The sequence below is a fragment of the Heterocephalus glaber genome, unplaced genomic scaffold (genome assembly GCF_053883595.1).
Source record: "Heterocephalus glaber isolate CG9 unplaced genomic scaffold, H.glaber_assembly_v1.0 deba00001472, whole genome shotgun sequence".
NCBI classification, from domain to species: domain Eukaryota; kingdom Metazoa; phylum Chordata; class Mammalia; order Rodentia; family Bathyergidae; genus Heterocephalus; species Heterocephalus glaber.
Window position 1 is genome coordinate 45,727,120 of NW_028258315.1, and position 72,089 is coordinate 45,799,208.

The 72,089-nt window shown below is 39.3% G+C and overlaps 1 long non-coding RNA gene across 1 annotated transcript; it reads left to right on the forward strand.

The window, feature by feature from the left end:
* The first annotated feature begins 10,705 nt into the window (after positions 1-10,705).
* Positions 10,706-40,097, forward strand: LOC147826350 (uncharacterized). Its single transcript, XR_015439245.1, has 3 exons — positions 10,706-10,792; positions 34,640-34,702; positions 39,000-40,097. It is a non-coding gene; the product is annotated as an uncharacterized LOC147826350 (long non-coding RNA).
* The last annotated feature ends 31,992 nt before the right edge of the window (positions 40,098-72,089 follow it).

Consider the following 72,089-nt stretch of genomic DNA (forward strand, 5'->3'; position numbering starts at 1 on the left):
CCTGGCTTGCCTGAGGCTTTCTTTGGCTGCTAGAGACCTCAGTGCCCTAAGATGGCTATTCCAGGGAGCTCAGCCCTGCTAAAAGCAGCCCTCAAGGAATAACTGGTGGGATCTGGCATATTTATGTCCCAGTGTGTCCTTATTTGGCTTCTACAGGCCTATTTCCCTTTGCTCAGTGGGAACTGGGGAGAAAATAGGCCTTGATGAGCTTAGTTGCAGAATTTGGGCTTGGTTAAGACACTAAGTCTTAACCTAGCTTCTAAGTGGGGGGCCCCTCAGAGGAGCATGGACAGTGGCTCTCTGCAGTTGTGGGTTCCACATAGGTGTGTTTATACTGGAAAAAAGTTGTGCTTATATTCAACATGTACAGACTTTACTCTTATGATTATATAACAATACAATCCAACAATTATTTACATAGTTTTTATTGTATTTGGTATTTTAAATCATCTAGAGATGATTTAAAGTATACAGGAGGATGCGTGGTGGGTGATAGACAAATATACCATTTTGTGTAGAAACTTGAATGTCCTCAAATTTTGGTATCCACGTCCTGGAACAAACTTCCTGGAGGTACTGATAAATGATGATATTGATCATCATATTTTCTTCTCAAGCACACAGAGAATATTTCTTTGACCTTTAGTCTTACTAAATAGAATCACAGAAGACATGCTCATTTAAAACTTGTACTGGCTTTCATTTTCTATCAAATATCTGACTAATTTATACTTCTAGCACATGGTCACTTTTTACTCTCTGTGATACTGATGTCTTCTTCTTCTTCTTCTTCTTCTTCTTCTTCTTCTTCTTCTTCTTCTTTTTCTTCTTCTTCATCATCATCTTCTCTTCCTCCTCCTCCTCCTCCTCTTCCTTCACCTTCACACTGAGGTACATCACCAGCCTTTTACATATTTTTTATTTTGAGACAGGAGCTCTCTAAGCCACTAAGTTTCCCAGGCTGGGCTTGAACTTACAATCGTTCTGCTTCAGCCTGCCAGAGTGCTGGATTATGGTACTCTTCAATGTGCCAATACCAATATTTTCCTTGAAATTATCAAGAACCAAATGGATGCCAAATAGTGTGGTTGGAACAAGTTTAATTCATTTGACTAATCATTTCTGAAGGACTCTTACCTTTAAACTTTTAAACTAATACACATGTGTGGTACAGCTAATTCTGTACATCCTGATTTTCCCTTTTTTCACTTGTTACTTTTGAAAAACCTGTGGGATCTTTTTTTAAATAGTGCTCAAGATGTGAAGAAATCTAGGCCAGGGTGATATTTCCTTATCTGCCTCTCTCTTACAGTGTCACTTCCCTTCTTCCAGACACAGGAGGCTGTTTGAGGGTGGGTCTCCGTGGGTGACTCAGATCAAAACTCTTTTGGTTCAGGAAGCCCAAACACCAAGATATTTTCACACTGGGATTACTTGTCCAGATGGCTTCAGAGCAATTTTCTTGGCATGCTTGTAAGAACACAGGCATTTTCAGGGAAACCAGAGAACATAGCAGGGAGAGCGGGGGAGGGTGAGCTGTAGCTGAGATGTCAGAAAAAAGTTTTGGATCACACCAAATGGCACTGGCCAGTGAGGCTGGAATCAGTTCTAGTTACGTTTGACAGTGGCAGGCTGCTCTCTGCTCCAAGAGCATGGCCTTTTCCTCTTTATAGTGGGGAATCACCTGGCTATCCAAACAGAACAGAGAATGAAAGTACCAGAGGGAAGTTCACAGAGGTAGTGGGACAGCAACCCGCAGCCTCATCAGCAGGATGTTGCCAGTGACTGCATAGAACATGGAATGAGGTGGGGAAGGTGGCTTGTTAGTGGAGATTTCATTTTAAAAAGCTCTGGTAGACCTAAAAACACCGCATGGGCAGCTGTCTCTCTGATAGCTTCAGCAGTCAGTGTTTAAAAACACAGAAAAGGGCCGGGGATTTAGCTCATAAAAACAAAAATAACCTGGGTGTGGTGGTACACACCTGTAATCCCTGTTACTTGGGAGCCTGAGGCAGGAGGATTCCAACTCTGAGGTCAGCCTGGACAATTTAGCAATTTAGTGAGACCCTGCCTAAAACAAAAGATCTGGGTGTAGCTAAGTGTTAGAGTGTCCTTGGGTTAGATTCCCAGTACTGAAATCAGCAGCAACACCCACCACACCAAACCAGCCAAACACCACATAGAAATAAATGTGGCAGGCTGAATTCTCAAACGGCTCCCAAGATCCCTGGCTTTCACTGCATGGACATACACTTTCTCCCAGTTACTCATCCAGACATGATTCTAGATACTACTGTGAGAGAAGTTTGCAAATGTCATGGAGGTCTCAAATCAAGTGATTTGTAAAATAGGGTGATGATCCAGGTCACATGAGCCCTTTAACAGTTGAGGGTGAGTCGTAGAGATGGAAACCAGGACTTGCATAGACCTGAACACTCATGACTGTGAATTGCCCATAGAGCCATGTGGCCAGGCATTGTGAGCACTTGTGGGAGCTGAGTGCAGGGCTTAGGGGACAGCTGTAGAAACGTGTGGGCTTCAGTCCTCTAGCTACAGGGAAGTCAATTCTGCCAATGACCCCTCTACTGAGAACAGGACACAGAGGTCAGGATGGGATCCGCCCTCCTGGTTGGCATTTTAATTTCAATCCAGGGAGGCCCTGAACAGAGTCTAGCTGGGCACCACAGGCAGACTTGTCACCTTCAGGAACTGTGAGAAGCTGGGCATAATGGCATGTGCTTGTAATACTAGTACTCTGGGAGGCTGAGGCAGGAGGATTGCAAGTTTGAGTCCCGCCTGAGCACTTAGTGAGATTCTGTCTCAATATTTAAAATTAAAACAAAGGACTGGGGAGGAATTAATTTGCATGGTTTCAGGCTGCTACATGTGTGGTCATTTTTTAGCCAGCAATAGAACAATAATACCTATGACAATGGTGACATTGATAGCCGGAGATGGAGATTTCGGGAATGGTGCTTTTCTTCCCGCTTCTCTGATGAAAAATTGTGTTTATATTGAACATGTGCAATTTTAAACAAGTTGCCTAACCCCCCATCTGTCTGTTTCCTCATGTGAAAAATGAAATTAAAACAACGGATGCTATGAGGTTTAAATGAAATAACGTATATCAAATTCTAAAAATGATACATAGCAATTTAATGAGTGCTAAAAAAGTAAGCATTATCAGCAGCAGCTGTGATTTGTTGTGCACTGTGCAAGGGGCTGCGCAGCTCTCTTCACAGAAACCTGGAGAGATTGGAATTATTGTCCCAGTATTGAGCTCTTGGATCCCAAACCCAATCCTCTAAGAAGTTTAATATTTTAAGCCTTATGTGCATTGAAAATGTTGTAACTCTTCCAATTCTTGTCATGAGGAGACTAAGGGCAACTGTAGCATTCTTGGATGTCTCAGTTTCTCAAAGTGGAGTTAAAATGTTTTCTGGTGCCCCAACCATGGTCTCTCCTTCATGGAATTCTGCCTCCCATGTCCTTTCTTTGGGGACCTCCAACTCACCCTTTAGACCGCACCTCAAGTAGCATTTTTACTTTCAGACTCCACAAACCAGACCAAATGTACCCTAAGACACTCTCCTAATGTCCCTGTCTCTCTGTCATTATGTACTGGCCCAGTGGCTCTTAGCTGGAGGCCATTTGGGGAATCTGTGGGGGGGCATTTGTCATTTTCTGGGAATACTTTAGTTGTCACTACAGGAAGAAAGTGCTACTGGCATAGTAGAGTCCAGGGATACTGCTGAACAAGCTACAGGAGGTCCTCTGTAGTGAAAAATGATGCAGCCCCCAAGTGTGCAGTGCTGAGCAGGAGAAATTCTGTGCTTCCCAGTTGGCCCACAGAGCTGGAGTTGAATCTAGGTTTGCTGAAGATCGCATCCCCAGGGCCCAGGGTGATGATCTCAAGAAAGTCTTAATGAATGAAAGGGGGATGAATAGGGAAGCTCAGGTCAGTCTTGCAGCTGCTCTTCCCCACTTTCTCAGTTTCAGAGCACTGACATCAGTGCTAGAGAATGACTGACATTTATACACATCGTGGGAAGAAGGAAAAATACAGGGGCAAAATAGTCCTGGATAAAGAAGTTGAGTTCTTTATTTTTCACCACAAGTGGTCCTGGTCTCTCCAGCCTTTTTCTGTTTTAGCTGTTTTTTCTTTTTTCTTCCAAAAATAATTTATGTTCAATGCAGAAATCTAGAAAATGCAAATGATCCAAAAGAGAAAAAATCCATAATCCTATTCTCTCAATACAAAAGCTGTTTATAATATTTCGAGCATATCCTTTCATAACACTTTATACAAATGCAAAGATTCATTTGTACAAATGCAATATTCATTTATTTGTTTGCCAAATATTGTTTTTCCCATGAGTATGCTTGTACAGATCGGAGAAGAAAATCATTTCATGTCCTGTATGTGGCTTCCAATAGAATCAGCTTCCTTGGCTTCACATTATAAATATGAAGTGGCTGTTCCATAATTTATTCAACCACTATTGCATTATCAAATATTTAGATTGTCTCCCCCCTTTCCTTTCTCCCCTTTTTCTTTTTCCTTTTTTTTCTTCCTCTTTCCCTCCTTTTTTTCTTCACTATCATAACCACCACTATCGTGAACATCCTTGTAGCTTAACCTTCGCACACATCCCTATTGTTTCTGCAATCAATTCAACATCAATTTGATCCTGACTGCTTTGGAAATCACCTGCTGTTGTTTAATTTAACGAGATCACACAGCCAGCAGTAGACCCACAACAGGCAAGAGAAAATATGCAAGTGTTTGCTTGCTCCTGAGAGTGCTGCTGGGAGAGTCAAGTTTGTAAGGGTTCGAGGAGGACTGGCAGTTCTCACAGGAGAAACAGCGTTCACGGCGTGTAAATTGCTGGGGCAGACCAGCCTTTGGCACAGAGCAACCTTACAATCTCTTCTGCCAGAGGCTTCCCCAAATTCTTGACTTTATTTTGATTAGTAGTGAAGATTCTTGAAATTCACAGAGAGTTAAAGAAGAAAAAGAAGTGCTCAGGGACCAATGAAAACAGAAAATGCCAACTGGGTAGGAGTTGGTCATCATTTCTGTGTATGTAAGGTGGGGAAACCCAGTGAAAGCCCTATGTAAACAGCTTATGGAAACGAAAGACAAGGTCTTTTCTTTTCTGCACACTGAAAATCAGGAAGAGCTTGTGCCAGATTTTGCAACCTACCTTTGCAAAATTTGGGTATCACAACATAGCAATCTTACTCCCGGAACCACCTCAGAGCCAATAATCAGGTTCTTTGACAGAAAGTAAAAGATGGCACCGGCCCAAATCAGGTTGCATTGTGAGAGACGGGGAGGAAAAGGGGTTGGAATGATGGTATTGAGGACAACGTGGCATATTTACAGAAATGCCACTACCATTTCCACCTTTACACCCCACAGTTGCTAAACTCTATGTCGATGGCTTGCACTTGAGGTCTTCTCCAGGTGAACAAAGGACAAAAAGAGAAAGGATGTGTTCTAGCAAACATGGAACACATCTTGTAACCATGGGAGGCAATTCTGGGTCATGTTCTTGGGACATAAGGGCCTGAGATGCAGGAAGAAGCCACCCAACCCAAAGCATTTAAAATCATGTGGTTTTCTGGGGCATAAAGCACAGGAAAGATGCCAGAGGATGGGAAGAATGCTCTGTTCATCAAATATAAAGCTAAGCAAACAGTGCAGGTTGGAAAAGAATTGAATGTTTTAATACTGTACAAAATAATGGATGATAAATCCACTTTGAATTGATGGGAGCAGCCATGTGAGGAATCCAAAAAACACTGCTCCAAGTCCTGAGAAAGAATAATGTGATCCCTGGCCCCTGCGTAGTTCTCTTTTTAAATGTGTTTCCTGTAATTTATTGTTAAAATTAATGAGGGTTCCCTGAGTGACTGGGGAAAGGTGACTTGTGTGTTGGGTGGCACGAAGAAACCTCCCTGGGGTCAAAATGTTCCTGCAGATTACTTGGCATGGGCCAGTGAGAGGTAACTGGATCACTGTTGGCAAGGACTTTTTAAAGCTCAGAAATGCTCAAATCTATCATTATCCTTTGATACTTTTGGTGTGGTTAATCCAGTGTCCCGAATGCTACTTCTTACTCAGATTATGTTTTCTAACCTAACTACATTCACTGTCTCTCATCACCTGTGTTAGTTCCTTATTTTATTATCATTAACTAAAATGATCTTTTTTATTTAATTTAATTTTTTTTTAACTATTGAAGAGTGAACTCAGGGCCTTTGCACTGAGCTACATCCCTGGCCTTTAAAACATTTTTGAAACAGAGTCTCACAAAACTGCTAATTTTGCTGGCTGGGTTTGAACTTTCAATCTTCCTGCCTCAGCTTTCCAGAGTGCTGGGATTACATGTGTGCACCACCACAGCCAGCTTATTTTAATTTTTTGTACTTAATCCAGGATACAAACTGCTGAAGTTTCAGGAGTTCCTGTGTCCTGTGTGTCCTGTTTACACTAGTATCTTCTCTAGCTGGCATATAGTAGAGGTGCTCGGTAAACATTTGCTGATTAAATCAACATATGTTTTTATATGATACACTTCTGGGAAGGAAGTTAGTCATTGTTCCCTGAAGATTCAAGGCCAGCTGAGTTCCCTAGAGTAATCTTCCACCCCTACCTACCCTTTCTTTCTTTTCTCCTTTTTGAAAATTATGCTGTAGGGCTGGGGATGTACCTCATGGTAGAGCAATTGCCTAGCATCTGTGAGGCCCTGGGTCCCTCCCCAGCACTGGAAAACAAAACTGAAGGTGTAATTTACAAACAGTAAAGTTCATTCATTTTAGTGCGCAGTTCTTCAAATTTCCACAAACATGTACAGTCATGTACCCATCATAATCGAGTTGTGGAATAGCTCCAGCACCCCACAGTTCCCTATGCTTCTTGCACTTGGCCTTCCCACCCCCATCTCCTCTGCCTCTGGCAACCTTTGATCTGATTTATGTGGGTCCAGGGTCCTCGAGGCTTTTGAATCTGTCTTCTTTTTCAGAGTGTGATGCAGTTGAGATCAGCTCTGTTGCAGGTATCATTACTGTGTTTTTATGCAGTGTGGAGGTAGCATGGTTTGTTTCTTCCATGTTTGATGGACGTGCCCACATCATTTTTATTTGAAACAGATGTGCAGAGGTTTCAGGGTCAGGTGGACATAGGATTGTATTCTAGGACTGACCACTCTGAGCTGTGTGACACTTTGATGTGTCTGTGAAATGCTCTATGACTCAGATCCTTCAGGGAGAGCAGTGGGAATATAGTACATAAATATTTAGTGCAACATCTGATCATAGCTTGTGTGTAATATGTAGGAGTGCCAACAATTTTGGGGGTGGGTAGGAAAGGTTCTGCTTAAATTTTCTTTGCTCTGATAACCTTGGTAGTGTTTGATTATTCAGTCCTTTTATTTAACTGGTGAAGACCTTAATTTCTTTAACTGGAAAATGAGAGGCATACTACCTGCTTCCCAGAATCCCTACACAGATGGAATGGGCTCATATACATACATAACCACCCTAGTGTGCTGTGCCAGGATAAGAGGAAGGGTTCAAGAAATCGTGGTTGGGATATAAAGGCTTGGGACACTGGGGTAATGAAACTCACATGCTTCTTCAAGCCTGCTGAGTTAGAATGCAGCAGCGTGGTATAGACCAGGATGGAGGATGGGCTCTGGAGTCACACTGCCTGTTTCCTTTCCCAGATCTGAGCCTTCCTACCTGAGTGAAATTGAACAAGTTACTAAACCTTTCTGTGCCTCAGTTTTCTCATCTGAAATGTGGGGATAGTAGGAAGCTTGCCTATAGGTTGCTCTGGGAATTACATGAGATCATGCATGTCACTTGCTGAGAACACTGCTTGGGGCATTGAGTTCAAAGAATGTCAGTCACCAAAATGCTGCTTTTGAAGGTTAGATATGGAATGTGCCCCCATAGACATTTCACTAGTACTTGCCTTCATAGAAAAATGCACTGAGCCTCATGACAAGTTGGTGGACACACTGGAAGTCAGAATTTGTGTTTTCTGGCTCCAGGACTGGCTGGCTATGTGACTCTAGTTAAAGCAATTGCCTTCTGTGCATGGGTGCTCCCTTAAGCATGGCAATCCTGTTATTTAACTGGCTAGGAGCACAGAGAGAAATAGGACCCTTGTGACAATGTGTCTGACTCATGGCCTTGGTAGGCGCTGCAGGGCTAATATTTATGTGCACAGGTGAAGCAGAAGAGAGAGTCTTGCTGCCAGGAGTCCAAAGGTAGCCTTGTGGCCTAGATCACGTTTTTTTTCCCAGATAATCCTCAAGTGTGAAGTGATTCTTTGGCCACCAGTTGTCTGTTTTACTTCTTTCTTCTCCACCAGGCTGTGAGCTCCATGAAAGACAGGGGTAACGTCTGTTTTATTTACCATTTACCCTCATCATCCCACATAGTGCAGGCTTTCAAATAAACATGTTGAGTAATCATGAATTATGAGCTTGTTCATTTTAAGCATGTGCCTTTATATTTTTCTTGGTACTGGGGATCAAGCCCAAGGCCTCCACACTAAATTACAACTCCAGCCCCTTTTTTTATTATTATTATTATTATTATTATTATTGTTTAATTTGAGACAGGATCTCACTAAGTCCCTAAGTTGCCCAGGTGGGCCTGGAACTTGTGATCTTCTTGCTTCAGCCTCCCCAAGATCTGGATTATAGGCATGTGCCACCACACTGGGTTAAAAACATGTACCAGGCTTGAAGTGAAGGACTTTAGCTTTTCATAAACACAACGTGAACTTGGTCCAAGGGGAATAGTTCATGTAGGTGCAACTACTCTTGATATTGGCAAAGAGCAAGCACATTTTATTGAGCTGTTACTGTGAACCAGAAACTGTGCCTAGTGTGCCAAGTGTTCACTCATTCACCTGAGGTGGGAATTGCAGTTGGTGCCATTTTACATTTGAGGAACTGGGAATGCAGTATCCCTTTCTTGGAATATCGGGCTGTACTTTGGGTAAGTCACACTCACTGTGAGCATCTGTCCCTTGCGGGTAAAATCAGGGGATCAGATTAGAGCAAACTTTCCTGCTCTGCACAGCTACAAGTCTGAGAGGTCCAGGGAAAATAAAGGCTTCATGGTGAACAGACTGTACATCCCATCTCCCTCTGCCTACCTCATGGAAGAAACTTCCATGTACGCTGTCAGAGTTCCATGTCAAATGTGTTTCCCAGCGCCTCTTTGCTTTCCCGCCTGGTACTTTCTCCTGCTCCACCCATGTCCAGGGGTGCCCAGAAGTGCAGGGTACTTTGTCTCCAAGATCCATCCAGTGGGGCCCAGAGCCTTGGGCATCTCATCTTTCAGTGGGGCAATTTTGAGGCATATGTATAGCATCCCTAGAGACCCTTCAGCAATATTGAGTTCCAGTCTCTCGCAGCATTAACCAGCTTGATAACACTTTTTTTTTTTTTCCGGTAGTGGGGATTTAGCCTTATGGTGAAGCCATTGCACTGAGCTACAATCTCAGCCCTTTTTTATTTTGAGAGGGCCTCACTTGCTAAATTGCTAAATTGTCCAGGCTGGGCTCAAACTTGTGATCCTTCTGCTTCAGCCTCCCAGAGTGCTGGGATTACAGGCCTTCATCACCACACCCAGTTTTATTGTTTTTTGTTCTTTCCTTGTTTCGTTCTCCCTACACCCTGCTTTGTGACCACTGAAATCAACTCCAGATAAACTATACTTGACGCCATGCCTTTCTCTCTGGTATTGGAAGACTACCAATGAAGACCTACGGTCAAATCTTTGGGAAAACACTTCATGCTTATTCTTCTCTCAGACTTTCATAAAATGAATCAACATATTCAAAGCTTTGGGAAGTCTGGCTGCAAACCTGTACAGTTTTCTCCAACTCAGCTTTTGCCAAACTAATATGACCACAATATATATATGTATATATTTTTTATCCCTCACAACTTATAAGGCTCCCAGAATACATGCTTCACGGAATGTGCTTTGAGAAATATTGGCTGCTATTGCTGAGGTGCATGTCTCTAATCCTGGCTCTCTGGGAGGCTGATGCAGAGCATCTCAAGTTGGAGCCCAGCCTGGGCTACTAAGCTACTTAGTGAGACTCTGTCTCAAAATAAAAATAAAATTAAATAAAGACTGGGTTTGTAGTTCAGTGAGAAGGCCCTGGGTTTAATGCCCAGTACCACACACACACACACACACACACACACACACACACTTGGCTGGTGGAGTCTCAAGGGTCTTTCCCCTCATTTTTATCCTGCAAATTGATGGGTGGATTCAGCAGTCTCAGCTGCCATTTCCTGGCATGTAGCCAGCAACCAGACAACCAGTCAAAACTCCCAGGATGGGACATCAGTCTCAGTGCCAGGGATGCAGAATCTTCAAAGAAGGTCTCTCCAAAAAACCTTTCTCAGAAGAGGTCTCTTCCCTTTTCCTTATAAATGGGATAGGCAGTCTGCTATTGGGCCAGGAATGCTTGGCTGAATGGCTGGGAACGCAGCTGCAGGCCTCCTGAGAAGCAGCTCCGCTTGCTGATGACGCAGGAGTTTAGATGAGAAGAGCAAGAAATGTTTGCCACCGAGCCTGCCTCCCCACACTCTGCTAATAAGCAACCATGGGAGAATTTAATTGGCATGGGTCCAGAGGGGCTAATTATTTCCTACGGTGGCATACAGCAGGCACTCAGGGACCCAGGGACTGCAGGGGCTGGAGGATGTGCATGCAAGTCCAGGCCTTGGAGTGTACCGTCTTTGCGGTGAGAACTGGGGAGGGGTGGAAGGGCCAGCCAGCAGCAAATCTAACGTTTGGGTTTCTGATTTGGGGGATTAAGTTACACTTGTTTGAAGGAAATGGTTGAAAATTGCATCATCTTCTAAAAATGAAACCAATGAAAAGAATAACAATAACAGTTAACATCACTTTCTGAAATTCTCTGGGCAAGGGGATGCACCCAAAGCCTTTTAATGCAATGCTTGATATTCAGTGATTAGTCTAGGTCAGGAGATTGCAACCTCAGCATTATTGACGTGGTAGGTGGGATGAGTCTCTGTTGCTGGGGCTTCTCGAATTGTAGGGTGTTCGGCAGCATCCTGGGTCTGTTCTCACTCGATGCCAGAAGTGCTTCTTGCCTGTTAATTGTGACTACCAAAAATGTATCCAGATATGGTATCACCAAGTGTTTCTTGGGATGGGGAGCAAAATGGGTCACAGATGGGAGCCACTGGGCTGCATTAAAGGGTACATTATTTTCTGTATTAAAGCAGTCAAATTACTTTTAGATGGAGAGGGTTTCCTTGGTGATCTTGGCCATAGTTGGTAAAGATTAGTGCTTTTGTTTACTTTATGCTTTTGCATTTCTTCTCTCTGAAGATGGGGCTCAGAGGGGAACCCCCAGCAGACAATCTCATTTATGCCACAGCAGTTCCTGGATCTTTTGACTTTGGAGGGAGAGTGATAAACTATCCTGGTTTGCCAGGAGGTAGGGGTTTTCTGGGACATGGAACTTCCAGTGCTAAAATGGGAAAGTCCCAGGCAAACCCAGCCAAGTTGCTGACTGTGGCTGGAATGGGAAGAACATGAGCCCTTTTTGGAGAGCCCAGTGCACCAAAGTTCTACCCGGAAAGAACAGATTCCCAGAAGGGTACTGTTCAGGTGGAAAGGCCAGGCCAAGCCAAGGACATACCTTCTCCTCAGTATTGCTAGTGTTATACTTAGAGGTTCAAAGTCAGGGTGTCCTGGGGAAAGACCATGAGTTCCAGCCAGGGCTGCATGTATGATGTTCAAGGGCTCTAAGACACTGAATTCATAAGCCCCTTCCATCATAAAAAGAGAACAGAAAAATAACAAGAGAACCCCAACATTTATTTAAGACTGTAGTTGTATAAAGGTGGATATAACCCAGGCTGGATTTATTATTATATAACCATTATTATTTCATTCATTTTCTTTTCTCCTCCCCCCCTCCTCCTGCTTTTTCTTGCTGTTTTCTTTATGGTACTGGAACCTAGGGCCTTTGCACTGAGCTATACCTCCAGCCCTTTATTTTTTTTTTTATTTTGAGATGGGATCTTGCTCAGTTGCCACGGCTGGGCTCCAACTTGTAATCGTCCTGCCTCAGCCTCCTAAAGTGCTGGGACTATAGGGATACACCACCACACCTGGGTTTTTCTTCTAATTTTAAAATAAATTAAAATTAAAACAATCTCACAAGCCTTTAAAGGTTTCATGGGCCCAAGGCACTGTGTCTATTCCGACTAACAGACAAGTTGGCCCTGATTATAGCACTTGAAAGAAAGGCTAGGAAATGAAGAACGTTTGAAAGCACCAAGGCCAAGGGTTCCTAATCTGAATGAATTTCCATGGGAAGGAAAAGGTGTTTTACTTGTAAACATTCTCTAACTAGAATTTCACATTTCCTTTCATTATTACTGTAGGCAGCTAACCATACTAGCCTTGATGGGACCTACTACCCTGTCACCAGCAGAAATGGCAGATGTCTTCAGATCACATTACAGTCATGGTAGATGCCTTGAAATTGCATCTTCCTTCATCACTTTCTCAAAATTATTATAATTTATTAGACCAGCTGCTAGATCATGCTCTAGATTAGCTGGTTGACTATATGAGTTTCTTTAGTAACACCATATTACTATACCATAATTTAAAATTTTAAATACTGTGTTTCAGTATATATTTTTCTTTCATGATCCTATGTGTGTTGTTTTATTCACTTTGTAATCTTATCATGAGCAGGGGTCCTTGGCTTCAACAGATGGTCAAAAGATCCTCACCTGAGAAAAGGTGAAACCCCCACACAGAGTGTCTAGAGTTCATGACCAGTGCTCTTCCCTTACTTCCAGCCCTCTGACCTGGCTCTGTCTGCCTTATAGAGAAACCCAGGACAGGGTTAAAGGCCGCTGGTAAGGGAGAAAGTCATACCTCAGATGTGCAGCCCAAGAAGATGTTAATTGGGAACCAGGTGAGCTGGTAGTGGAGGCCCAGAGAGGTTGCATTGGTTTTTTTATTTTGTAATTTTAATTGTGGCTTGGTGGTTGTTAGAATAGTATCAGCCTTAGTCTTGGTGGAGGCAGGATGAGTGTCTCCTTCTGCAATGCTTCCCTGTGGAAAATTCTACCGCATTGGTCTTGAGGCAGACCCTGAATTCTAGTTCAATATGTGTTATTTGCTTATTTGTTCTTAACCTTCACTGAGCATTTTCTGTGGGCTATGCCTCTTGTGGAGTGCTAGGCAGGCACTACATTCAGACCTCACAATATCTCCACAGGGAAGGTAATTTTCTCATTTATATATTTACATATGGAGCAACAGAGGGAGACTCAATAGGGCAAGTAACTTGCCTAAATCCATGTCAGCAGCAAGTGTTGGGGTAGGATTTGAACTTGGTCAGATTATTCCAATAGTCTCTTCCTTTGAACTTTTAGTTTCTTTTTGTGTAATTGTATTGGTGGTTGTTTTTATTCAATAAAACATTTTTCCTCCTGTGGTACTGGACATTGAACCCAGGACTTTCACACTGAGCTACATCCTCTGCTTTTTTTTATTTCTTATTTTAAGACAAGTTCTTGCTAGATTGCTAGGTTTCCCAGGCTGAGTTTGAACTTTTGATCCACCTGCCTCAGGCTCCCAGAGTGTTGGGATTATAGGCATGTGCTACCATGCCTGGCTAGAATTTTCTTAATTTTAAGGTGGTAACACATTTTAGATTCATCAGCTGATAGGTAGGCCGAACACAAAAGCAGTTTGAGGCCCACGATCAGGTAGCATTTGCATGTGACATTGTGAGTTCTTAGAATTGCAAGCTCCTGGAGTGGAAGATATCCTTCACCCTTAATCCCACCCAAACATGTTGCTCTATGGTAATCACAGAGGCTGGTACCAGAAAGGTTTTGAGTATAGGGTTTTGGTGGAGTGCTGAGATCAAGAGAAAATTATCTTTTTTTTTTTATCTTTTTTCCCCATTAAGTTTATTGGTACATTTTCAGCATAAAATATAGTTACATTCATCATTGGGATCTTGTACCTTTACATGAGTATCTTGGTTCTTATTTTTTTCCCCTTCCCCTGCCCTCCCTTCCCTATTTGCAAAGACCTTGTTTCCATTTTTTTTGCTCTTCTCATATTTTTTCCTTTCCCTTTTTTCCCTTCCCCTACCCCTCACAATTCCCCTGCTCTTTTAGGCCTTTTCTTTCTGTTACACAATATCAGTTAACATTTTTTAAATTACAATATTAAGATCTAGGAGACATTACCACAAATTTTACAGAATTTAAAAGGATATAGAAAGCATATTACAAAAGTCTGTTTTGAAATAAATTTGACAGCTTCTAAGAAGTACCTTGGAAGACAAATTAATGAAACTAACTCTGGAGGAAATATAAAATTTGAGTAGCACCTATTAAAGAAAGTATATTCCTAGCTTGAAAACCTACCTATATGACAACAGCAGGCTCATAAACATTTTAACTGATAAATTATATCAAACAATTGAAGCAGAAAAAAGAAGGAACACTTTTCCCCTCATTTTAGGAACTCAACATTGTGCTAATCCTAAAACTGAAAAATTATCTTATTTTGAGGCACAGGTATATCCTGCACATATATGCCTGAATTTTCAGTTAAAAAGTTAGGAGAGTAAAATTCACCTTTGTTCTGCTTGGTTCAGTTCAAGTTCAAGTCTTCCATTTATTATAACTTTGAAAGAAGTGGTTTATTTTAATCTGGGACACTGTAAGCCCAGTTGGCTTGCCATCAGAGTTGCTTCATGCCAGGTCTGGGCCTAGCTCCTCTCCTGGCTACTTTCTGCCACCCAGAAAGGTCACTGCTCAGTTGCAGCCACTCCACAAGGCACCCAGCCTTTGTCACCATCTGTTTATATCCAAAAGAAAGATTTGACATTGCAAAACACTGAAATTTAGAGTAATTGGAGCAAGGAACAATCCATTCCTTGTTTTAAATCAAGTTGTCATAATCCAAAGGCAAGCTCCAACTTTAATAACAAATACCCAGTGTTATGACATTTTACCTTTTCCAACTATTTATGTAGGCACAAATATTGTGTTTAAATTTTTAAACTATACAGTTAACATAAAACAGTGTACTTACTTAAATATAGTAAAAATAAAGTTAGTTATGCCAATTTTGTCTCTCTTCTATGCCTTATTCTTTAAATAGATCATTCGTTCAACAAATGTCTGTTGCATGCTCAGTGTCAGACACCAGGCTTGGCACAGCATACCTCAGAATGAACCAGAAGTGATCTTGGTCCTCTGAGCACTCTTGAAAAACAGGAAGAAGACTATGAGGGCTCCTCTTTCATCCCTGTGCTTTTCCATCTCTCACACCAAAGAGACCAAAATTATCTGCACTCTTTTTCTTTCTCCACCAAGCCCTGTGTCCCTAAATCCAGCTGTTAGGAATCTATAAGCTGCAGGCCCTCAAATATCCTACAGTAAAGCCTAACTCACATTTGAAGTATGAATTTTCATAGTTTTGTGAACTTAGGCTGGACACACAGAAACGAAAGCAGTGGAGAAAACAGTATTTCACAGTCTCTCAAAGAGAGATAAAATGTGTGATGCTCAGGGATTGGCTTCCTGATTCTCCATCCCACACTCAGACTGCAATTGGATTTTAACAAGGAGCGGGGTTTGTGGTTTGGGAACTATGGCGTTTTTTATAGACTTGAGCATATTTGAAATATTTGCAGTTGTTGAAAATAGCAAAATATTATTTTTTCCCTTGTCTTCAAAACAAACCCATTGAGATTTTATAAGTCATAATAACAAGCATAAAATTGGGACCTTGGAAAACCCATGGGCAGGGCTTTGGAAAAACTGTTCTCCCTCAGGACAAGTGTTTGGATTTGGGTGCAGAGGGCCCTGAGTGTCTTGGGGACTCACCTGACCTTGTGTGACTTGGGGCCCTTGAAGAAAGGGGAATGGACTCTGGGAGCAGCAGAGTTGGTGTCTCCTGCCCAGTTGCACTCCAAAGCCAGGATGCAAGTGTACAGGGGCGGGGGACTTTCCTTCTAGCCAAGATGGCCTGTATTTTATACTGGAAATGCCTTTGAGAAAAGAATAATGCAGATGACCGTATTTATTTAAGATACCAATTCCCAAAACCCAGTGACCAGGAATTCTGTCCTGTGAGCCTCCCTATCTGGGGCCACTCCCTGCGAAGGGCTTCAGCTAGGGCACATGCTGAGACATCTGGCCTCAGATACAAGGGTATTGCTTTCCATTTTTTAGAAAGATTAGTAGAAAAATGAAGGGCAATTAATCTTTGCCCTGAAGGAAATATGTTTTTATATATATATATATATATATATATCACAAAATTAGTATTTCTTGAGTATCTCCTAGGCCAAACTTCAGTTAAAGTTATGACACATATGCTATTATTATTCTGTTTTTATTGATGGAGAAAACTGATGTACAGAGAGGAGAAATAACTTGCCCAATGTTGCTCAGCAGGGAGGCCTGTGGCTGGGGTTAAGATGTCACTGCTGGCTGTAGGTTGGGGGATGAGCACTCCAGGACATTGCTATTCCCTGCCTAGGCTTCTCTGTCAAGTTTGGGTTTACATAAACTCATTCTCAGTATCAGAAATCTTGAAATCCTAATAGAAAAGGAAGAATAGTGTTTGATGGTTTTCCTTCTGATTTTTTTTTTTTTGGTACCGGGGATAGAACTCAGGTCCTTGTGCTTACGAGGCAGGTGGTAGAACCACTGAGCTAAATCCCCAGCCCCTCCTTCTGATTTTTAGTGTTAAAAAATTATGACTCTCAGACTACTTGGAACATAGAAAAAGAACGAATAAACCAAAAGTAATGAAAACATGCTTTCCCATTTTAACCGTACCTCATCTACTCTTAAAGAGCAAAAGAATAAAGGAAAAGAAAAGAGAAGAAAAATGTCCTTGATTTGTTCCAACGCTTTCTGAATATTTCCTCCAAGTTTTAACTTCCTAGTTTTAGGAAGGCAAGGAAAGCAGATGAACAGACAATGAAAAACTGCTTTCAAAGCTGTGCAGGAAGCTGCAGAACACAGCAAGATGCACACTTCTGGAGCCTGGCCTGCAGGGCCTGGGCTGGAGTGGGCACTCCGGCCTGGGGAGAAGCACGTGGGAACGCCTGAGCATCTGGTGTCCGGGGATAAAAGGCTGGAGAAGAAAGGCGCCTCTCAATGAATCGTGCTCAGAATGGGCTGGAAACACGGGAAATGGGTCTTCTTCATGAAAAGCTGAGAAAGTGCCTTTTTTGTTAATTCCCTCCCTGTGAGTCATCCCCCACCTTCCTCCTTGACCCTTCCCCAGCTCATCTTGCTGGGTCTGGAGAAAAGGCTTCTTGTGTAACCCCATCTTCCTGCTGCGCATCCCTTTCCTTTTATCTCTGCCCAGGGCCTGGCAGTTGGGCTGGGGTTTCAGCTGCCAGAAATTTTGGTTTCACATCAAATATTCCCAAGGTGGGCATATGAGAAATGTAAGTTACATCAAAATTACCATCTCCAACAAAGTCGCCAGAAAAGCTCTTTCCTTGGTAAGGTTGGAAAATAATTCTCTTTTCAAGATCATGCCAATGCAAACTCAGATCCACATTTGGGAGGGTCTGATTTAAAGGTACAAGGAACCACTTTGGTTTTACACCAAAAAAAAAATTGATTTTAAATTTAAAGATGGAAAAGTTGTGATGTTTCCTTTCTCAGTGGTGCTTTGTGTATCTATGAATGTTTCACTGTAATACATTCTCTAGAAGAGGGTTTATGTCTAAGACTAGACAGAAAAGTTTTGGTAGATATTTTTAAAAATTACCATTGGATAGCAACTAGTGTGTCTGACAAAGTCAAAATGATGGGGATGGAGGCTAGAGGATAGAGAATAGGAGGAAAATTTTCTTAGTTAGTACATGGATCCATAGGAAACAAAGGAAGCAGAACACTCTGAGCTAGAAGATTGGGCCCCTTCTAATAGTTCCTTAGGATATGCAGCAGAGAAACTGTGAGAAGACAAACATTGAGCAAGTCATCAGAAGCAGTAGAGGGAGCTGGTACCATGTTTGTTACCTAATTAGCCCCCAATTTCCAGAGTTGTTCTTGGTTAGGCTGATACTTCCCTAGGGGTAGAGGTGGAGGGTGGAGGTTGGGAGAGGGTTGAGAAGCTGGGGTGGTAGGAGGGTGGCCTGTGTGACCCTCCTAGAACTGTAACCTCAGATTTGGAGTTGGGTAGAAAAGATCCCTTAACCTTTGGAGCCCTGGCCAAATTTGTCTCTCCCTCTGTGGAGAATAAGCAAACACCTCTAGTCAGCATGCTTTCTCTTTTGGCACCATCTGGAGGACCTAGGCCAGAGAGGCCTTTCTAAGGTATAAATGAGAACCAACACTCTAGCTAAACATCTTGCCATGACTGCCCATTGTCTTTGGAGTAAGGAGCAGTCTTCCCCATGGCCCAAGTGTAAGGTGACACTTTCAATAATCAACCAAAGCACATCTTGGAAAATGAAGGTGGGTACAGTTAAGGTCACCTCCAGGGGAACAGAATTTGCCCCAGGGAAATCAAGACAACCTGTCAGGAATCCAGAAGGCCCTTTTGGATCTGGTCCCTAGCTACCATCTCAGCCTTATTTATCTCCCTCTTGCCTAGGTTCCATCCATGCTGGGACTCCCTTTGTCCCCTGTGCTAGTCCCACTCCAGGGCTTTGGCACACTATGCTTTCTGCCAGGCTCACTGTCGCTTATTCAGTTCACATAACAGTGCCTTTTGGTTTTTTCAACAGAGCGCTGCTCCACCTTAGGAAGGCCTCTGTGTATTTTATGGTTCCATGGACCAGGTGAGGCTAGGCAATCGGGGCACTCACTGCTGAGTAATAAGAACAAGCATGCAAATGAAGGACTGAATAGAAGAATAAATGGCAATCTCCCTTTGTCCTGGTCAGCATGGGTTGCACAGTATAACAAAACCCCTAGAGACAGGGGATCTTAAACAACAGATCTTACAGTTCTGTAGGTTAGATATCTGAGATCAGAGTACTAAGATGAGAGAGAGAGAGAGAGAGAGAGAGAGAGAGAGAGACAGAGACAAAGACAGAGACTATGAACATCTCTGCTGTTTTTTCTTATAAGGGCACTGGTCTTAACATGAAGACCTCATCCTCATGATCTCATCTAAACTTTTTTTTTTCAAATACCATCACATTGGGGTTAGGGCTTCAGCAGAGGAATTTTTGGAGGGACACAATTCAGTCCATGACACTCTTTGAGTCTCCAAATTATATGCTGAACAAACCTGCTTACTGAGTGATATGTTATAGTGTAGATTATTTATCAAATCATTCTCATAATTTCCAAATCATAAACCATTTATTTTTAAATAATTATAGATTCACAGAAAGTTGCAAAAATAATACAGAGAGGGTCTGTGGTCCCTTCACCCCATTTCCTGTGCTTTACATAATGTAGTACAATAGCAATACCAAGGCATCAGTATTGGTATAATCCACACACTTGGTTTGAATTTCACCAGTTTTACCTGTAGATCATATTTATGTTATTATGTGTTTTTGTGTGCTTGTAGTTCTATACAATTATATTGATTTATGCATCTACCACAATCAAGATCCAGGATTGAGCAGGTCATGATGGTGCATACCTGCAATCCTGGCACTCAGGGAGGCTAAAGAAGGAAGACCATAAATTTGAGCCCAGCCTGAGTAACTTAGTGAGATCCTGCCTCAAAATTTAAAAGAAGGATGTAGCTCAGTGGGAAGGTCCTGAATTCAATCTTCATACTGCAAAAACAAAAACAAGCAACAAAGACCCAACAAAGATTTTTCCATCACCCAAAAGATCCTCCAAGCTACCCCTTCATGTAATGACTCACCCATTTCCTTCCTCCCTATCCTTAAGCCCAGGAATCACACTTTTTTCCATCTCTGCAGTTTTGGGAGAGAGCCGCAGCTTTCCTCCAGAGCCTGCACCAGACCCCACTGTTCCTTCTGTGGCCAGTCCTGGGTGATAGCAGAAAAAATCTTATACCACTAACCAACTAATATAGAAATATTTCAACACATTAACCATCTCTGTCTGTGCTGAAATGTACTCATTAAATAGCAGCCCTGAAGAGAACTTTGTATTTCACACAGGCATCACATTTCAAATGACATGTTTAATTTCTGTCCTCGAATCTCCTTAAAGTCAAGGTCCTTTTTGTAGACATTATGTCTTTGGCAACTGACTCAGCAACAGCATACAGTAGGCACAAAGAGCACTTTTGGTGAATGAAGGAATGAAGAAGTGGGAGCCTTTTTTTGTGGATGGCTTGTTGAATCTAAAATGATTTCTCTCTCTCCCTCCCCCAACCCTCTAGTTTTTCTTTTTTTTGGTAGTGGTGTTGGGGTTCAAACTCAGGGCCTTGCACATGCTAAGCATGTGCTCTACCACTGAGCTACACCCCTAGCCTAAACTGATTTCTTTTTAGAAAAGACTATTCATTCCTTTCCCCAAAGGTGATGGTTTCCTCTCAAATCTCTCTCTCTCTCTCTCTCTCTCTCTCTCTCTCTCTCTCTCTCTCTGTCTCTCTCTCATCAAGGAAGGAGGAATGTGCCAGCAGCTGTTAGCCTAAATGGCCTGGTTATGGTCTTCGCATTGTCTCCTGCCTTCCTGACTATGTTGAAATAAGCACAGGAAATTACGTAAATTGGCAATAGACTTCTGCAGTTGGGATCAGGGAGGATGCATATTTGCTTATCCAATTTTCTGCTCCCATACCAAGTGAACACATGGAGCTTTGACCTTCCATATGTTTTCATACATATTTTTAGATAAGCATTTCAATATGTTGGGGACAACAGGTTGAGTGTCCCCTCTCACTGCCATTCCATCTGAAGTAGGCTGTGGTTCTGAGGAAGAGACAAAACAACCTCAAATGGCATGAGGCTTTCTCAGAAAGTGCTAGACTCTTACCCCCTTGAGTTGTTAGATCTGGAAGTTTTCCCTGACTTTTGGAGCTGGATTGGGTGAAACATCTAGCTTCTAGCACCCTATGTTTACCTTGCAAGGCAATGGCTATGCTGAGCTGAAACAGACTGCTTTCTGGTTTGTCATCCCCATTAGATTATAAACTCAAGGAAGTCTGGGGTCATATATGTCTTCTTAATCACATTGGTTAAACATAATGCTTAATCAGAGTAGGGTCTCGGTATGTATTTATTCAACAGATGAATGAATGAATAAATGACCAGAAAAGAAATAAAGGTATTAATCAGAGCTTTGTGATAGACAAAAAGTCATCTGGACTTGTGACGCCATACATTCTGGTCCTTAGTACAAGAATTACCCAAAACCACTGTCATTCGTCCTATGACTTCAGTGGTTCTCTCAGTGTGTGCTAGAATCACCTGGAAGAGTTGTTGTTAAACTACAGATTGATGGGCTTTATTTGTAGAGTTTCTCATTCAGTTTGTCTAGGATAGTGCCCCAGACTATCATTACAACAAGCATGTGGGACCTATTGACATTGCTGGCTCGAGACCTTACTTTGAGAACCACTTTGATAAAAGAGAGATTGTGCTGAAATTTTATTTCTTTTACTTATATTTGCACTGCAGGATTAAAAAAAAACCCAGGACCACTGCTTATGATATAAAATTAGCATTATTAAAATGTGACTTAAAGAACTGGGGAAACTATCTCTCTGACTTTATGAGAGATGACTGTGCTGGGCTTTTCACCAATGTAGATTCCATATTTGAAAGGCACGTGGAAGCAAGATCCTGGGCTTTCCAGTGTAACCTGGCTTTGAACCTCATTTCACCACTCCTAGCAGGGAGACTGCACAATTATTTGCTCTGTTAAGGTCTCAGAATCTTTATCTATAAGAGGAAGATAGCAAAAGACTCTTTTCAGTGCTGGAAGAAACAGGAAAAAATCAATTGTCCTCTCCAAGGCAGAGCAGAATTGCAATTGGATGAGTTGGTGAGCTGCACATTGGGTGCCATTAGCAAACAACTTCACACCATGACAAATCTCCTTGAAAGTAGACAGCAAATAATACCAATCCATGCGACTTCATAAAGTTGACAAAAAGATGTTAGAGAACTATTTCAAGTCCCTCAGAAACAAAGATCTTGTAGAATTAGATAAGTCTACAAATGAACAAGAGAAAAATCCAGGACAAGGTCATCAGAGTTTTTTTTTTTTCTTCTTAAATTCCTTTATTGGTACATTTTAGGTACACAATATGTTTACATTTATCATCGGGTGCTTGTACCTGTAGATGATGTATCTTAGTTCTTATTTTTTCCCCATTCCCTGTGCGCCCTTCCCTATTTACATAGACTTTGTTTCCATTTTTTTTTCTTTTCTCATAATTTTTCCTTTCCATTCCCCATCTCCTCCCACCACCCCTACCCCTTTGGACCTTTTCCTATTTCAAAGTATCAATTATTAGTTATTAATCCTTTTAATCCTTATTTACACTCTCAGTTTCTCACACTAGAGAAACTATTTGGTATTTACACATGTGTGTCCTATTTATTTCACTTAAGAGTATGGCCTCCATATGCATGTGCATCCATTTAGCTATTAATGACTCTAGTTTCTCATTCTTTATGGCTGAGTAGTACTCCATTTTATAAAAAAAACACATCTTTATGCAGTTTCCAGCTGATGGGCCCTTGGGCTATTTTGAAGCTTTAGCTATTACAAACTGTACTGCTATAAACATGGGTGCACATATATCTCTGTGGTATGATTCTTTTAACTCTTTTGGGAAAGTATCCAGCAGGGGAATAGCTGGGTCAAATGGGACCTCCAGTCCTAGTTCTCTGAGATATCTCCACACTGATTTCCATAGTGGTCTCACCAGTCTGCACTCCCACCAACAATGAAGAAGGGTTCCTTTCTCCCCACACCCCCACCAGCATTTGGTATTGGTTGATTTCTTGATAGCAGCCACTCTTTCTGGGGTGAGGTGGAATCTCAGCATTGTTTTCATCTGCATCTTTTCAATGACCAGTGATGTTGAACATTTTTTCATATGTTTATTTGCTGCTTTTACTTCTTTGTCTGATAAATGTCTGTTCATTTCGGATGCCCGTTTTTGAATTGGGTCTTTGAATTTGGGGGGTCTGATTTTTTTCAGTTCTTTATGTATTCTTGATAGTAGCCCTTTGTCTGAGTTACAGCTGCTAACAATTTTTTCCCACATTGTAGGTTGTCTCTTAGCTCTGTTGGTGGTTTCTCTTGCAGTGCAGAAGCTTTTTAATAAGATGAAATCCCAGTTGTTGATTCTTTCTGCTAGTTCCTGTACTACTGAGGTTTTGTTCATAAAGTCTTTTCCTAGGCCAATATCTTTGAGTTCTACCTAACTTATCTTCCAGCAAGTTCAGTGTGTCCGTCTTAATATTTGTATCTTTAATCCACTTAGATCTTAGTTTAGTGCATGGTGAAAGGTATGGGTCTAGTTTTAATCTCTGACAGGTTGAAATCCAGTTTTTCCAACACCATTTATTAAATAGGCTATCTTTCCTCCAATGAGGGTGGTTGGCTCCTTTGTCAAAGATGAGGTGGCTGAGTATGTCTGGAGTTGTTTGTTAATCTTCTAATCTATTTCACTGATCCTAAGGTCTATTTCTTTGCCAGTACCATGCTGTTTTTTATCACAGTAGCTTTGTAGTATAGCTTCAAGTTGGGTATTGTGATACCCCCAGCCATGTCTCTGTTGCCCAGAATTGCTTTTGCTATTCTAGGTCTCTTCTGGTTCCAAATGAATTTTTGGATTCTTTTCTCTAGTTCTGTGAAGTATATTGTTGGAATTTCAATCAGCATTGCATTAAATCTATATAGTAGTTTTGGAGGTATGACCATTTTCACTGTATTGGTTCTTCCTACCCAGGAACAAGGGATATCTTTCCATTTTCTTATGTCTTCCTCGATCTCCTTTTTCAGGGTGCTGTAGTTTTCAGTGTAGCGCTCTTTTGCTTCCTTTGTTAGATTGATGCCCAGATATTTCATTTTTTGGGATGCTATTGTAAAAGGAATTGTTTCCCTAATTTCTCTCTCAGTGAGTCTGCTACTTGTGTATAAGAAGGCCATTGTTTTTTGAGTGTTGACCTTATATCCAGCTACTCTACTGAATCTGTCAATTAAGTCTAGAAGTCTTTTGGCAGAGTTTTTTGGGTCTTCTTTGTAAAGTATCATATCATCAGCCAATAATGACAGTTTAACTTCTTTCTTTCCTATCTTTATTCCTTTTTTTCTTTCTCTTTTCTAATTGTTGTAGTTCATGTTTCCAGAACTATACTGAACAGGAATGGTGATAGTGGACATCCTTGTCTTGTTCCTGATTTTAGCATCAAAGTTTTCAGTTTTTGACCATTTAGTATGATGTTGGCTGTTGGTTTTTCATAGATAGCCTTAATCAGGTTGAGATAAAGACCTTCTATTCCAATTTTCTGTAGCGTTTTTATCATGTATAGGTGTTGGATTTTGTCAAATGCCTTTTCTGCATCTATTGAGATGATCATATGGTTTTTGTCCTTGACTCTGTTAATATGGTGTATTACATTTATTGATTTATGGATGTTGAATGATCCTTGCATCCCTGGGATAAATCTGACTTGGTCAGGTTGTATGATCTTCTTGATGACCCTCTGTATTCTGTTTGCCAGTATCTTGTTGAGGATTTTTGCATCTATGTTCATTAGGGAGATTGGCTGGTAGTTCTCTTTTTGGGTTGGTTCTTTCCCTGGTTTTGGGATCGAAGTAACACTTGCTTCCAGGAATGAATTTGGAAGCCTTGCTTCCCTTTCAATTTCCTTGATGAGTTTAAAGAGTAATAGCATTAGTTCTTCTTTCAATGTCTTGTAGAATTCAGCAGTGAACCCATCAGGACCTGGGCTTTTCTTTGTTGGTAAATATTTTATTACATTTTCAATTTCACTCATTGTTATTAGGGTGTTTAGAATTTCTATATCTTCTTCACTTAACTTTTGGCAATTTGTATGCATCTAGGAATCTGTCCATTTCTTCTGTGTTTTCCATTTTATTAGGGTACATGTTCTCGAAGCAGGTATTGATGATCCTCTGGATTTCTGCTGGATCTGTTGTGATTTCCCCTTTTTCATTCTTAATTGCATAGATTTGAGCCTTTTCTTTCCTTTTTTTGATAAGGTTGGCTAAAGGTTTATCGATTTTATTTATTCTTTCAAAAAACCAACTCTTTGATTCATTGATTTTTTTGTATCATTCCCTTAGTCTCCATTGCATTGATTTCTGCTCTGATCTTTATAATTTCCTCTCTTGTGCGAGGTTTGGGTTTGTTATTCTCTTCTTTTTCTAGAAGTTTGATGTTCTGCATTATGTTATTTAACTGAGTTCTCTCTGTTGTCCTAATATGGGCATTCACTGCTATGAATTTCCCATGTAGAACTGCTTTCATTGTTTCCCACAGATTTCTGTATGTTGTACCGACATTATCATTTACTTGTAGAAACTGTTTAATTTCTTCTTTAATTTCCTCTGTGACCCATTGGTTGTTCAGGAGGGTGTTATTCAATTTCCAGGTGTTTGTGGGAGTTTTGCAGTTTCTCATGTTATTGATCTCCAATTGTATTGCACTATGGTCTGATAATATATAAGGGGTAATTTCAATTCTTTTACATTGACTTAGACATGTCCTGTGAGCTAGCATGTGATCTATTTTGGAGAATGACCAGTGTGCAGCTGAAAAGAATGTGTATTCTGATTTTGTGGGGTGGAACACTCTGTAAACATCTATTAAGTCCATTTGTTCAATAGCTTGGTTCAATTGTAGAATTTTGTTGTTAATTTTTGTCTAGATGATCTGTTTATTTGTGATAGTGGGGTATTGAGGTCCCCCACTACAATTGTATTAGTGCTTATTAGGTTTTTCATGTCCATTAATATTTGCTTTGTATAGTTGGGGGCATTCATATTTGGTGCATATATATTTAGGATTGTCATCTCTTCCTCTTGGATTGTTCCTTTCACAAGGATGTAGTGACCATCTTTGTCTCTCTTAATTAGTTTTGGTTTGAAATCTACTTTGTCTGCAAATAAGATTGCTATCCCTGCTTTTTTCTGGGATTCTATCTGGTGGAGAACTGTTTTCCATTCTTTTACTTTCAGTCTATGAATTTCTTTTTGAGTTAGGTGTGTTTCTTGTATACATCATATTGCTGGATTTTGCTTCTTAATCCATTCTGTCAGTCTACTTCTTTTGATTGGTGAATTGAGGCCATTAACATTGATAGTTATAATTGATAGATATTGACTCAACCTTGTCATAATGTTTTACTGTTGTTGGCTCTTATTTCATTTTTCCCCTTTTCCTTTAGTTTCTTACCTTGCCTCGTGGCTTCCCTCTATTGAGCCTCATGGAGTTGTGACCTTCGTTGCCTTTTTCTAGGATATTGCTTAGAATTTTTTGGAGTGCTGGTTTGGTGTTCTTTGTCATGGAAGTGTTTAATTTCCCCATTGATTTTGAAAGATAATTTTGCAGGCTACAACAGTCTAGGTTGGAAGTTATTTTCTTTTAGGGCTCAAAATATTTGACTCCAGGCTCTCCTTGAGTTGAATGTTTTGTTGAGGAGTCTGCCGTGATTCCTTTATATTATTCCTTTTATCCTTGATTTGTTTCTTTTCTCTAACTGCCTGTAGGATTTTGTCCTTCTGTTGGGTTTCTGGGATCTTGACTATTATATGTCTAGGTGTAGATTTGTTTTGATCATGGCTAGGTGGAGTTCTATATGCCTCACTTATCTGTATGTCCAATTCTGCACCTCTGTCTGGGAAGTTTTCTACTATTACTTCTGTCAACAGTTTTTTAATGTCAATTGTACTTTCTCCTGTTTGTTCGTGGACTCCTATCAGTCTTATGTTATTCTTCTTTGCATCATCTAGCAGCTGCTGAATTGATTTCTCATGGTCCCTTACTAATTTTAAGAAATCTCTGTTTTCATGGTCCTTCAGTGCAATCCTGTCCTCTATATCTGATATTCTATCTTCAGATTCACTTAATCTGTTCTGCATGCTTTCAATGGAGTTTTTAATCTCCTGAATATCTGTTTGAATCTGTTTCATGGATTCCATTTCTTTCTTATGTTGGGTGATCATGGTTTCCATTTCTTTCTTATGCTGGGCATTCATGGCTTCCAGCATGTTTCTGAGCTCATCTATTTTTTTTTATCAGTTTCTGTTCTAGAGCCTCTAATCATGTCTTTCATTCTACTCACCATCTTTGTAGTTATCTGGGAGATTATTTCTGCTTTGAATTTTTCTACAGCCTCATGTATCTGTTTTGTTACTTCTTGTGCTATCAGTTCAGGGTGTCCAGGTGGTTGATTATCAGACTTTTCCACCTCATTTCCCCCAGAAATTGCCTTTTGAGGGGTGGAAGTCTGAGTTTGTGACTTGCTTAAATGTCTTATTTTTGTTTTTGGTACTGTCCTTGGTTTAGTTCCTGGGTTGATATTTTGAAGTTGCTTATTGTAAGTATCTTTGTTGATGTATTTAGAACCCTTATGGAATGATTGCTTCTCCGAGGTGTCTTTCAGATACAGCTGGTCTTTAGGTTTTGAGTCTCTAATGGCTCTGAAGCTATCTCATTTTCGTTACACCAGGAAGGACAACTGATTAGATCAATCACAACACCTTAGCCCTAGGGATACAATCAGCAACACCATAGCATCAAACACATCATTAGAGAATGACAATTTGCTGTAGTTATTAATCTATCACCTTTAAAAATGAAGGGCTTCCTCCAGGGTATGTTTCTGCTGTCACAATAGGCAATGTGGGCAGCAGTGTGCAGTTATAAGTCAATGAGTCTCAGTAAGCCAGTCCCAGACCCATGAGATTCAGGCAGATTTCTGGCTGCAAGTCCCAAGTTGAGCTCCCTGTCCTCCTGCAGGGTTGCACTCTGCAAGATTCTATTACAGGTTTCAGCTGCCTTTCCCCCAAGGAAAGTCCAGGTTCCAATGGGAGCTGATGATCCCTCCAACTTACCAAGCACAGTGGTCTGGTGTGCCTTTATTGCAGAGGTTCTCTTCACTTTTCCAGTGGGCTTATTTTCATCATGGAGCCTGAGAGAGACCCTCCCTCTGTTGTTAACTTCTGCAGCTCAGGACACTGGCTTTGTGTCCCCCTGTGCCTCTGCAGTGTGGAACCAAGTAGCTGCACAGCCAGAAGGCCCCAGGGTGGAGGCTGTTGTTGGAGATGCCCGTGTGGCCAAGCTGGGTCTGGTGGGTGTGCCTGGGGGGTTCCTCCTCACCCTGTCTTGGTCACAAGCCTGTCTTGATCGCAAGCTGGTGGAGCAAGCCAGAGGAAGGAGGTTCCAGTCAGGCTGCGACAGCTGGGCCCCACTCGGCCCTGCTCGGCCCTGCTCGGCTAAGTTGGGGCTGGTGGGTGTGCCTGCGGGGGTCTTCCTCACCCTGTCTTGGTTGCAAGCTTGTCTTGGTGGTCATCACAGTTTTAAAAGATAATTATTTGGTTACCCAAAATAGTGAGTTTGGATAGCAAGGAGTATAATGTTTTCTCAAGCTATTCGGCTCCCGAGTTTTAGATACTGAGGATTTTATTGGAAAAGTTTATCTCAGTTTCTTTGGTTATTGAGCTTAGATAGTAAAAATTTGGCCAGAGGTTGATATTTATATAAAGTGAGTCTTTTATAGATAGATGCTCAATGAATGATAGGTACAATAGAAAAGTTGAATGCAAAAGACCATTACAGGTATAAGATGGATAAATCATATCTAGTTAATTACTTTAGTACTCTTTATATGAGAACCTACAGGAAGCAAGTTATAAAGGGAAGGTAAGATCCTGGTGATATGGAAAATATTCACTGATGGCAAGACAGTTACAAAATCAGTTCCTACTCCTTGCTTAGCATCTATTTTGCTCATTGTGTCACAGTGTTGGTTGCTCTCTCTTGTGGATACACACCTAGAAAACAATCTAACACATGAAAAAAATCTCCTTGAAAGTAGACAGCAAATTTTACCAATGCACAGTGTTTCATAAAACTAACAAAAAGATTTTGGAGAACTATTTTCAAATCAAATAGAAACAGGGACGCAGTAGAATTAAGTTCACAAATGAAGAAGAGACAATCCAGAAAGATGAGATTATCACACTTTCAAAAGATAATTGTTTGGCTGCCCAAGAACTGAGGGAGACTTTGAGAAAAGCAATAAAGCCCTGAAATAATTTTGCACAACTAACTCATGGTAAAACTGCAGAAGTCAAACAGATAGGGATCATATTGTATCATATTATCACTGGTTTTATCAGAAAAATTATGTTAACAACTACAATTCTTCCTTTTTGTAAGAAGTAGAAATTATAATCAGTTATAAATTAGACATAGATTATAAATAATCATTATAATTATGACCCAAAGAAGAGATTAGCAAACTATAGCTTATAGCCCAAATCTAGCCCACTGCCTAATGCTATAAATAAATCTTTACTGGAACACAGCTATACTCATTCATTCCTTATTATTAATGTCTGTGTATATATTATAATGGCAGATTGGAGTAGTTGCAGCAGAGACCTCTTTGCTTACAAAACCAAAAATATTTCCAATCCAGTCCTTTCAGAAGAAGCTTGCTGACTCCTGACCTAGTTTATTTTTTTAATAAACTTTTCTCCTTTATTTTTACTTTTGTTTTAAAAAATATATTTCTAGTGAAAACATCCCCTTTCACTACTTATGATGACATTTTAATTTCTAGTTTAAGTTGACTTATTTTAGACGATGGCTGTCTTTTACCTTTTCCCGAAGTATTTTTAGGGCATGAGGCATCTTTATAATTCTGGACAAAACACAATAAAGATGACTTCATAAAGATGACTTATTACTAGTCCCCAGTGTAAGAGCCCATGGCTTTGGGATAAAGACTGACTGTGTTTAATATTGTGCTGCTACTTACTAGCTGTGAGTATCCAGCATGTTCATTAACCTCTCTGGGTCTGAACTCCTTCTTGTCAATTGGGGATAAGGATATATATCAGCTGTCAGCAAGCTAAAACAAGATAAAGAAGGCCAGGTTCCTGCCCCTCTCCTGGTGCACACAAGGTACACACAAGATGAGAGCTGTTGTCATTTCTCTGTGCTACAAATGGTGTGGAGCAGCAGTTTACACAGATGGTTCTGAGTTCAACATTCCGCCAGTGTTCATCCCTGTGTCACTTGCTTTTTCTAGCATTATGATTTGGAAAAATCCTGCTGGGAGCAGAGGTAAACCCTTTACCAAATCAACCAGGCTGCACAGTCTAAAAAGTAAGGGCCCACTTAGGAACTGATCTTTGCTTTCTGTGGTGTTTCCTTCAGTCAGAAAACTTCACAGGGATCAACTTGCGAAGATGCAGCTCAACATACCTCACACATAACTATTCCTAGATGTTCTGATCTCAAGGGAGTGGCATTTTTTAATCAGGAAAAGGAGACTGTGAGATGACAGTGATCGGAATGAGGGTGGCAGTCAGTAGGCTTGGGCATTGGTGCAGGCTTTATTCCTGCAGGCCTTGCCCCGGCTTATAATCCTCACAGGACCAATCTTCCTTTGATTCTCAATTGGTCCCCACGATCCCACCTCCTTGAATCCATGTTTTGTTTACTCCCCTGCTCTCCCCTTGGGTATGGCTGCACCTAGTAACTTGTTTCTAACCCATGGAACTGGCAAAGGTGATAGGATGGCACTTCTGTAATCAGGTCATGAAAATGGTGCTGAGCATGGTGGCACACATCTGTAACCCTAGGATCTGGGAAGCTGTGGTAGGAGGATCACAAGTTTAAGCCCAGCTTGGGAAATTTAGTGATTTAGTGAGACCTAGTCTCAAAAAATAAAAAAGGTCCAGGAACATAACTCAGTGTGACAACCCTGAGTTCAATCCCCAGTACCAAAAAAGAAAAAAAAGTGTTGAACTTCCATCTGTGTTTTGCTGACATATCATCTATGTTGCTGTTTTGGCATGTACACTTCATGAAACAAACTACCACATGTGAGAAATCCAGGTGTCTGGGAACCATTTCTCTGGCCAGCAGCAGCCGGGGAACAGGGCTGCAGTCCAATAACCTGCAAGGAACGGAGTCCTGCCAACTACCTTGTGAGTGGGTGGGGTCCTTTCCCAGTTCAACCTCAGATGAAACTCCTGCCCTTGCAGACATCTTGATGGTAGCTTACAAGGGACCCTGAAGCAGAGGGTCTGCTCAGATGCCTGACCCCAAGAAACAGATAATAAAAATGTTATTCTTCATCTGACATCATGCTCTATTGCAGGACATACCACTGATAGACTGATTGTGTCTATACCACACCTCTGATTCTGTTCCTCCCCCACTTAAAAGCCTTCCTAGTCTTTCCCTGATTGAATCATAGGAGCTCAGCTTTTTCATCCAGCATTCAAGGCTCATTTTGATATCTGTCCTGTACCAGCTGCTAGAACACCAATTAGCACACATCACTCTGCAGCCTTTGTTGGATTTTGGCTGCCAAACAGATTCTATCTGCTTTCTTCAACATGACAAGGCTTGCCATGATCTGTCGCCTCCTCCTTTTCTGCCTTCCACTCAGAGTTTCAGTGACATAGCACAATGTCGGGTGCCCCTTGACTCACAGGTGGCACTGTATCCTTCCTTCCTCACCCAGCTTCAGGATGTGGGTTTCTTTCAGTCTCCACCTTCCTTTCAATCTCCAAATCCCCTTCTCTGGAAAATTCACACTTCAAGGTCTGTTCAGATCATCTGAGTAATAAAGGGAGAAAAGAACCCACAATGCTCATTTGCATGGATCTTCATAGTCTGTCTCTGGAAGCATCCAGAAGAAACCTGCAACATCAGTTGTCTTTGGGGAAGAGGCTTTGGGTGGGCATGCGAGATAGAGTTTAAGAGGGAGAATTTTCATTGTAAAGCCTTTTGTGTGTTTGTAATTTTTTAGTATATGAATATATTCACCCCTATAACAAAGGAAAAGAACCTAATTTCTTAATCCATTCTTTCTTAATCTGCCCTTCTTTGACTTTCTCTTGCTGAGCTGATTGTGTCATGGGTTGTTCATATGTGTCAACCTTTCTTGTTTCTGAGGTCTGAGAACTCAGTGATCAGCCCTTATTTATTCCTTATCTCCTGTATCCCGCTTTCTACCACAGTGCCTGATACTTTCATAGGCCCTCAAATATCTAAGGAATAAAAACAGACTTCCAAATGTACCTCCCACACTCCCAGCCTTGCCATGGGTGCTGGACCTTCTGGCCCCTGGGCCTTAGTTCTTATGGTTCCCTCTGCTTGGATCTCCCTTTCCTTCCTCATGGCACATCTGAAGTCTCTTCATCTTCGGGAAGATGACAGCCTTCATCTCGGGAAATCATCTGCTCCTTGGATTTTCTATAGATTCCTGAAGGTTTTATTACTTTATGCTTTGTATCATGGGTTGACCAACAGCAGCCCATGGGCCAGATGTGACCTACTCCTGTTTCTGTACAGATGATGTCCAACGACAGAGTGGAGTCCCTCACAATGGCAGAGTGGAGTCTTCAAAAGGGACCCCTGAGGCCTGCAAAGCCAAACATATTAAAACCTGACTTTTTACAGAAAAAGTGTTCACTCTTGATTTACATCATAGTTATGCCTATTTACTATTCTCTTTAACACACAAACTTGGACTCAAACTCTATTGGAGCCAGCCTAACTTACAACTCTGGCTAAAGAGGCTGCTCACCTCTCCTCAGAACCTCCTGAACCCTGTCCCCTGGAGTATCTTCCTCTTCCCTGAGTCCTTGGCCTCTTTCTTGCCTTCAGCCTGTTGTGTGGTTTCTGCTAGTTCTACCAGTCACATCTCTTCTTAGAGGGACTTTCCTCACTACTTTCTCAATTTAGATAACGTTGCTAGTCTGTGTTCTACCACCACTGTGTCCTCACATGGCGCATAGTGCTAGCCATAGTTATAGGCATTTATTTATATGTTCCTCTCTCCCACCACACTGTGAGCTCCTTGAAGGCAGGGATTGTATCTATCTAGTTTCCTACTGTATTTGCAGTGCCTTGAACAGCTTGTCCTACAGTGAGCAAATACTGCAGGAAACATCATTGACCCACTAAGCACATGGATGGATGACTACAATCTGTCTCCATCAAAGTGATTAGCTGAGTGTCTAATAGACACTCAAAACTATATGTTGAATGAATTAATCATGTAAGAGTAGACAATCACGATAATACTGATAGATGAAAGTAATTCAGTGCATAGTTCTTTTGAGTCTTTAATATTAGGCTCATGAAAAGAATAGCTTCCTTGGTTCCATTTAAATTATTCAGGATAAAGGAAAGGAAGACAGTTTTCAAGGGACATGCTAGAATATCCTTCTATGTGTGTGTGTGTGTGTGAGAGAGAGAGAGAGAGAGAGAAAGAGAGAGAGGTGTGATGGCATGACTCACCCACTTGTAGATCTGACTGCAGTCCAGCTGCTGTCCACAGACCAGAGAATCCCCTGGGGAATGGACTAGCTCATTGGGACTCTGCAAATATGCCGCTAGTGGACTGTGAAATCTGTTTTTTCAGAAGTTGGAGTACTTACTTAATATGTTCTTTAACATTGTTTTGCATTACAAAATTGATGGATGCACTACAAAGAATTTAAAAACTAAAGAAAATGTAACTAAGAAAGTAAAATTCTCAAACCTACCCTCATAGTTGTCTATTTTTTCTTACTTGTATATGTTTTAGGCTTTCTTCTTTCTTCCCTTCTTCCTCCTCTTTCTATCACATTTGATACTCATTTAGCATTATATCCTGAACATTATCTTGTAACATTAAAGTTTTTTTTTTAATGACATTTTAAAGGACAGTTTAATATTCCAGGAAATTCACTCTTATCCAGTTTCTGTTTATTGCTGCTATCACTCTATCATTAACTAGTATACAATTCTACAGTGAATATATTTGGCAACTTAAATTCCATTAGCTAGATTCATAGAAGTAGAATTATTGGCTAAAAAGGTAAAGTTTTATAATATTGTTAATATGTAACAATGTAATATTGTTAATTTGTGAGACTGATAAAGATTCACAGATGGAACCTCATGTCTGTATCACCATGAACTTTCATCTATAACATTAGTATCATATTACTATTTTAATTAGGAAGAATCAATTAAAATGTTTACCATTTATATTTTTCTTTTTAAGATAAATCTAATTTTCCTATCATCTTTGTGTGTAACTTAATATTTTTTGTTTTGTTTTTTGAGACAGGATCTCACTATGTAGCCCAGGCTATCCTTGAACTCACTGTGTAGCTGGGCCAGATTCATGGTGAGCCTTTTACCTCAGCTTCTGGAGTGCTGGGATTACAGCCATGTGCCATCAAGTCTGGCTTCAATTCAATTGTTGACATGTATATTGTTGGTTGTATTTCCAGCTAAAAGTAATTTTTAAAGTATGATATACAAAGTCATTTGATATAATCAGGCAGTAATAAATACAAAAAATTAAAATGTTGAACATAAGCAATTCTCTTACCCTGAGCTAATCTCATGATTCATTCTAACTCTTCTGAATACCCAGGAGAGAATGGAAATAAAAGAATGGATGTGAGAAGACTAAATCTGCATCAAAGACCACCTAAAGGTATGGTACAAGGAGAAAGTGTAACAAAATCACCTGGGGTTGTGCTTGGGGAGTCTGTTGGGAACATTATTCCTGGGCCTTACCCTCAATCAGGACCTCAGAATCACTTGCTGGCAAGGGCTAGGGATCTGCATAATAATAAGGCACCTGGAATTCAGGGATCCCTGCAAGTTTTCCTCTGCACTCTGTTATTTATTCTTGCTTTACCCACAGTTTGCTGGGCCTTGGGAAGGTGTACATGTCCCTAGTGAGATGGCTGCCATTCTGACAGCATTGTGGCTAGGGTGACTTACCTAGAGCCAATTTTCCCGCTTTGGATATGAGGCCCTGACTAGCATCAGGGTAATTAATTCAATAACCAAAAGACAATCTTTAATCTGGGAATTTATGAAGATGACCTGGCCTTGTTTCCTGCCAATGGGCAAGGGTGGCCCCAACTTGGAGGGTGAAGGAACACTGAGGGTGGTGAGGGTGCAGTGTGTTGGGTCCTAGAGGGAAAGCAAGGGGGGGCCAGGCTCTAGATGGGCAATAGGACATTTGCATAGAAAATAGGAGGTTAGGTCCATAGAAATCCTGTGAAATAGTCAAAGCTGAGGGACAGTGTCGTTTTTTGCAGCATTCTTCAGATATTGCTCACATGGCTCTGATCATGTTATTGACAAACTATTCTTAAGTTGAGAGCTAAAAAATTTCACCATAATGCTTAAAAAGTTGTGTAAAAAAAAGTTGGGTAACTTTTAGTACATTTTGATGCTGTGAAATAAAAAGGGCTTTAGTTTAGTGCATGATGAGAGATATAGGTCTAGTTTTAATCTTTGGCAAGTTGAAACCCAGTTTTTTCCAGCATCATTTATTTATTTATTTATTTTGGTACCGGGGATCGAACTTGGGTCCTTGTGCTTTCGAGGCAAGCAAGCTAAATCCCCAGCCCTCCAGCACCATTTATTAAAGAGGCTATTTTTCCTCCAGTGACTCCTTTGTCAAAGATGAGGTGGCTGAGTGTGTCTGGAGTTGTTTCTGCATCTTCTAATCTGTTCCACTGGTCCTCAGGTCTGTTTCTTTGCCAGTATCATGCTGTTTTTATCACAGTGGCTTTGTAGTATAGTTTCAAGTTGGGGGTTGTGATACCCCCTGCCATGTCTCTGTTGCCTAGAATTGCTTTTGCTATTCTGGGTCTCTTCTTGTTCCGAATGAATTTTTAGATTGTTTTCTCAAGGTCCATGAAGTATGCTTCTGGGATTTCAATTGGGATTGCATTGAATCTACATAGTGGTTTTGGAAGTATGGCCATTTTCACTATGTTGATCCTTCCTACCTAGGAGCAGGGGATGTCTTTCCATTTTCTGATATCCTCTTCAATCTCTCTTTTCAGAGTGCTATAGTTTTCAGAAAAGAGGTCTTTGATTTCTTTTGTTAGGTTGATTCCTAGGTATTTCAGTTTTTTGGATGCTATTGTGAAAGGAATTGTTTGCGCTATTTCTCTCTCAGTGAGTCTGTTGTTCATGTAGAGGAAAGCTATTGATTTTTGTGTTTTAGTAACTTAAATTATCTTGGGGAAGCTGAAAATCACAGGGATTTTACATATTGCTCCTTTTTCTGTTTCCATTCTACTTCTTTAACAGAGTTCATCATGATATAATATTATTTATACTTGAAAGGCTTTTTATTGATCACTAGCTAATTTTATATGCTCAATATTTTCTATGAATGTAGCGTTCTAGATGTTAAAACATTTTTGTCCATGTTGTTATTATTTGCACTTAACTGTTCAAAACAACAGAAGCATGATCAACTTTGATAAATAATTGTGAAACATGAGGAATAAAACTTTTTTGAAATGTAAATCTTAAGTAAAATGAAGACACTTTCTCTCCAATTAACTCCTGAATATTTCTCATTGTCCAAATGAGACAGGGTTCAATGTGTTTTTTTGTTTTATTTGCTTCAATCATAACTGGAAGGACTGAAAATTTTTATTCACAGAAGTCTGCAGGAATGCACAGTTTTGCTATAGCAACATCACTCAATTCTTTAAACTCTTCCAAGCTATTTGCCAAAAATCATGTGATGATCTATCATCACAAATTATTTTTAATGCTCTACCAGCTGACAACTCCATCAGATCTGCCATCAATTTTGTTGAAAGCAAAGAATTGAAAACGAGTTTACTTACAAAAGGATTTGTAACCCAATCATTAGAATCATTCACTTTCTGAACACTAAAACAGCTAAATTTTGAATCACTTCTTTGTTTAGAGTCCTGTATTTTTTTTCCCCTGGAGCAACGCACCACACAAGACACAGAGGAGTAAGAGGTGGCTGTTTCTTTTGTAGAAGAGGAAAAGGCACCTGGGAAAGGGGAGGAGGAGAGAGAAAGGCACAGGGAGGCCTGCAGCTCTGGGCCAGGCTCACCCTTAGGGCTGCAGATCTTGGCACCTGGAGGCTCTCCAACCTGCATCAGCTGACTCCAGGCTTTCTCACACAGAACACCTCTAGGAGCACCTAGGGACCGGCTGATCATCTAAAATTACTCCTTGAAGACTATGCACACCAAAGTCTACCTGAAAAATCTTTGAGGCAACTACCAAAGAAATAATAGATTTAGGCAAGAATCATCAGTGGGGGCTATAACTGGAAGGTAAAATCTGATGAGGAACAGGACAGTTACAAAGCCTCAAAGGTTGTGCCCACAAAACATTAATTAATTACTCATTTAATTTTGTACCAAGTACAAAAATACTTGCAAATTAACTGGAGAAACTTGGAAATCACTATATATGGACACACACTGGGTCTCTATTAATAAGACACACTGAGCAAAACGTAGCATCATCCTTCTGATGTTACATACTGCCTAAAAAGCATAACCTGAATCCAGTCTTGAGGAAATAATAGAAAAACAGAAATTGAAGTATGTTCTGTCAAATAATTGGCCTGTACCTTTAAGAAATGTCCAGGTCTCACCTAGGTGTGGTAGTGCCTGCCTATAATACCAGCATTCTGAGAGACTGAGGCAGGATGATCACAATTTTGAGCATGGCTTCTGCAACTTATTAATTTAGTGAGACTCTGTCTCAAAATAAAAAATTTAAAAAGGGCTAGGGATGTAGCTCAGTGCAAAGGTCATGGGATCAATTCCCCAGTACTGAAAAATTTTTTTCCAGATCTCAAAGGCAAGGAAATACTGAGAAACTGTTCCAGATGGCAGGAAGCTAAAGAGATTTAACAACTAAATGCAGAATGTGGTCAGGATTGTATCATGAACTTATATAGAATATTACTGGGATAATTGATAAAATGCAAAAGAGGTCTATGGGTTAGAGGCATCATCATCATCATCACCATCATCATCATCATCATCATCATCATTATTAATTTTGGTATGGGGATTGAACTCAGGACCTTGCACTTGGGAGGTAGGCACAGTACCACTGAGCTAAATCCCCAGCTAGAGGTATTATTGAATCAACGTTTGAAGACTGCATTATGTTTGGGAGAGTGTTTTTGGTTTGCAGAAATATATAGTGAAATATTAAAGGGTAATTAATTGATGGTATGTCTACTAGTTACTTTTAAATGGTTCAGTAAAAAAATACAAATATACATGTTGAGAGAGTGATGAAGGAAATAGGAAGAATCTGAGTGAAGGGTATTCAAAAGTTCATTGTACTGTTATTGAAAACTTTCTAAAAGTTTGAAATTATTTTTAGATAAAACATTTAAAAATCTTAATCTCCCAGAAAACTGGGATTCTGCAGTTTGAAGATCACTAATTTTTTTGACTCCTGCAGACAGAGATGTGGACTTTAGGAGTCCAAAGCAGGTGTGGACAAACACAAACAAAAATAAGAAGGTCTTGAGCATATAATGGGTATAAAATATGCAGAGATATGTGGGTGATTCTCCAAGAAAGGGATGCAGAGGAGCTCCTTTTGGAGAGGAGTTTTTTGTTTATGTTTATGTAAAGGGTGGGTAAGGGAAGAAAAGTTGAGAAATGATGCTAAAGCTATAGCAGCAGATGGCCAAATGTGAAGCAGGTGGAAGATAGACATATAAGGATAGCTCATGGCATCTGATGCTTATCTTTAGCATTTTTCACTGAGTAAAATGATGATAAATCTTGTGCACTTCATTTAAATTGTGATATTTAAATTGTACCAATAAAATTAACAAAGTAAAAAAAACCTACAATAAAAGACATATTGCCATTAATCTCCCTCAAAAGACTCCCCCTCACTTTGAACACATTTATCCTGTCATTCTTGTCATTTTTTTTTTCTCTTGTCACTTTCTGAAGCAGTTCTAGAAGTCCTTTATTGTGAGTGTCTTTAGTTGTCTTGATGTGACTGCCTCGATGTCCTGAACCGATTAGAGACGTTTATCTTTCATGGTCATTTCGACTTTGGAGAAGACACAGAAGTTACATGGTGCCAGAGCTGGTGAGTAAGGTAAATTAGGACATATTGTAATGTTTTACAAGTCTGCCTTTCCTTTAGATGGCACTCAGCAGCAATATTCACTGTATTTTTTAACTAGAACTTGTAAAGATACTCATGAAAAAAACATTTCCAGAAAGTGCTTCAATAACAATGGGATAAGTGCGTGTGAAGTGGGAATGGGGTATTTGGAGGAGGATTAATGACAATGTGTCCTTTACTGTAATAAATTTTAAAAAATTAAACATTCACCGTATTTTTCGATCACCCTGTGGTTATCCTTCAAAGGCATGCTCCAGTGAGCCACCTTATTCAGTTAGGCCCCATTCCCACAAGAACTGTTGAGCTATGAATTCATCAATGGATTAATTCACTTGATGAGCTTAGAGCCCTTATGATCCATTCATCTCCTCAAAATTCACCAGCTAGCAACCAAATCTTTAATACAATGAAGCTTTTGGGGCACATTTTGGATATCAGTGATAACATCGGCCAACTTTGAATGTAACTATTTTGCCATTCATGTAGCTCATAACAGACTATACTTTTTTTTATTGTAGCATTTACATTAGTTCAACATAGTTCTTAGTTTAATTATCTTTCTTCTCCACTAGAACAAAGATTCGATAAGTTCAGGGACTCTGCCTCTTCCATTCATCATAATAGTGCCTACACTTGGCATAGTGCCTGGTACATGTTGGACTTCTAATAAGCATTTGTTGAATGAATAAATGCTTATGTTTCAGTGAATGTCAATAAGTCACAAAGTGTTGACACACATTTTAGAAAATAAGAACAAGAAATGGTTATGATGAAGATTTTTTAGTGCTTAAAATGAGCAACCTTATATCTGGCCAAATCACTCTTTTAGAGCATCTAATTCTCTGATAGTGCCATTTAAATAGAATATGACTGTAATAAGTACCATTAATTATTCATTGCTAATACAGTGTTCAAGGTCAAATGAAATCTGATGGAAAATCTCTGTATTGTGGAAAAATCCGATTGGTATCACAACGTTTGTTGCTGCTGTTTGGAGCTTATCTCCTTTTGCAGGACTATGGCCACTAAATTCATCTTAAATAAAAGAAGGCAATTTTAATTTATCTGATTGCATGTTTCTCTGTTGTTAGGAGTTTCCTTCATCTTGTAAGTGATGTTAATTTTTTTTGAACTATCATAAAGAGAAGGAAAAAAATGAGTTATGCCTGGATAGAAGCGGAGTAAACTAAAAAAAAAAAAAAAAAAAAGATTACCCAGGAGAAAGGAGTGTAGAAAGCAAGTATCACCAAACTTCTGAGATCCAGCCCTGTAAGCTAACCAACATAAAATCCAGCATGAGTTTAGAATTTGCTTGACTGGCAAAATAGCAAACAGTAGTGAAGTGTTTAGTCACTGAGGACCAGAATGGTGTTTAGGCATCTTCTCCTATTGCTGTATGGCAAGAAAAATTTTGAGGTCCAGTGAAGGAACATGTGACTGACTAATGAAGGCAAAGTCGAGGAGAGTGAATTATTCTATGTATTTATGTGTCTCAGATTTTTCTAATCTAATATAATTGCCTTTTGGTTAAACTATGACTTTGGTTAAACTATATGATTTATTTTCCTTACTGCAATAGTATTGTAGTAGGAAGCTAGAGCATGACAATGTGGCTGGAGCAGTTGGGCATGACCTACCGATTGAGGAGACTTATTAACCATGGGTGCAGAACAGCAGCACCTGAGCCTGACACGGGCTCAAGCTGAGCCTTGCATCCGGTATCAATCTTCTGATGGGAGAACACACTGAATCTGGCTCCTGATATCAGTCTTCTAGCATAAGATCAGGTGGGACCACCTGGACCAACTAGCAAAGAAGACATAAAAGGATGGCAGCAATTAATTTTGCTGCCACTGCCCTCTTGTTCTTGCAGTGTTTTGTTCTGCTTGCAGGATTCTCTTTTTCCTTCAAAACACTTTTTTTTACCCCCCATGAGAACTTCTCTTGTGCTTCTCCTTTTTCTTATTCCTGCCCTAAAATAAATGGTAATCTTTCATATCCAATTGTCCCGACTGATTCATTGATTGGGACACAATAGAACCTGGAACACACTGCTAGTCTTTACCCCATTCGATAACAGTATGAGTACACATATTTTTAGATTCAAGGAACTTTTTTGTTTCCCCTCATTTTTTGTTAAACCACCACTCTACCAGCCTATGCTTGGTTTTTTACTTAATTTCAACAGGTTATTTCAGTTTAGGGAGGAATTTCAGGCTTTGAAATGTACCAGGTTTCCCAATAGTAAAAAAAAAAAACCCAGAAAAAATGAATCATTTTTCAAAGGTGGCAGAATCCACTGATGTCTCTGGGTTAGGGTTTTTTTTTCACCATAAAGCAGTAACTGTACGTCCACTGGTGACTGGCTTTAATCCTTGGAAGAATAAAACTTGTTGGAGCAGAGAGTGGGAATGGGATGGTCAAAGGGTAAAGATTATGCTATTCTCACATTGTGCATGATCTCCTCAGGGCATCTGGCCTTTCATTAACCTGAACTTGTACATAATACATTTTTTAAAAAAACAGCGTATTAAAGGACAAAATTAGCTGGCTACACTTTCAAACATGGATACTGAACTTGTAAAATGTAGATTGAAGAAAGACTGAATATTTTTAGATAACATAAGCCTCCAGAATCCCTTTTCCTTGCTCCTCTGTGAAACTTGAGGTGGCCTGGCACCCTGGGAGTGAGGTGTACAACTTCCTCCTCTTTGACAATTCTCCAGATGGTCTGGATTCCAGTTTCCTCTACTATGTAGACTAATTACATTAACCATGCATAAGCCCCACTGCTTCTCCTCAAATGAGATGTAGAATGAATACTTTCTCCAAGAACTTGCCTTCTCCTTCTCACTATGTAGTAGTACCTAACATTTTGAACTCTCCATCTACTCATCATATATTAATTTAATAAAAATGTATTAAACATCTAGTAATGCTGGTAAAGAAGAGAGAAAATCGCTGGCTTCATGGGTGATACATGCTAGTGGGGAGATAGAAAAAAAATCATGCAAACAAATAAGAATAAGTTGTGTGTCACAAAGGAAATAAAAAAGAGAATAAGAAAGACAAGAGGGAAAAATTTCTGTTTCTGGCCATATGGTGGACTACATGTTCATAGAAACCCTTTCTAGCAAAGTACAACCAAAATGATAAAATAGTAAAGACTTTTAAAAGATAAACTGATGACCAGACATCAGAGAGAAAGTATATGAGAGAAAGTAAAGGAATTATGTGGAAGCCAAAAATGAACATAAATCTTGGGAAGTGTATCTTTGGATTTGGTGTTTGCTCTCAGGGTAAATCTCATGTCTGGTCTCACCTAAATCTCACCTAACTCCTGGGTTTTAATGTGTGCTCTGTAGAAGACAAGAGATGTAGCACATGCTGGCTGGACCTGCACATAAAGCCATGAGAACAAAGGGCAAGCATTTGCATGCCACAGTTTTGATCTTTAAATGTCCCAAGGCTTGGTCTTCATCTGTGGCAGAAACCCTAAATAGGTGTGGCCTAGTGGGAGATTTTGGGTCACTGGGGTGTGCCCTGGAAGGGCATTGCGAGATGCTTATCTCTTCTTCCTTCTCTTGGTTTCCAGTATCCACGAAGTGAGCAGCTTTGCTCCATGACACATTCTTGACCATGATGTTCTGCCTCAATACAGGCCCAGAAGCAATGGGGCCAGTCAAACATGGACTGAAATCTCCAAAAAACCTCTCTTCTTTATAGTTTATTTTATGCATTTTGTTACAGTAATAGATAAAATATACTTTATAAGTCAACTGAAACAAAACACAAAACAAAATGAAACTGAACCCTTACCCATGGAGAGACATTGGGATCATTGTATCTGCTTCTGCCTTGACTTTGGATGAATAAACAAGGATAAAAGAATCTTTTGAGAACTTCTTATCATAAGCCCATGGCAAGGGTGCTTTTAGGTTTCAGCTTGGAATCCATGTTCTCATTCAATCTCTCAGCAGATAAACCAACCTCCTCAAACTAAAAGTGTAATTTTAGGTAGTTTCAGATGTCTGGCAAAAGGAAAACCTCAAGTCATATCTGGAGAAACAAACTTTCATCTCAGCTCTTTAAGAACATCTAGAAAAAACCCTAAAAATCAAAACCACTATGAACTAGGAAACATAGTAATCATGAATATAAGAAGAAAACAAGATTACATATAAAATTCTCCAACTAGTAGAGAGGAAAAAATGGAATGTGTGATACCAGGTAGGGTAGGGGCAAATCTCATCCAATTCTATAGAAAGTTTGAAATAATATTATAGAAATAAATCCAAGTATAGCAGCAATGAAAACCAAATAAATGAAAATAAACTAATCCCTTCAATAGGAAGGGAAAGATTATTACATAATACTGTAAAAAATCTAGCTCTCTGCTGTTTATATGAAATACACAGAAAATACAAGAATATAGAAAGATTGAAAGTAAAGGAATGGACAAAGTACAACAGATATCTACAACTAAAGAGAAATATGAATATTTGTACTGCTAGAAATAATACTTCTAGAGACAAAGAGAGTCATTACATTTTGATCAAATTTCGATTCATCAGAAAAGTAGAAAAATTTTAAACTTTAGTTTCCAAAAATATAACTTCAAAATATCTAAAACAAATGTTTCAGAAACAAAGAAAAATTGACAAGACCCCTACCATACTGAGAGATTTTAAAAATTCTTCGTCAATAATTTACAAAAGTAATAAATAATAAAAATACAGATTTGAGCAATATGATTAGCAAGAAAAATCTAGAGGCCTACGTATAGCATATTATTCTTAAGAGTAGGAAAAAAACAATTTTTGGTGCATATATGCAACATTATAAAATTGGAACATGTACTGGGGCATAAAACAAGTGGAAACAGATTTTTAGTAGTTGAAATAACACAGACAAATTGTACGCTGGTGAACTAGAGCTGTGGGAAGAGAAAACATCCTAGTTGGTGATGGTCTCTATTCCTGTAGCATAAATACTCCCACCATCACTGATTTCAAGCTACCAATGGTTTAAGGGTTGGTTTGCAGAATTCCTGAGTCTTTAATGGTCAAGTCTTATGAGTCAATATGAGTTGGCTGTTGCACTCTCTGACTGTAAAAAATAAAGTTGACTATTAATAACAAAGTTTAACTATCATTCATTTGGGTATTAAAACATAATTTGGAAGTCTATATGCAAAAAAGAATTATAATGGGCATTCCAACTGTATGATAATAAATATGCTATATTGGGCTGGGGATTTAGCTCAGTGGTTTTGCCACCTGCTGCTCAAGCACAAGGACCCGAGTTCGATCCTGGGTACCAAAAAAAAAAAAAAAAGCTATATTGTAAAACTCATGGGATGCTATAAAGATGTTCTTTAAGGGAAATTTGTATACATAAATAATTACATTTTAAAAAAGGAAAGGTTGAAAGCACATTAGCTAAAAGTCAGCTTAAACAAGCAAAGCAGATGAACAACAAAAAACAATACAACAAAACAAAAACCAGGAAAAAGTCTAGGAAGATAGAGTGATGGATATAATACTGAAAAGTGTAGCATTAATGAAAGACAACAAATCTGCTGCACGGATGGCAAATATTGTTTGATTTACTGAAGTGATATAATTCAAAAACTTCCTATAAGATTGACCAAGTAAAAAGAAAATCCAAACAAAATAATTGAAGTGGGACATTATGGATGTATCAGGAACTAAAAATATTAGACTAGTATGAGTAATTTTATACCAATACTATTTATTTATTTATTTATTTATTGCTGGAGATGGAACCCAAGGCCTCATGTATTCTGGGCATACACTCTACCACTGAGTTGCATCTTTACTCAATGGCAAAAAATTTTTTAAATTTCATTGAAAAGGATAAATTTTTAGAAAGTATCCAAACTGATTTCAGAAACAAATATAAATTATCCTATGTGTTAATTATCTGTAGCTGTGAAATTACTCTGCCAGTCAACAACTTCAAATGATAAACATTGATTATTGATCAGCTCAGCTGGTTTGTTCCTCTGGTCTTAGTGAGGCTTCCTCCTGTGTCTTTGGTTGGCTGAGGGTGTATGGCTCTGCTGACATAAGCTGGGCTCTATCCCAAATGTGTTTCAGATGCAGCTGGTTGCAGGCAACACAAGGTGGCCTCACTTGAGATGATTGGGCTGGTTGCTATGGGGTTTCTTAACCCCTAGTGGGCTGTACTTGAACACTGTGTTCAAAGCAGGGTTCAAAGACAATGTGCAGAAAGATGAGAGGCCTGGTGGGAAGCAGTCCAGTGGAAGAACTGGATTCTAATGGCTAGGAAATTTACAAGCCTACTCCCAAGAAAGGATGCACAACTTGGCAAATTGGTGAAATCCTGTCTCAAATGAAAAATAAAAAAGGGCTAAGGATAGAGCTTAGTATGAAGGCCCTGGATTCAACTTCCCACTACCACACGAGTGCGCACGTGTGCACACACACACACACACACACACACTCCAAAAACAAACCGAAAGGTGAAGAGATAGATACATTTTCTTTGGTGAGAGGGCAGTGAATACAGAGAAAAATGGAGAATTGTAAAAATTTGGTAATCTACCACATCCTAAAATCATCAAAGATGTTGATTCAGCAGTTACAAAGTCTGTTCACTAAGAAAACATTAGGCCCAGAAGCCTTTATTGGCAAGGGCTACCAAACATTTAAGGGACATACAAATCTAATCATATAGAATCTCTTCAAAAAAGAGGGACTATGGCATAACTCATTTTCATGAGATTAGTAAAGCATAGACATCGAAACTAGATGGGAACAGTATAAAAGAAAAAAAAACTAGGCTCAAATACAGAAAAGATTATAAATACAGAATTCTAAGCAAAATTTAAGGAAGCTAAATTTGTTAATCTCTTAAGAGAGAGTATGCATCATAATCAGAGATTATATTCCAGGAAAGCAAGGTTAGTTCAACCCTGGAGAAATCTATTAATTTACTGCATTAATAAAATATAGGAAATAAACTCCACTCGATTGAATAAAATAATGAATGCAGTAAAAGTCATTACAAATGAATATTAAGAATAAAAGAAAATTTTCTTAGAAAATGAAAATAGTGTCTATAAGAACCTCTAACCAAATATCAGACTTAATGTTGAAATGTTAAAAACATTTCTTTTAACATTAGAATACAGACAAAACAAGCAATTAACTTATTCAATATTTTTTGAAGGTTTTAACTTATGCAGTAAAATAAGAAAATTAAATAAATGTATAAATATTAGAAAGGAAGAAACTAAATTCTCATTATCTACAGATGGTATATAAGCCTATGTAGAAAGCAAACAAAAAATAGCACACAAATAATTAGATACACAAATTTAGCTAGTTTGTAGAATATTACAAGGGACATTTGAAAGATATAGTGAATGTTTAAAAAAAACTTCTTGCAGTTAAAGACATATTGCTAAGAAAGGAGGGCTAGGAATGGGGAAAAAATAAGAACCAAGATTCATCATGTAAAGGTACAAGTTCCCAATGAGAAATGTAATTGTGTTGTATACCTAAAATGTACCAATAAAAGAATTTAAGAAAAAAAAGACATATTGCTAAAAACAATAGGATAAATGTGTTTGAAGTGTGAGAGAATTTTGAATATTTTGAGAAGATAAATAGCAATGTAACTTTCACTGTAATATATATATATTTTTTTGGTACCAGGGATTGAACTTGGGACCTTGTACTTGTGAGGCAGGCAGGGAACCACTGATCTAAATCCCCAGCCTTTTACTGTAATACATTTTTAAACTTGAAGATTCACTGTAGGTTTTGTTAACCCTTGTTGAGCAAATGTTTATGATAATTTCCATCAAGTAAAATCATTATGGTGTGTTCCCATCCACCCTGTTCACCAGATCTGGCAACATGAGACTTGCCTCTTTGTCAAAGTCAAAATGATCATAAAAAGCAAATGTTTTGAATCAATTCAGGGATACAGGCAACCACAAAAGTACAAGAAAAAACACAAAAGAAGGCTTCCAGAACTGCTTCAGAAAGTGGGAAGAACAATGAGATAAGTGTGTTTGAAGCATGGGGGAGTATTTTGGGGGAATTAATGGCAATGTGTCTTTTAAACATTCACTGTTTGTTTTGATTATGTCATATATATGTATATAATTACATTTCTCTACATTATTAATAAAGAGAAAATACAAGATTCTATTTATAGTAGAAAGATATCTGTTACAGTTTTGATATGGGATGTCCCTGGAGATGATGGAAACTTAAGGAGGTGGGGCCCAGTTGGAAGAAGTGGGTCACTGGAGGCATACTTTGAAGGGTGTATGGTATCCCTGGCCTGTCTCTATCTCAGTTTCTGTTTCTTTCTCTCTGCAAGGCATGCAATCAGTGATTGACTTCCTCCAGGTAGGGCCTACCATCTCCCTGAACAGTCTACTCAATTATAAACCCATCAGTGGACTAATCCATTGATGAGAACAGAGCCCTCATGGTCCAGTTACTCCCCCAAATCCTCATCGAACATTGCTGGATTGGGGACAAGGCCTTCAACACAGGCATCTTTGGGGGACATTCCGGATTCAAGCCATTAACACCCATCTATGAATCTGTCTTAGAAATAAATGTAATTAAATATATATATATGTATATATATGTTCTGATGGAGAAAATTATAAATTAATGAGTTGAAGATAGGGGGATATTGGTCAATGGTACACAATGCCAGTTATAAGATGAATATATTCTGGAAATGTAATTTCCAGCATGATGACTATAGTTAATAATACTGTATTAGTTTGCCAAAATGTGCCGAGAGAACAGATTTTAACTGTCTTTGCCACACCTGCCATCTACTCCAACAAGTATAATGATGGTTGTGTTAATTCATTTGATGTGGTGATCATTTCACAATATATCAAATCATCACCCTGTATTAAATCAATCACACTATACCTCTTGAGATATATATCAAATCATCACATTGAATATACACAATTTTTATTTGTCAATTATACCTCTGTAAATTCAGGGAAAAGAAAGCATTGAAAAATCTAAATAAACTTAGAGGTAATTCCTATTTATGGATAGAAAGACTCAATTTTTAAAAATGCTATTTCTTTCCAAATTAATTAACATAATTACATTAGATATGAAGTAATTCCAATGAAAATCCTCTAAATTTTGAAAATTCTAAAATTTTTAATTTTAGTGGATTTCACAGGGTGTTTCAGATATTTACACAGAAAAACAAAGGGCTCCAGAAAGCAAGACATTCCCTAAGAAACAGATTAGTGTCTAAACCAGGTGTTGCGGTGCATGTCTGTAATCCCAGAATTGGGAGGCCGAGGCAGGAAGATTGCTGCTAGTTTGAGGCCTGTTTGGGCTCCACAGTGAATTCAAGGACAGACTACATAGTGAGACCCTGTCTCAAAAAACTAAAACAAACAAATAAAAGCAAAAACAGATTAAGGAAGAGTATTTGTCATAACATATATGAAATAAGACAGTGTACTAGCCAACGTTTGGTGTTAGGAGACCTAGATATCCATATGAAAAGGAAAAAAGAAAAAGAAAAAAAAAGGAATTGAATCTGTGCCTCACGACTTTCACCAGACTCAATTCTAGATATGTCAAGGCCTTAAAGGTAAAAGGAAGAAACATAAAAGTATATCTCCATGACCTTAGAGGTAAGGAATGATTTCTTAAACAAAAAACACAAAATACAAGGGAAAAAATTGATCAGTCTGACTCATTAAAAGGAAGGGTTTTGCTTAATATATGATGCTATAAAAACAGCAAAAAGACAAGCTAAAAATTGGGAGGAGATGTTTACACTATCTGGAACTATGAAAGGATTAATATGCAAAACAGATAAAGAAAAAGAAGAATTTATGTAGGTCATTTAATCTTTAAAGCCCTCTTCAAGGTAGAAACAAAGTTGAGGTCAAAGAATGAGAATGATGAGGAGAAAGGAAGAACAGTCCAGCCAGAGAAAAGACAAAGTTAAAAGGCTGAGAGGCAGAGACAGAGAGCAGTGTAGTTAGAAGACAGAGTAAGTGAAAGAGAGAGGAGATGGGCTCCAAGAGAAGAGAAAAGGCAGGACCAATAGGGCAGAACAATGAGAAGCCAGTGAAGGGCAGAACAGAGCAGAGATGGCTGCTAAGTGCCTCAAGGATGAGGGGCTGGGTGGTAAGTGGGGTGACGTGGCACCTCTAGCGTGGAGTACAGGAGCTTTCCTAGAGTCAGAGAGGCAGCCACAAGGTCACCAGCAAGGCCGGAACTCTGGAGCCAGGTTGCCTGGATTCCTTGGCTTCCTTGCCCTGCTCCTTATAAGCTTTTAACTTTAGGCAAATGACTTAGATTTTTGATGCCTCAGTCTCCAATCTGTCAAAGTGGGTCAGGACACCAAAAAGATAACAATATAGTTAGCAGGCTGGAGATGTAACTCAGCAGTGCTGTGCCTGCCTGGCAAGTATAAGGTCCTGAGTTTGATCCCTGGTATTGGAAAAAAAAAAATCTCTCTCTCTATATGTGTCTATATATAGATACATATATATAGTTAGGAAAATATTTAAACAGATATAGTTAAATATGTAAATGCTTCTTTACTTAATAAATAAGGAGTGTTAATAAGCGTTGCAATAACTACCAAAACTTTGAAAACATAATGACTAAAAATAATATTTCAGGACAAGCAGGAACAGTAATGTGATAGAAAAATGTCTACAACTTCTACAGGTTATGAAGTCATAGGCAATGCTAATTGCCATAATTTTTTATGCCCTTTTTGGACCTTTTTTTGGCCTTTCATGGCCTTTTTTGTGGCCTTAATTTTTTATGAAAAAAAATGTTGAATTTCAGTTAGAGGTTACTAAAAATCCATGTGGAATTTTTACACCTCCCTCAAGTCTAAGTATTTTCTGAAACCTAACCATTCATCCCCAAGTCCTGAGACTCAAATCTCTTCTTTTAGACAAGGCACTTTTAATACCACCTGGCAGAAAGCCACCTCATTTATTGATGTTGCTGTGTTTATTGCCATCATTTTAGAAGATGACATGGATGATGGAATTTTCTATTGCTTTGCCTCATATTGGCCCTGTGACCTGACAAGGCAAGAGCTTCCCTGAGCCCTCAGCCCTCAGAGAGCTCTCAGAGAGCTACGGAGGGAGGGAGACAAGGAAAGGAGGAAACAGCTTCAGAGCAGGACACTGGCCACTGACTGCTTCAGGCTAGTGATGATCATTATTCACAAACTGTAACTGCTCATTTCTGGATTTTATTGCTCATTAAAAGCTGAGTGTAATAAGCTTAATTAAAGCCAGAGTTGGACTCATAAGAAAAAGAGATGGAGAACATGTGAAATTCTGAACCTAAAATAAAACTATAAACAGATTATTTTCATAAGAATAATTCTTTACATATTCATTCTAGAAAAATCTTCTATTTATTTTTTAATTTTCTTTTTAAAAGTTTGATTCTGTGAAATTTATTCTGAATCCAGTGGGTTCATAAATAAGTCTTTGCTTCATTGCAGAGAGCATCCTCCCTATGTTCTAGCAAGTGTATGTGTTCGTAATCACATTTGTGTGTGTGTGTGTGTGTGTGTGTGTGTGTGTGTGTGGTTCTGGGGATTGAACTCAGGGCCTTTGCACTGAGCTACATCCTCAACACTTTTTATTTTATTTTGAGACAAGTTCTCATTAAATTGCTAAATTGCCCAGGCTGGGATCAAACTTGAGATCTACCTGCCCCGGTCTTCTCTAGTCTTTAAAAAAAAATTTTTTTTTTAAAATTTGAGATAAGTTCTCAACTAGTAGCCTAAGTTGCCCAGGTTAGGCTGAAACTTTCAATCCTTTTGCCTCAGCCTCCCATAAATCTTTTGCCAAAAAAAAAAAAAAAAAAAAAATTAAATTTTGAGACAGAGTCTGGCTAAGTCACTTAAATTTCCTGAGCTAGGCTCAAATTTGCTATCCTCTTGTCTCAGACTCCCAGAGTTCTGGGATTATAGGTATGCATCACTGTGCCTGGCTGGTCTTATGTTCAGATATATTTTTACACCTGCTTCTTCCATGATCTCACTTCTTCTCCAAGAGATAGTTGGGAGGTATGATTGCCTCTTGCTTGAGTTTGCCAGAGAAGGTGCATTTTGCTTGCAATCCACACTTCTTTGCTGCAGGATTTCTCAGAGCCTCTGTATGCAAATATGAATAGGGAAGCCCAGAGAGGAGACAGACTAATTGACATTTTCTGAATTTGTGTGACCTAATTTTTATCTACAGAATTTCCCAGAGGGTTAGTGAGGAAATGCTGCCTTAGATACACATTTCTTTATGAAAGTGTTTTCCTTAGGAGTGTTTATAGTCACCGTACTTATAAGACAATCGAACAAAGGAGAAGCAGGGGAAGTTGGGGTGGTAGGACAGCTGAAACTATGGTGGGGACAGAGCTACCACAGCAGATCCCACTGTTTTGAAAAGACCATCTTAACTTGCCTTATTTAACTGGCGACTGCTTATAAAGATGGACAGCTCACCCTAGGGCAGCATGTCCTCTTGCCTGTTGTGGCTTCAGAGTCACTTGCTAGGCCCTGGGTTCCCTCTCCCAGTTCATGACAGCTGTCCCTCCTCTGATGTCAGTGTCCCAGAGGTGCCGGATGGCCTGGGTGGAAGCTCTGTCGTCGAAGATTTAGCTATTACAAACTGTGCCACTATAAACATGTGTGTGCATATATAGCTGTGGTATGATGCTTGCCCATCAACTGGTGACTAGATAAAGAGGATTTTTTTAATATATAAAATGAAGTACTACTCAGCCATAAGGAATGATAAACTAGAGACATTTATAGCTAAATGGATGCACATTGAGGCGATACTCTTAAGTGAAATAAATAGGGCACACATGTGTAAATACCAAATAGTTTCTCTGGTTTGAGAAACCAAAAATGTAAATGAGGACCAAAATATGTAATAGATAATGTGAAGTAGGAAGAAAAGTTCCAACGGGGAAGGGGAAGTGTGTGTGGGGGGTATGGGAAAGGAAAGAAGGGAAAGAAAAAAATGGAAAAAAGTCTTTGTAAATAGAAAGGGTTGGAGGGGTTGAAGGGAGGGCAGGGGAAGAGGGAAAAATAAGAACCAAGTTTGATTATGTAAAGATACAAATCCCCAATGATGAATGTCATCATATTGTATACATACAATGGACCAATAAACTTAATGAATTAAAAAAAAAAGAAGCTCTGTCTTCTCTTCCCAAAGGTCTCAAGAACCCACCCATCCTGTATGGGGCTGTTCCCTGGAACAGTGTGTACAAACCAGGTGGCCAGGGTGGGCTGGGTGACTCTCTGCCCAGCATGGGAGGGAGCAGCTCAGAGCCCTTCCCAGATGGGGAGTTGGGGGTGTCGGGAGGGGTTAAAGAATATTCATAGTGAAATTAGCATATTAAAGATTCTCAGAAGTCCTGTAGGTGCAAGTGTGTGTGCATAGGGGAATGGGGGGTAACTTAAGAAGATATTTTTAAAATTTATTTGACTAGGGAATCCTTTTTCCTGTCAAGCTGATTTGCATCACACTGTGAGAAATACTGCTCTAAATGCTTTGGGCAAGGACCACTTTATGTCCTTTGTATCTTTTGTTGCTGGTCTGTTCATGGCAGTACTGCAGATGGTTTGTAAATATATGTTGAGTGAATGCATTCAACAATAGGAAAAACAAAATTGATAATACAATATCGCTAAATTGCTCAAGTGAGGCTTAAACTTGTGATCCTTTTGACTCAGCCTTCCAGAGCGCTGGGATTACAGGTGTGTGTCAGAGAAATTACAGATTTTGAAAACTGAGCACATTATTCCTAAGTGACATTTCATAAAAAAGTTAAAATGACATTAGAAAAACAGAAGCTCAGTGTCATTATCAATATCAATCTGTGGATCACTTAATTCATGATTTTAATCATCTAGTATTACTACAGCAATTTTATAACTTCAAGGAAAATTTCAAGGTACCTCTAGGTCTTCACAACTTTAGGAGTTAAAAGTTTGTAGCATTTCACTCTGACTAGATCCCAGCACAAGAGCTCCTGGTAACCCAGCTGTCAGTTTTCACCTCCCGGATCTACAAAACTTTCAGTCCCTTTCTTTCCCCAGGCACTTTGGATTAAATAAAATGTGTTTTCAAATTACTTTGTCTCTTAATTTTTAAACCCTTGTTTAATTTTAACTAAAATTTAATCCATATGTTTCTGATTCATTTACACCTAACTCATCAAAATGTTGTTTCATAAAAAGTTCTTTGATGTCCAAATTGCCTTTGGAACTATTTTTAATAAGATTTTTTTTTTTTAATGGAGCCTCCTTACTTAGAAACAGAAAGTCTCATTTCATTGCTATTTAACAACTATGGGTCCACAAGGTTGGGTTCAGTTCATTATTTAAATAAAATAATGTATGTAAAATGCTTCATAAAGTCTAAAGCTATGGCTGCCTGTTAGTGATTAGGGTTGTTATTGTTATTAGGACCACGCGGAGGACAGAAGTTTTGAGGTTCCTTCTTCCTGCAGTTGGCTGAACTAGATCATCTTGTTTTTCACTCCCAATCTTAACATCTTTTTAGAAAATTCTAAGACTTTCCTAGTCTTAGCTACATGTACAATAAACATGACTAAAGATTGAGGAAGATTGAAGGTTTGTCAGAGAGTCACCCACATTAGTTGAACCCCTTTATTTGTGATCTTGCTTCAACTTACTATGTGTAACAGGTTGACCCTCAATGGGGTTTCAGGAGCTGCGTGGATCTCATGGACTTAGAGCTCAGGGTCTTCTCAGTATATTATTTGCATGAACTGGGTCTCTGGTAGAAAAAGGATTCATTATACAGGAATATTTATGAGCACGGATGTGGGGCAAGAAGAAGGGAAGTAGGGTCTGTTAGCCCATGGATGAATCCTATGCCTTGTGGGAAGCTACATAGAAAAGTTGCAGTCATTTTTAGGGAGGTGAGTTGGTGCTATGTTTTGTTCCTCAGAAATTCATGTGCTAGAAGCTTGGTCTCCAATATAACAATATTGAAAAATGGTATATCTTGAGGAGGTGGGGCCTAGTAGAATTTCATTATGAGAGCAGGTTGTTACAAAACAGTGAGTCTGGGCCCTTCTGGGTCCCTGAACTTCCTATTTTGCTATGTGAACTTTGTCTTTCTCTGTCTTTCTGTCTTTCTGTCTCTGTCTCTCTCTCTTTCTCTTTCTCTCTGGTGTGATTCTACCATGTGATTCCATCTACCACGAGGTCCTCATGAAATCTGAGCAGATGTGAGCATCATGTCTTTGAACCTCTAGAACTATGAGCTAAATAAATCTTTTTTGTTTATAAAGCAATGGTGGTGAACCTATGGCACCTGTGATATAGTTGGCTGTTTGCATCATTGAAAGCTCTAAAAGGTTAGCCATCAGTATTATAAAGTATCCAGCCTTAGGTATTTTGTTTGTTTGTTTTTTTGGTACCAGGGATCGAACTCGGGTCCTTGTGCTTTCACAGCAGGCAGTGAAACCACTGAGCTAAATCCCTGACCTTTAAGTATTTTGTTATAGCAACACAAAATTGACTAGGGCACACATGTGAGCACATGTAATGTGGCTGAGACTCAGATGGCAAAGTGTGAAGCAGGGCAGCCTCTCTCTTCTAGACAAAACCTAGCTTTGCTCTGGTCTCATGGGAGTCCTTAATATATAAGGATTGATGGCAGCGTCTGGAGAAATAGCAGGACAGTGGTGGTCAGGATTCTACTGCCTGGTAGGATATTGCAGAGAAATCATGGCAATACCCAATACTTCCCTGTAGCAGCATCACTCAGTGTGGTGTAAGTATACAGGTACCTTTATGGGGCGCTAGAAACATTCTTGGGTGTGTGTGTGTGTGTGTGTTATGTGGCTCCATAACTTCATTTCTAGCTGGAATCTGAAGAGGCCTGAGGCCCTTCAGGACACAAGCAAACATTGCAAAGCAGCCATTTTGTTGTTCCTGTCTTGACAATTACCCAAAAGGTCTTGACCACTTCAACAAAAGTGAACAGGAAACCTTTGTGTCCTGGAGATTGACCCCATCTCAAGTGTAAAGCATGAACTCTCAGCTCTCTCATGCTCTCCCGATGGTGGAGCCTGTTACACACCAGGCTGCCTTTAGGAATTTGGAACCAAACATGAAAACCTTTTATCACACAATGGAGGGAACATTGCTCTGGCCTTTCCCACATCAGTCTTTCCTGGTGAATGGCTCCTTAGCCTTCTGATTCTTGCCGTATGGAACAATTGGCTCCTTCAGTTAACTTGCCAAAAGTAATCAGTTATTTTTTCTAGCCATAAATTTCAACCATTCTTTTTTGAGGGGAAAGAAATTAAAGTAACAAAGGGAGGTGGATATAAAGAACAGGACTGTCAGAATAGCAAATGTTTGAGTAATTTGTTGGGTCCCTGGTTTAGGGTTGACTGAGTTTGGACTCATTTATATTTGAAGTATTTCTTGGGACAAAGAGACCATATTTGAATCTACAGCTCCAGTGAAGATTACAAATGGGACAAGCTTTGTTGTGGATATTTTATTATAACTTAACTGTTTCACTGATTTTTTAATTTACTTATAACTTTGGTATCTGCTTGGCTATCTTCCTTTTCATAAGACAAGGCAATATTTGAAAACACCCACTGAACTTGGTCCATTGTAGACATTGCCTGGTCCAGCTAAATTGGAATAACTATGCTAAACAGCTAATTCCACCAGGTCTTGTTTGAAAATAAGGGGAAAATTCCCCAAATGACTAATGTTTTTACGTCCAACCATGCTTTTTCATTGTTCTCACAGCACCTGGTATAACCTGCTTGCTTTCAATTACTCTGAGAGCCTGAGGACTTGAAATGAAAAAAGAAAATAGGATCCCCTAAGTCCACAGGGCAAAACAATCAGCTTTCATAAAGAAAACTCAGAACATTTCCCAACATGTGGTCGGCTAAGCTGCCCACATCAGGGTCAGATTTATGTATTTGCTCTGGAACGAAGATTTTTGTACACCAGGCACAATACCTTGGAGTATTTACAATGTAAGCAATTTTGCTAAAGCAAACAGCTGTACCGCTGGGCTCTGTAAACCCCCTGTGCCTAGACACTGGAGCCAGAACCTTTTTGGGCGAGCAGGTGTGTCCTAACCAGGAGGAAGTCTTTCTTCTAGTCTGACTCCCCAAGTGTCTGAACATTTTTTCCTTTCCAGAGATGCAATCTGATGGCTTCTGAGAGCAATTGAAAAGGCAATTCTTTTCTTGTTTTCCTCTTCAGGATAAAAAGTAAAAATGCGCACAGTTTTTACAATCTGAGGGGAAGGGCTGGGTGGTTTCAGGAGGAAGCTGTAGATAAAGTCTGAGCTGTTACAAAGGAACTTTATCTTATCCTCCTCCTCCTCCTTTTTTTTTTTTTTTTAAGTTTCCCTCCCTCTTTTCTGGTAGTGAGGATGGAGGGTGGAGGGTGTGGTCATGAGCAGGAATTGGAAAGGGAAACAAAAGGCAAAATCATGAAACTGCATTGCCATGTGAAATCTCACTAGTTCTTTTTGTGTGTAAGTCTCCTACCTGGCCTCCACCAAGGGAGCTGTAAAATAATCCACATTTCTTCAGACAAGACTTTAAAAAAACCATGCAGTGAGTTAGATATAGTGGGGGGACGGAGACATTCATTTATTTAATTATTCAATAAATATTTATTAAGTGCCCACTTGTTATTAAGGTTGATGTTACTGTTGCAATGGAGTAAAATATCATCCCTCAAAGAACCAAAAATATGTCCCTCACTAGCTAATCTGAAAATCTTTAGAATTTCGAACATTCCCTATCCATCTACAGAAGGCATTGTTGGGTAGCAGCTAAAATTGAAATGCTACATGAGGATAGTGCTATTTTGCTATTATAGTTAAAAAATACTCTTTTGTATTAGGGGATTTAAACTAACATGGTGTCATAGGAAATTCACAGTTCAGTAGCTAGGAGAGTTGTTCTTATCCTGGTTCTGCTAATATCTAGCTTGTATTATATAATCACATTCAAATATCTCTCCTCTCCTAGGCCTCAGATTCTCTATGAGTACAAAGAAGGAAGGAGGATTTTAATTGTCTTTTAGCTCTCTGGTTCTATAATTTGTTAACAGCTTAATAGTGGTGATCCAAACAAATTGTGGTGGGAGAGTGAAAAGCTTGGCATGTGGTCTAATCTGGAAGAGAAAAAAGTTAGAATAAAAGTAGAGAGCAGGGAGCCTTAGACACATGGTTAATGATGCCTGCTAGCCAACAGGATATAAGGGTAATTGAGACTGAGGGGGAATGGGGGGAAGAGTTAGGTGACCTGGATTTGAATTCTGATCTTGCCACTGTATGGCTGGAGACACATTAGTTACACTTTCTAAATTCCAGTACTCTCATCACTAAAATGGGCTAGTATTCGTATTTACCTGACTTAGTCTATTTGGGTTACTATAATAAAAATGCCATAGATTGAGTGACTTATAAACAACAAAACTGTCTATCTCACAGTCCTAGAGGCTGGAAATCTAAGATCTGGGTGCCAGAATGGTTGGGTTCTAGGGAGAGCCTTCTTGGTTGGAGAAAACCAACTTCTGTGGTATCCTTACAAGGCAGAAAGATGGCTAGAGAGCTCTCTGTGGTCCCTTTTGTCAGGGACCTAATCCATTCATGTGAGCTCCAGCCTCATATCTTAATTACCTCTCATTAGCCCTCACTTTGGAGGTTAGGATCTTAACATATCAATTTTGTGAAGACAAACACTCAGTGCACGTAATACTACCATATAGGGTTGTTGTGAGGATTAAATCAGATAGCCCATCGAACCTGGAGCCCAGAACTCAGTAATTTCCCTATATCAGTCCTCAGTGTGTCCAGAGTCCTGGCAAGTCTGTCATTGAGTCTAGGAGGTCAAAACTATTTTCATGACAATGCTAAGATACTGTTGACTTTTCACTCTTTTTTTTTTGGAAGCAGGGATTGAATTTAGGAATTCAGGGTTTTGTGCTTGTAAAGCAGACACAGTGCCACTGAGCTAAATCCCTGGCCCTTGACTTTTCACTCTTATTCCCTTATGAGGACACAGTGGAGTTTTCCAGAGGCTGTGTGACATATGGCATTTTAACATACTAAAGGCAGAAGCAGTTGTGAGAATCTAGCTGCCTTCACTTAAGATAGTGAGTACAAAATTTTCAAAAAATGTAAAATAATGCCACTGCTCTTTGTCTTGAAAAATAGTTATTTTTCATAAATAAGCAACTTTTTTAGCATGAATTTGTTATTTAAAATTAACTGCTATGTAACAAATCCTCAGTTTCAATTTCTAAAATGGCAGATATCAGCAGATCTAATTCCTTACAGAAAGTATTTGAAATTGTCAATCTTACTAAGAGAGTAGTTTTAAAAATAAAAAAAAATTATATTCCTGGGATAGTTTCTTATTGCCACACAATTGCTGTGAGAAAATGCCACAAACCTTGCAGTTTAAAACAACATAGATTTATTAGCTTCATGTTCTGGAGGTTAAGAGTCTAACATGAGTCTACAGGATTCTGTTCCTTCTGACTTCAGGGGAGAATTTGCTCCCCTGCCCTTTCCAGCATCTCAGGCTATGACACATTTTGGCTGAAGGCCTTCTTCTCCCTTTTCAAAATCAGTAATGTATCATCTTCAAATCTCTCTGCTTTTCTGGTCTTACTGCCTTTTGTCTATGATTGCCTGCATCCAACCCTCTTATAAGAACCCTTATGACCCTGGGCCCACCCAGATGAACCAGCATAATTTGCCTATTTTAAGATCATTAACTATCACATTTTCAAAGTCACTGTAGCCATTTATGATAACATGTTTACAGGTTCCAGAGATTATCACTTATCACATATGGACATCTTGGAGGCCATCATTGAAACTTCCCCAATTTCATTGCTTTTTACCAATTTGATCCTTATTGTATCAAGCAAAACATTAAAAGTTGTCATAGTATATTCTAAGTTGAATGCAGATATATCTCTTTTACTCATTTTGTCAACAAATATTCTTCAAGATATAAATACTTAAGAGCACCCCAGTATTTTCTGTACCTTCCTCAAGGGCAATAATATTTGTTAACTGACTTCATTTCAGCTACTTTTTTATATCTCTCCCCTCCACCAGCCTCTATGTCATTCCCTAAAGCATATTTCACAAAATACTTGTCCCATGAAATTATATCACATAAAAAACAGTTCTGTGGTCACCATGTTTTAGGAAACATTACCCATTCTGTTTCTTTCTTTGTAAATTCATAGTGAAATTAGCATATTAAATATTCTCAGAAGTCCTTTAGTGGCAAGAGTGTGTGTGTATGGGGGGGTGGGGGGTAATTTAAGAAGATATTTTTCAAATTTATTTGACCAGGCAATCCTTTTTCCTGTAAAATTGATTTTACATCACACTGTGAGAAATACTGCTGTAAATGCTTTGGGGCAAGGGCAAATTTGTGTCTTTTGTATCTTTTGTTGCTCAACTGTTCATGTCATATTGCAGATGCTTTGTAAATATATGTTGAGTGAATGCATTCAACAATAGGAAAAACAAGGGCTTGGGGATGTAGCTCAGCGGCACCACGCCTGCCTGGCAAGTACAAGGTCCTGACTTCGATCCCTGGTACCAAAAAAAAAAAAGAGTTTACATAAACAATAGGAAAAATAAAGTTGATAAAACAAAATAGGTTCCCTGGATCTGTTGAAAATGAATGCCATGGTTCCGCCGCCTGCCTCACAAGTGGAAGGACTTGAGTTCGATCCCCGGTACACCCCCCAAAATGACAGATGTGTAAATAATTATTTGTAGTACTACATGAGTTAAAATGTTGTCTAAAACAAGGTTGTTAATAAGAAGGAGAAAATCAGATCCAAATGCTAAAAATAACCCAAGAGTTAAACAGAACTGAGCTAGATCATTTAAGCTGCCCCTTGAACTTTGTGGATTGCCCTCTTTCCAAAAGGAAACAAGAAAATTAGACCTGGGCAGCACAGAGCAGAACAGAAAGAAATAGCTGTCTCAGATAAAGAATGAAAAATATTATAGAAAAGATTAAGCTAGGGTTAAAACTCCAAGTCAGATCTGTACTGCTCTCAGAGCAATGGCTGGACAAAGTACTCATATCCAATTGTGTCTGCAAACTGCAGGCAGTCAGTTTGAGGGATCAAACTGGTAGCTTGTTGCCAAAGGTTGAACATGAATTTTCCAATCCCAACCACCATCATTTATCAGACATGAAGGTTTTCTTGACACAGGAAGCAGCAATGGCCTTACTTTGAGATGGTGCCAAAGGCCATGGCAATCATGAGTGAACTAGTCATTCCAATGCATGCTTCAGAGCCTGGCCAGATCCCCTGTGGGTTCCACCTGAGAGCTGATTCGACCAAGATCACAAACTGGCAGCAGCCAGTCTCTCCTATAAGGTCTGCTGAAGTCACTAGTTCAAGCAAGAAGAGAAAGAAGTTGGCATACTTGGTAAGGCTATCCTTGTTTAGTAATAGAGACCAAAGATTTGAGAACACCAGAAAGATTTGAGTGTAACCTTACTTCTGACATCCTTGACAATGTGCAAGTTAATTAGCCTCTTTGAAACTGCACTTCAGTTACCAAATTTAAATATGCCCTTCTGTAGGTTTGTTGCAAATCTTGGAAGTAAAGTTTAAGAAGTGCACACAGAGGGTGCTCAATTAGCAATAGTAGCATTTATAATAAATAATGCTCATTGCTGAATACATAACATATATTCATATATTAGTATTCGCTGGGAATTTAGTTCAGTGGTTCCGCTGCCTGACCCCCAAGTTCAAGGTCCTAAGTTTGATCCCTGGTACTAAAAAAAAAAAAAAGAAAATGGAGGAAATCATATATTAGTATTCATATAAATAACATGTTTTATATTAAATAATGAAAGGTTCATGTATAACAAATAAATAATAATTTGTCAGTAAGCAATGACAGGCAAAAATTTGTGAGTTACTAATCCTTGCTCCACCATCTCTCTTTCAGGATTTCCTTTTATTCTATAACTTTGTTCCCTATTTGGGAAGTTGTCCATCCTGGGTTCATTGTCTTAGGGAATAGATGGACTAACAGAAAAGCAAATAAAAAAGCTTTTTCTGAATTTTTAGTTTCAGAAGCCAGACAACAAAGAATAGAAGGAAAGATTCATGATATAGACCAGAGTGACAGCCTCCAGCCACATGTGGCTATTGAGCACCTGAAATGTGCTAGTTTATGTGCTAGAAGTGCATAAGATATATGGCATTTCAGACTTAGTAGAAAAAGGAACATAAAGTATTTCATTATGACTACAGACTGAATTTTTGTGTCCCCATCCTTAATTCACACATTGAATGCTATTATGATTTAGATCTAGAAGGGACTCCCAAAGCCTCATGTGTTCAGAGGTGAGGTTTTTGGAAGGTGATTGGATCATGGCAGAGCTTTGTGTTCATAGCTGAATGTGCGATTAGAAGGCAGGGTCTGGTTGGAAGAGACAAGTCACAGGGGGTATGATTTAGAAGGGTGTGTTTGTCTCTAAGCCTCCTTCCTTCTCTCTGCTTTCTGGCCACCATGTCACCAACAGCTTTCCTCTGCCAGACTCTTCTACCATACCCTTACTGCCTTGAAGCCGGCCAACTACGAGCTTAATCCTCAAAAACTCTCTTCCTTTAAATTGTGGATGTTCAGTATTTTCTCCCAGTGACAAGAAAATGACTAAGACCAAAGTTAACTCAAATGTGATGGCATTTGGAGATGGAGCTTGCTGGAGGTGATTAGGTCACGAAGGTAGAAATCTCATGCATGAGATTCATGCTCTTATAAAAGAGGCTACAGTTTCCTCACCTTTTCTGCCTTCTAAAAACCAAGAAGGTGATACTCATCAGATACCAAATCAGCTGCACCTCCATATGAGACTTCCAGCCTCCAAAACTGTGAGAAATAAACTTCTCTTGTTTAGAAGCCACCCAACTATGGTATTTTGTTAGAGCAACCTGAATAGACTAAGACAATTGCTAATTTTAAAAATAGATTCCATGTTGAATTAATAATATTTTGTTGGGTGAAGTAAAATGTATTATTAAAATTAATTTCACCTGTTTTTTTTTACTACAGGTACTTACCTATGTGGCTTACAGTTGTGGCTCACATTATGTTTATATTAAAGTGCACTGGCCAAAACAGTGAAGGAATAAAGACTCATGGTATTGACAATAAATTTGGGAGAAAATGTGTTCAGTTTGAGCAAGGTTTTATAGTTCTGATTAGTAAGGAATTCCTAAACTAGGTGAGGGTCAAAGGCATGACATGAGGACTAAGCAGTATGTTCATTCCTGTGGGTTACATGCCCTAAATCCTGGAGAGGGAATGACACTGTCCCCAGATAGGGTTTGTTAATCAAGAGGCAAGGGTAGTTGCACCCCCTTTGCCAGGAAGTGTTCTAATGTGGCAGGAAGATTCAGATTTGACTATATAGTGGTCTCTGTAAACTGGGTCTTGATGGCCTCATCACATTTATCACACTCATGGAGAATTGTCATGGAGCCTTGGGAGGCCCAGACATAGTAGAGCACCTGCTAGGTTTGACGAAGCATCATGTATAGGAGCAGAGACTGACTCAGCCATGAGCTGAGCAGATTGATAACTCAGGAACCTAGAGGATGATGGAGGGATCTCAGTGTGGATTTTCTTGAGCCACATTCCCTAGAAATAGAGCCTAAAGGATCTCTTGTACATGTGACTTCCTGAGCAGTCAGTGTTCTCTGGGGAATCCCCCAAAGCCAGAGAGCGAAGCACGCAGAATGGAGCGGAGGAATAAGTAAGGTAGAGACATAGTTTTAGAAGAAGACTGGAGGGTTGTGGAGTGTGGTCTGCCTTACAGACTTTGTCCCATGTGAGGCATAGGCTGAGATTTCATGGTGCAGGTCACCCAGGGGCCTGGAGAAGGAGGTTTCTTCCAGGATCTTCCCAGTGGTATTTGTCTCTGGGAGAAGCAGCTCCTAGAGAAGGAGAACACTCCCAAGAAGGGTAAAAACCTCTTCAGCAGCCAGAGAAGGAGGGAAGGGGCACGGTCAGGATCTCTATTCCACAGCGACTGCTACACAGAAGTCAACAGGGAAGCAGGTAAACCCCAGGCACTGCCTGGACACACTGGAAACCCTCTCCCCAACCAGAACTCAAGCAGTACCTCTGTGGAATGGGGGAAGTTCATAAACTGGCAGATTTTTTTTTTTTATCCTTATGGAAAGGGGACTTGAAATTATGACTAAGGCAAAGTACAAAGAAAATAAATTTATATTATGAATTGAGACTTACTCTTTATTAGGGTTATTATTAAGGTACCTCAAACTAACATAAAAGTATGACAGGAAGTAGGTAAGAAAGAAAAAGTAAAACTGGCTATAAATATGAGGTGTGATAAAAATATGGTGAATGTTTAAATTTTTAAAATTTATTTATTTATTTGAGTAAAAACATACTTGCCATTAATTCCCTTTCAATATTTTCCCTCACTTTGAGTATGCTTATCCCATTGTTCTTACCACTTTCTGAAGCAGTTCTGGAGGTCTTCTTTTGTGAGTTTCTTTACTTGCACTATTGTAGCTGTCTTGATCCCTGGGACTCAGAACATTTACCTTTTGTGGTCATTTTGACTGTAGGGAAGAGCCAGGATATTTACAATGTCAGACCTAGTGAGCACAGTAGATGAGGAAACACTGGAATTTTTTTTTTTTTCCTTAAGTTCTTTTATTGGTACACTTTAGGTATACAGTACGTTTACACTTATCATTGGTTGCTTGTACCTGTACATGATGTATCTTGGTTCTTATTTTTTCCCCATTCCCTGTGCTCTCTTCACCCCCTCCCCCCCTTCCCTATTTACAAAGACTTTGTTTCTATTTTTCCTTTTCTCATAATTTTTCCTTTCCCCTTCCCCTCCCACTTCTCCTACCTACCCCTTTGGACCTTTTCTTCCTATTTCAAACTATCAGTTATTCGTTTTAATCATTTTTTTGTTTGTTTGTTTTTTGTATTAAATTCTTTTATTGGTACATTGTAGGTATACAACACAATTACATTTCTCATTGGGAATGGTACCTTTACATAATGCATCTTGGTTCTTATTTTTTCCCGATTCCTAGCCCTCCCTTCAGGCCCTCCACCCTTCCCTATTTACAAAGACTTTATTTCCATTTTTTCCATTTCTCAGCATTTTTCCTTTCCCTTCTTTCCTTTCCCCTGCCCCTCCCACTACCCCTACCCCTTTGGACCTTTTCTTCCTATTTTGCATTATCAATTATTCATTCTAATCATTGGCACGTTTTAGGTATACAATATAATGACATTCATCATTGGAAATTTGCACCTTTACATAGTCTCTCTTGGTTCTTATTTTTCACCTTTGCCCAGCCCTCCCTTTAACCCCTCCAGTCCTCCCTATTTACAAAGATTTTGTTCCTATTTTTCCATTTTCTCATATTAATCCCATTCCCTTCTATCCTTTCCCCTAGCCCTCCCACTTCTTTCCCCTTTGCCCCTTTTCTTCCTATTTCATATTACCTATTATACATTTAGTCCTTATTTACACTTTCAGTTTCTCACACCAGAGAAACTATTTGGTATTTACACATGTGTGTGCTATTTATTTCACTTAAGAGTATTGCCTCAATGTGCATCCACTTAGCTATAAATGTCTCTAATTTCTCGTTTTTTATGCCTGAGTAGTACTCCATTTTATAAAAACACCACATTTTCTTGATCCAGTCTCCAGTTGATGGGCATTTGGGCTGTTTCCAAGTTTTAGCTATTACAAACTGCACTGCTATGAACATGGGTGCACATATATCACTGTGGTATGATTCTTTGGGGAAGATCCCCAGCAGAGGAATAGCAGGGTCAAATGGGACTTCCAGTCCTAGTTCTTTGAGGTATCTCCATACTGATTTCCACAGTGCTTGCACCAGTCTACACTCCCACCAACAGTGGAGCAGGGTTCCTCTTTCCCCACAGCCCCGCCAGCATTTGTTATTGGTTGATTTCATGATAGCAGCCATTCTTTCTGGAGTGAAGTGGAATCTCAGCATTGTTTTCATTTGCATCTCTCGAATGACCAGTGATGTTGAACATTTTTTCATGTATTTATTTGCTATTTCTACTTCTTTGTCTGAGAAATGTCTGTTCATTTCAGCTGCCCATTTTTGGATTGGGTCTTTAAATTTGGGAGGTCTGATCTTTTTAAGTTCTTTATAGATTTGAGATAGTAGACCTTTGTCTGAGGAAGAGCAGGTGAAGATTTTTTCCCACATTGTGGGTTGTCTCTTCACACCGCTGGTGGTTTCTCTTGCTGTGCAGAAGCCTTTTAATAAGAAGAAGTCCCACTTGTTGATTGTTTGTGCTAGTTCACGGGCAACTGAGGTTTTGTTCATAAAATCTTTTCCTACACCAATGTCTTCAAGGGTTCTACCTAACCTCTGTTCCAACTGGTTCAGAGTTTCTATTTTAATATTTAGATCTTTAATCCATTTTGATTTTAGTTTAGTGCATGGTGAGAGATACAGGTCTAGTTTTAATCTTTGGCAAGTTGAAGCCCAATTTTTCCAGCACCATTTATTAAAGAGGCTATCTTTCCTCCAGTGAGGGTGTTTGGCTCCTTTGTCGAAAATGAGATGGCTGAGTGTGTCTGGCATTGTTTCTGCATCTTCTATTCTGTTCCACTGGTCCTCAAGCCTGTTTCTTTGCCAGTACCATGCTGTTTTTATCACAGTAGCTTTGTAGTATAGTTGCAGGTTGGGGATTGTGATACCCCCTGCCATGTCTCTGTTACCTAGAATTGCTTTTGCTATTCTGGGTCTCTTCTTGTTCCAAATGAATTTTTGGATTGTTTTCTCAAGGTCTATGAAGTATGCTGCTGGGATCTCAATTGGAATTGCATTAAATCTATAGAGCAGTTCTGGAAGGATGGCCATTTTCACAATATTAATCCTTCCTACCCAGGAGCAGGGGATGTCTGTCCATTTTCTGATATCATCTTCAATCTCTCTTTTCAGAGTGCCATAGTTTTCAGAGAAGAGGTCTTTGATTTCTTTCGTTAGGATGATTCCTAGATATTTCAGTTTTTTGGATGCTATTGTGAAAGGAATTATTTGCTCTCTTTCTCTCTCAGTGAGTCTGTCATTGGTGTAGAGGAAAGCTATTGATGTTTATGTGTTGACCTTGTAAGCAGCTACTTGACTGAATTTGGTTATGAAGTCTAGAAGACTTTTGGTGGAGTTCTTGGGGTCTTCTATATAGAGTATCATGTCATCTGCAAATAATGACAATTTGACTTCTTCATTACCTATCTTTATTCCTTTTATTTCTTTCTCTTGTCTAATTGCCATGGCTAATGTTTCCAGAACTATATTGAACAAGAGTGGTGATAGTGGACATCCTTGTCTTGTTCCTGATTTTAGTGTGAAGGATTTCAGTTTTTGACCATTTAGTATGATATTGGCTGTTGGTTTTTCATAGATGGCTTCTATCAGTTTGAGGTAGAGACCATCTATTCCAACTTTTTGTAGGGTTTTTATCATAAATGCATGTTGGATTTTGTCAAATGCTTTTCCTGCGTTTATGGAGAGAATCATATGGTTTTTGTCCTTGGCTCTATTGATATAGTGTATTTCATTGACTGATTTGCGTATGTTGAACCATCCCTGCATCCCTGGGATGAATCCCACTTGATCAGGGTGTATGATCTTCTTGATGATCTTCTGCATTCTATTTGCCATTATCTTATTAAGGATTTTTGCATCTATGTTCACTAGTGAGATTGGCCTATAGTTCTCTTTTTCAGTTGGGTCTTTCTCTTCTTTGGGGATCAAGGTGATGCTTGCTTCCAGGAATGAATTTGGGAGTATTGCTTCCCTTTCAATTTCACTGAAGTGTTTAAACAGTAGTGGCAGCAGTTCCTCTCTAAATGTCTTGTAGAATTCAGCAGTGAAGACATCAGGGCCCGGGCTTTCCTTAGTTGATAAGTTTTTAATTACATTTTCAATTTCATTGGTTGATATTGGGTTGTTCAGAAGTTTTAGGTCTTCTTTGTTCAACTTTGGTAATTCATATGTATCTAGGAATCTGTCCATTTCTTCTGTGTTGTCCATCTTATTGGTGTATAGGTTCTGGAAGTAGGTATTGATGATCCTCTTTATTTCTGCTGGGTCTGTTGTCATTTCACCCTTTTCATTCCTAATTGCAAGGATTTGGGCCTTTTCTTTCCTTTTTCTGACAAGGTTGGCTAAAGGTTTGTCAATTTTGTTGATTCTTTCGAAGAACCACCTCTTGGCTTCATTGATTTTTTGTATTGTTCTCTTAGTCTCCATTGCATTGATTTCTCCTCTGATCTTTATAATTTCCTCCTTTGTATGAGCTTTGGGGTCATCCTGCTCTTCTTTTTCTAGAAGCTTAAGGTTCAGCATGAGGTTGTTTAATTGGGCTCATCCTATTTTCCTAATATGGGTATTCACTGCTATGAATTTCCCTCGTAAGACTGCTTTCATTGTGTCCTATAGATTCCGATATGTTGTATTGTCATTGTCATTTAATTGATGGAACTGTCTGATTTCTTCTTTAATTTCCTCTGTGACCCATTGATTATTCAGAAGTGTGTTGTTCAATTTCTGTGTGTTTATGAAATTTTTGGACTTTCTTTTGCTGTGAATCTCCAATTTCATGTGTTTCTGGAATCTTAACAATTATATGCTTATGTGTAGATTTTTTTAATCAAGGCTATTTGGGGTCCTATATGTGTCACTTATCTGTAGGTCAAGCTCTGTTCCCCTGCTTGTGAAGTTTTCTGCCATTATTTCTATGAAGAGATTTTTTTATGTCATCTGCACTCTCTCCTGTTTCTTCATTGAGCCTAATCAGTCTTATGTTATTCTTCTTTGCATCATCTAGCAGCTGCTGGATTGATTTCTCATGTTCCCTTATAATTTTGAAGCAATTTTTCTTTTCCTGGTCACTAATTGCAATCTTATCTTCTATATCTGAAATTCTGTCCTCACATTGGCTCATTCTGCTGTGTAGACTTTCAATAGAGTTTTTCATGTCCTGGAAATCTATTTGCATCTGTTTTATGGATTCCATTTGTTTCTTATGTTGGGATTTCATCATGTTCCTGAGCTCCTCTCTAGATTTATTAATCATGTCTTGCACTAGGGGCACAATTTCTCCTGTTATCTGAGAAATTATTTCTGATTTCATTTTTTCCAGATCCCCTTTTGTTGCCAGTTCAGTGGGTCTAGGTGGTTGAGTATCAGAGTGTTCCATCTCATTTCCCTTTGGGGTTGCTGTAGGTGATCTTTCAGTCTGATTTTGAGACTTATTTACGTGTTTTCTCATTTCGACTGGGGCAGGGGGCTATTAGCACCTGCATGGATTATCTCCTCTGAGCTGGGAGAGGTGGGACAGGGGCTGAGAGCAGCAGTAGGGATGGTGGCCCAAAAGCCCTTTCCTGTGGGCTGGGAGCAGTGGGAGGGATGGAGGCTGGGAAGCCCCTTCCTCTGGACCAGGAGCAGTGGTATGGTGGCTCAGAAGCCCCTACCTCTGAGATGGGAGCAGCAGGACTCAGTACCTTGGTCTGGTGGTCTGGTGTCCTCTGTGTCTTTGTAGTGTGGAACCAGGTGGCTGCCTGTCTGCAGCGGGGTGATTCGGCATCTTCCGTGTGACTCGGGACCTCGGTAGGGCATGCACAGACCTGCCTGTCTGCAGCAGGCTTATTCGGAGTGTTCCCTGCGACCTCCAGGCTGCCACATCCTTAGCTCAAGGTATTACTATTTACTCTTAAAAAATCTCTTCACTCCTGAATTTAGCCAGCCCCAAATGAAGGATACTTCTGTTCAATACAGTTGTATATAGATTCCTAGATACATTCTATGAAATATAAAAATACTGTGCAAAATATAATAAAAAGTTAAGTGTATAACTGCTCATAAAGTAAATCAAATTTCAATGGCTGAACATAACAGAAATTATAGTGAAAATGCGAAATTAGGGAAAAAGAATCTGCAGGCTTACAGAAATGTGCAAATAAGTCTTTTATCAAAAAATTCACTAACCTTTAGAATGCCTTGGATAGATTAAATAGTAAGTGAGATATTAATGAAGAGAAAATTAGAAATTTGGAAAGTAGATTTGAAGACATTAACCAGCAAAGAGGTTAGGAGACATAGAGGGAAGAATGATAAGGTCCCACTTTAGGTTTCCAGAATAAAAAATAGAGAGTATGTGGGGAGCAGGATAGTTGAAGAGGTAGTGACTGAGAATGTACTAGAATTTTTTTTATTAGTACATGTTTATAGTATATAATGTTTACATTGTATGGAAAATTGGTACATATAAATAATATATCTTCTCTTTTTTTCATTCCCTTTCGCTTCCCTCCCTCCTTTCTCTGTCCATCTCTCGATCCCTTTCCCTTTTTTTGGTACATGTTTTCAATGCATAATGTTTACATACCTGTGTGGAGATGGTACATGGACATGACATCTTAATTTCTATTTTCATTCCAAAGACATCAGCTCTCCTTTTAAAGTAGACTCCTTGCCCAGACTTATGTTGGACACTGTTACCCAAATGGTGAAATATACAAGCTGTTCATTTGTAAATGCTGTTTTGCTGAGGATAGTGATTACTTCTATAGCTGTGAGTCTACTTTGCAAATCCAACGGAAAAAGCAAAAGAAAATGGTTTCATACAGACTCAAAGAATACAAGCTTGAACTTTTAAGAATTCAGATGGCTGGTCTTGCCACGATAGCCATTGATGCATAAGTCAGGCCAAGAAACTTACACCTTTCCTAAGCATCAGACCAAGTGATTCATTATAGGTTCATCACTGCACGAAACATAATTCCAGCCCATGCGTGAATCAATTCTGTTATTTTGAATCTTTTTGCTTAAGAAAGAAAACACTGGCTTCTGCAAGCAGGGATTGTCTGGTTTCTGTCCTAGTAAATACAGTGCCTATCCTCCCCATGGCCAAGGCATTTGTTGAGATAGATGCTAGTGTCAGGAGAAACTTTTAAAGCCTGTTGTACAAGAATTATAGCTTTTGAACCAAAAAGAAGAAATAGAAAAAGAAAAGCATAATGTTTGAGAAAAAAAGATACAGTTGTAGTAAATTATTTTAAAAAGTCATCTTAAGATGTCAGAGTTAGTGATTTGGCCAACTGAAGAAAACAAAGATATTCAAAACTTACAGATCCATTCAGTGAAGGTTCACTCTAGAATTGATTTCTACTACATGGACAAAAGTGACATTTTCATGTAAATGGTGTAACTGAGGTGGCACAGATATTCCTATCAGATCTTGATTTGAATCTTGGTTCTCATCATTCTGGCCATATGACATAAACCTCTCTGAGGCCTGATTTCCCAATGGGAATACAGTAGGGTAAATATTGGTGTAATGTATATAACTTGCTGTCCCAATGACTAGTATTATTCATAATCATTACTGCTGTCATTTATCTTTTCCTACCCTTAAACAACAGATGGAGAATATGATGGTATCATCTTATAACTTTGTTGTGAGGGTTTTTAAATTAGAGAATAAATAGGCTACATAGTGCTTACAATGTGTGCCAGCATGGCCTCAAGTACTTTACATCAAGTCATTCCATCCTTCAAACAACCCGTGAGGGTCTCCTCACTTTGCAGATGAAGAAACTGAGGCTCACAGACATTAAGTATGGAGTGTGATTGAAAACTACAGTGAATGTTTAAATTATTTTAAATGTACTACAGTAATTAATGTACATTGCCATTAATCCCCTTCAAAATATGTTCTCTCATAAACACTCATCCTATTGTTCTTGCCATTTTCTGGAGCAGTTTGGGAAGTCTTCTTTCATGAGTGTCTTTAGTAGTGCTCTTGTGGATGTCTTGATGTCCAGAATTGGCTCAATTACCTTTCATGCTCATTTTGACTTTGGGGAAGAGCCAGAAGTCACATGGTGCCAGGGGTGAATAAAGTAGATGAGGACATACCATAATGTTTTTATGAGCCTACCTTTCTGTTGGATGTCATGTTGAAGCTGCATTCACCATATTTTTCATCACACCTTAAAAAGATGTGCAAGAAGACTTTCAGAACTGTTTCAGAAAGTGGCAGAAATGATGGTATGTTGTTCAGAGTTGAGTGGGAGTATTTTGAGAAGGATTAATGGCAATGAGTCTTTTACTGTAATACTTTAGAAAAATTTGAACAATTATCATATGTTTTGATCACCCTGTGTCTACATATTCCCCAACATCACACCAATGTAAGGGCTTAGTATGCACTATTGTATGTGAAGAGCAGAGTCCAGTTCATGACCCACAGTAAAATCTCAATAATAGGCAGTGTTCATGATGTGTGCAGAGAAACCTTTCCTAAGTGGCTGTCTTGGCATGATGGCTAGATGGAAATTCCACATTACTTAGCACTCTAGTACTGATAAAGTTCATTCTTTCATGAAAGATGGGTTTCTTGGTGCCCTGGTTGACAAAAGAATCATTTGTGAGCTACAAACTGCAAAGAAGAGTGGACATATGTTTAATTAGGGGTTGGGCCAAATCCGTCCCTTTGGTGCGCAAATTAATGATGACTGTCTATGGAAAAACTGAATAATTGTCATACTTAGAACATTTCCACCTTTAGTCTTGAGAGAATGACCATGCAGCCTGATTTTAGATGAATCTTTGCAGGATAATCACATTATCTCAGGACTCACATTGTAATCTTAAGACTAGATGGGCGAAAAAACGCCTCTCTCGGAACTTTTTTTTGATGGACCGGCATTAGGCACAAT